The sequence below is a fragment of the Lactuca virosa genome, chromosome 2 (assembly GCF_052849685.1).
Source record: "Lactuca virosa cultivar CGN04683 chromosome 2, Lactuca_virosa_CGN04683_v6, whole genome shotgun sequence".
In the NCBI taxonomy this organism is placed as follows: Eukaryota; Viridiplantae; Streptophyta; class Magnoliopsida; order Asterales; family Asteraceae; genus Lactuca; species Lactuca virosa.
In genome coordinates this window covers 302,065,971-302,138,059 of record NC_136427.1, presented here as the reverse complement: position 1 = coordinate 302,138,059, position 72,089 = coordinate 302,065,971, and the positions used below count along the sequence as shown (strand labels likewise).

General features: G+C 38.7%; 5 protein-coding genes across 5 annotated transcripts; 4 read left to right on the top strand and 1 right to left on the bottom strand.

The window, feature by feature from the left end:
* Positions 1-4,022: 4,022 nt before the first annotated feature.
* On the bottom strand, positions 4,023-5,932 carry LOC145161549 (pectinesterase 2-like). The gene is made up of 2 exons (XM_079081096.1): positions 5,009-5,932; positions 4,023-4,822 (listed from the first exon to the last, which is right to left on the bottom strand). Exons 1-2 carry the CDS (start codon positions 5,865-5,867, stop codon positions 4,131-4,133), a joined length of 1,551 nt encoding a protein of 516 aa, XP_078937222.1. The 5' UTR covers positions 5,868-5,932; the 3' UTR covers positions 4,023-4,130.
* Positions 5,933-11,738: 5,806 nt separating this feature from the next.
* Positions 11,739-13,688, top strand: LOC145158717 (uncharacterized). The gene is made up of 6 exons (XM_079077575.1): positions 11,739-11,915; positions 11,957-12,070; positions 12,170-12,501; positions 12,811-12,851; positions 12,915-13,220; positions 13,384-13,688. Exons 1-6 carry the CDS (start codon positions 11,739-11,741, stop codon positions 13,686-13,688), a joined length of 1,275 nt encoding a protein of 424 aa, XP_078933701.1.
* A 37,577-nt stretch (positions 13,689-51,265) lies between these two features.
* On the top strand, positions 51,266-53,763 carry LOC145161551 (P-loop containing nucleoside triphosphate hydrolases superfamily protein). Its single transcript, XM_079081099.1, has 9 exons — positions 51,266-51,531; positions 51,649-51,735; positions 52,298-52,354; positions 52,483-52,537; positions 52,640-52,757; positions 52,833-52,989; positions 53,090-53,170; positions 53,246-53,353; positions 53,448-53,763. The coding sequence occupies exons 2-9, from the start codon at positions 51,670-51,672 to the stop codon at positions 53,520-53,522; spliced, it is 717 nt and encodes a 238-aa protein (XP_078937225.1). The 5' UTR covers positions 51,266-51,531; positions 51,649-51,669; the 3' UTR covers positions 53,523-53,763.
* A 480-nt stretch (positions 53,764-54,243) lies between these two features.
* On the top strand, positions 54,244-56,016 carry OTP70 (Tetratricopeptide repeat (TPR)-like superfamily protein). Its single transcript, XM_079081098.1, has one exon. It carries the CDS (start codon positions 54,304-54,306, stop codon positions 55,825-55,827), a length of 1,524 nt encoding a protein of 507 aa, XP_078937224.1. The 5' UTR covers positions 54,244-54,303; the 3' UTR covers positions 55,828-56,016.
* Positions 56,017-59,930: 3,914 nt separating this feature from the next.
* LOC145158716 (uncharacterized) lies at positions 59,931-60,833 on the top strand. The gene has a single exon (XM_079077573.1). The coding sequence runs from the start codon at positions 59,931-59,933 to the stop codon at positions 60,831-60,833; it is 903 nt and encodes a 300-aa protein (XP_078933699.1).
* The last annotated feature ends 11,256 nt before the right edge of the window (positions 60,834-72,089 follow it).

Sequence of the window (72,089 nt, the reverse complement as noted above, 5' to 3'; positions counted from 1 at the left end):
ACACATTGACCAGAGGGTCTTACAGAGTTATAGCCTCGAGTGGCTAATATGTTGTATATGGTATTTTGGGGAACTCACTAAGCTTCATGCTTACCGGGTTATGTGTTATGTGTTTCAGGTTCTTATCAGGATCGCGGGAAGGCGCCGGCTTGATTGTACACACATCTGAGTAGAGATATATTTTTGGAGGATCCTGGATTTGTGATAAACAACTTTTGAAATATTTCGATAAATTGATACTTGTGATTTTTGAGAAAATGTGACATGTGTTTTATTGTGTTTTTAAATAAAAATTTTATGTGAAAATTTACGGTGTTACAGTTTTTGACACTTTGCTTGACATTTAGATGAAATTGAATGTTTGGTATGTATATTTGTTTCTTTATTATGCCTAAAATGCACATTGTGAATCCTAAATTGTTACTAAGTTTATAACACGCAAAAGCGTTTCATCTTCTTTTATGACATAGGATTTAATGATACGCATTGCATGTCATAAGGTTACGACACGTAAATGTATGTCGTCTCTTTATGACAGGGCCTTCCTTGACACGCATTGTGTGTCGTAAATGCGCGTCGTAAGGTTACGACATGCAAATGCGTGTCATCTTCCTTTATGACAGGGCCTTTCTTGACACGCATTTGCGTGTCATCTGTGGCATTTATGATACGCAATGCGTGTCATTAAAGGGTATTTTTCTAGTAGTGTTTGGTCATTTTGGAAGCTATTAATGTAACATTCGGATTCCCAGGTATCTTATTTTAAGTATTTACCTTGAGTTTTAGGGAGGGACTCGGCGAATAGGCGCTCAGACTCGCCGAGTAGGATCACGAATTCTTGTTTGGATTAATGAGGGACTCGACGAGTCGATGCGTGGACTCGGCGAGTCCGCGCTGTAAAGTGAAACCCTAAATCTCAGGGCCTGAGCCCTATTTAATGGCCTTTATGGCCTCCATTTGCAGCTACCAGTCCAGAGAGAGATACCCTAGCGATTGTGAGCGAGTTGTGAGAGAGTTTGAGCCTTTTGATCATTTTTGGGTGTGATTTTGCAAAGGAGAAAGTCTTTCCAGCAAGGGGAGGTCAAGAGGATTGCATTTCGGTGGGTTTTCGGCTTGGATCTTCAAGTTTGAGGTAGCTATTTGATCCTATCCTTCTGTTTTGCTTAAGGGCATTGAAATTAGGGTTTTCTATACCCTTTTATGGCTTGTTTAGTTGTGTATAGTGTCCCATTGAGTGCTAAACTCTAGATCTGGACCTTTTGAGGTCCAGAGAGCCTGAACCATGCTGCTTTTTGTGGTTCTATGGAAGAATGGGACATAGGTTGCCATGTTAGAAGGGATTTCACCAAAATAAGCCTTGGGAGCATTGCATGTGTAGCAAGATTCGACCTTTACGTGTTTATTGGTCATGGGGAAGTCAGATCTATAGATTAGAGAAGCAGATCTTACCTCAAGAGGTCAGATGAGTGTTGTCATGGGAGGAACTCGCCGAGCCCATAAGGGACTCGACGAGTCGAGTCGGGTTGCCCCACGACTCGCGACCTGTGACGACCCGTGGAGTATAGGGTTGACTCAGCGAGTCAAGTGAGGACCAGGGGCGAAGAGGACAGGCATGTACTCGCCGAGTCACCCTAGTGCACTCGGCGAGTCCGGTCAATGTTGGCCGTTGACTTTTGTTGACTTTTAGGGTTAGTCAGTGTTTGGACTTATGAGCCATTAGAGGGGCAGAATGGTCTTTTACCCTTCTTAGAGAACTTATAGAGAGGGGTTGGCCTAGCCTTTAGAAGTTGTATTAATTAGAGTAATTATTTATGTGATTAGGCGAAGGCTAGTGTAGTATTTCAGAGTTCGAGGTTTACCGAGTTACCCGAGGTGAGTCTTCTCACTATACTTTACCTAGAGTGGTAATTAGAGTTATGTGACAGAGTATCTTGTATGCTATTTATGTGATTGTGATACACTGCATTATTTCTATGTGATTCATGCCGTGTATGTTCCAGAGTTACAGAGTTAGAACCGGAAGGTTCACAGAGTTAGGACCGGAGGGTCCACAGAGTTAGGACCGGAGGGTCCACAGAGTTATAGCCTCGAGTGGCTAATATGTGTTATATGTGGTATTTTGGGGAACTCACTAAGCATTTATGCTTACAGTGTTTTGTGTTATGTGTTTCAGGTACCAGTGAGGATCGCGGGAAGGCGCCGGCATGATCAGTACACACTATTGGAGTTTTACACATTTTGATCTTGGGATGTGTTTTTATGGATTTGATATGTGATACATTGAGATTTGAGAATATGTATGGATGAAATTATATTTTTAAAAGTGAAAAATTGTTTTGAAATTTAGGGTGTTACAATTAAGTCATAAAAATTGGATCTTGGGGGTTGTAAGTTCACCCATGCATGAGTTGTTGACCTTTTTATGAAGTTATGGACCTAGGGCTTGGTTTTAGGGTCCATCAAGAAATGCAAAAGCTTAAAGTTGTCAACTTTATCAGTTAAGACCTTTGTAGGAGTTAGATCCGTGATTTGGACGAGTTGTCTTAAAGGATTAAGCACTCAAAGTGGAGTTTGGACATCATCGAATTACGATGGGTGTACCATCTTGGTATGCTACGCGTAATGGGTTTTCGAACCAAATCCCTTTCTTTGATCGAGCAGTACGTCGGGCGTATTAGGTTGGTACGCGGGGCGTACTCATCAGAGAGATGGTTATGCCATTTTTGGGCCTTGGTTCATTTTGGGTTTGGGCCATGGTTAGATGGGTCAAGTAAGGGAAGGGTAAAATGGTCTTTCCCTTGGCATGATGGAATATAATATGGACCCTTGTTTATGGATAATTGCCTTAATTGTTAATCAAGATCATTTTGGTTATGATTAGTGGGAGGAGCATTCATATCGGCAGCTCGTGTGGGTGTGCATGATTGATTAGCATCGGATTGAGGTGAGTCTTCTCACTATACTCGCCGGTCGAATGCACCAATGTTAGCCTACTGGATTGTACTTGCCTGTGTGGTAATATATATATATATATATATATATATATATATATATATATATATATATATATATATATATATATATATATATGTGTGTGTGTGTGTGTGTGTGTGTGTGTGCGCGCGATGACCAGCTGGGTCTTATTTGTTGTTACTGTGATATGTGTTACTATGTGTGCGGAGACTTCGGTAGTCTCCAGGGTTGCTGTTAACCCACAGGACGTGTTGTTTGTCCACTGAGACTTCGGTATTCTTCAGGGTTGTTGATAACTCACAGGGCGTGTTGTTTGCCCACTGAGACTTCAGGTATTCTCCAGGGTTGCTGATAGCCCATAGTTGTTTATTTGTGATGTGTTGTATGTGATATTTTGGGGAACTCACTAAGCTTTGTGTTTACGGTTTGTAGTTTAAATGTTTCAGGTTTTCTTATATTAAACGAGGGGCACGGCTCGATTGCATCGCATCCATTTGGAGATTTCCGCACATGATGACTTTTGACAATACTCTGATAAATGTTTGAATCAAATAGTGTTATCTAGATCATTGTTGTTGTAAATTGAATAAATACTTTTATTTTTAAATGAAAAATCTTGTTCTGAATTTTGGGCCGTTACAAAATTCAAATTTCGGGGCGTTACAAAATTCAAATTTCAATTTCACCACAATCTCGTTTTGTGACGTGTATTTTTATCGTGTCTTGTCTTCGATTGCCAATCCTATAAAACTATATTATATTTATGACAATCCTATAAAATTATATGAAATTTATGAAATATTTTATTTATTTTGGAACCCAGCACGGGACTTCAACCTCGCAACCATTTTTGTTAGGATGCTGGATACACATTTTCAATATATTTACATTATAGTGCTCGCAACCATTTTTTGTTAGGATGCTGGATACACATTTTCAATATATGTACATTATAGTGCTCGCATGTTACGCCCAATGCCCTTTAACTATGCAATACATTCAAGTTGCTATTCCATCTTTTTATTTTCTTAAACTTTAACACATCTATGTTGTAGTTAATAAACTCTCATTATTTGAAGGGAAGAAATGTAACGAGTAAAATGATGGTAAATCAAAAAATACAAGAATTTGATCAAACATTAAACATCAAGTAGACTTTAAAGGCCAGCATGAAATGGCACACGGGTACCAGGCAACCACGACTGGCCGCCGATGAAATTTGCCACCGTAAACTTAGAAGCCTCGTTGGTGTTAGTGATAACTCGATACCCACGCCACTTCACTCTCCGGCTGGTTGAAGAACCCGGTCCAGTATTCCTATATTCTCCGTAATACAAAGTATTAAGAGCAAAATTCCCATCCCATTCCAACCATCCGGCCGGGTCCACCAAACTCTCCATATAGTTTTTCATAAAAACCGTTCGCGAATACTGCTTCCATGGCCGGCCCAAGAATGTTTTGAACGAGCTCAAGACAGGTTTTAGGTCAGATGCTGCCATGATCCTAGAATTCTGAATCGAGATCCCTGTGTTCTGGTTGTCATCAGTTCGGCCTTGTGCTGTGATGGTGATCTTTTGAGAAGCCATGGGTCTTCTTCCATAGATCATGCAGTTTTGGAAAACCACGGCGGCGTTTCCAAAGATGAAATCAACAGTGCCGTAAATGTAGCAATCTTTGTAGAATTGGCGTTGGGAGTGGACGTAGAGAGTGTCTTGGTATCCTTCAAAGCTGCAGAGGTAGAACACCGATAAATCGGCGCCAGACCTTAACGCTACCGCTTGGTGGTTCTGAGGGCCGGCGGTGTTGCGGAATGTTATTCCACGTGCAATGAATCCGGACCCGGTTACAACTGTAGCAGTACAAGTAAAGAATGAATATATGGTTACAATTGAATGACTTTTCACTTTCTTGATTCGGTATGCAAGAAATCGTCTTTAAAATATAAAGAACTTTTCTATCGTTGTTGACAAGTGGAAACATTTGTAAAAGTCCTTTTTATTGTTTTGAGGAAGAGAAAGGGGGAGATGTGACTTACTAACGGTGCCGGAATTAAAGGTGGTGGACCCTCCGCCAACACTCCGGCTGCCGGTGATGATGGTATTCTTCAGTCCATCACCCACAAGCATAATATTCTTCATCTTGTTCCCAATCTCAATATTCTCTCTATAAACACCCTTCTTTATTGAAATAACAAACCTCCCACTCCCACTTCTCTTTGCAGCCGCATCAATCGCCGCCTTGATTGTCTTATAGTTCCCGGACCCGTCCTGCGCCACCACAAGGTTAGCCTTCGGTGCCGCCGTCTGCAAAAGCTTTCTATCTCCGGGAAAAACCCACGTCGGAAACCCACCTTTATAACTCTCGATTGGCTTCGTCGAACCATTGTTGAGCGCTAAAGTATTGCTAATAAGCTTCGTAACATTATTAGACATGAGTGGCAACATGTAGTCCGAAGCATTAAGCTCCACGAACCCAGCTCGACAAGTCTCGAGGTTGGTCAACGCGGTGCTGAGCCATGTTTGTGTATCGGCATCGGTGCACTTGATGGTTGGGTCGATGGTCTGGTTTAGTTGCAGGATAGTGCTTTCGTAGAGCTTTAGACAGTCAGACCATGCAGCCCTTTCTCGCTCATTTCGACACTTTGGGCCGAGCCATTTGGTGTGACTCTCGGCGTTAAGTGCCCTTTCCATGGCTAATTGCAAAGCCGCTTTGCGAAAATCGGATTTGCCAAAAATGAAACCCAATTTTTGAGTTTTACTGCTCATGAAATGCTTGCATGGCTCTGGGTTCGGCGTTTTATCGCACCACCAGTTCATGTCGTTTGGTAAGGCTGAGGAAAGACATGCAGAAATGGAAATTGCGATGAGTATAAGCAAGGGTAGGTTCATCGCCATGGCTAAACAGTTTGTGTGTTGCTTTGTTTGTGAGATACATCGCTATATATATGTCTATAATGTCAATTTATGAATTGAGAGGAAGTTGACATTTGACAATGTCGCCAATTGCAAATTAGATGTGGATGTTAGAAGGAAGATTCTCTTATAAACAAACTGTTTCAATTCTCAGGGTTGTTTGAATTACATATTTATTATTATTATTTGTATCACCAATAACTAGCTAGGACCCGGTTTTGATATCTGTTTTTAAAAGTCAGTTTTTAATGTTCTTTACTTATTTCTCAAAATTAGATGTTATGACCAGATTAATTACATGAGCAATCATATGTAATATTTTTCATGAATGATTCATAATATATTAAACTTCATCATGAATAAAAGTAATTAAATCTTTATTGGGTTAAATGAAAAGACATCGATCTCAATTGGGAAGAAATTAAAAGGGAAAGCTCATGCCTAAAAAAATCAAAAAGGTTAGGAACGAATTAATGGGTTTACCGAACACAACACACGTATTGCAATTGTATTGTTCCTTTTAAAGTTAACACATTATCACCTATTTATTTCCTGTTCTATTGCTAGCGAGCTTTCGGAGAATCTATAAGCGGTGGAATTTCGATCGATCTTTCTCAATTAATTTCAGACATTCACTCGGTTTTGAATATGGCTTATGCAGTTTATATCACAACTTTCCAAATGTAATGTCTTTGATTCGTACATAACAAAATTTATCCATACACAATAATTTGTGCTTTAAATTGTTATATTGCACAACTCTATTAAACATAAATTGTTAAGTACAGATAAAAACTGTTGTGTACGAATCACTTTCCATTTGATAACGTTAAGTGGTTTTCAGTTTTGTGGATTTTCATATAGTGTAAAATGTATTCGGCTGATTAATTTGTTTATGTGTTAAGTACTTTGTGGGACTTTCTCATCTTTGTTATACTCATGACTTCTCGTTATCATTATTTTTTTTCCTAATATTTTATTGTCGTTCAGAAAACATAATACAGTTTGAGGAGCTTTTATTTTTAATTTTTTATACACTAACAATTCTCATTGTACATGAGGTGCACACTTAACCTAACAACATCATGTCATTATCTAAGAAAGGAGATGATCCATGCGTCTTTAAACAAATCATAAACAACGCTTGTTTAACAAGTCATACCATCAACACCTCTGTTTTAAGATGAATATTTTAGATGGTTTTATGTATTATTATATATTTTTCAAATTTCCAATACATGTATTTTAGTGTGTCCTGAAAAAAGTTTATTGAATAATTGTTCATATTCTTTTAAATATTGAAATATCACATATAAAGACAGATCGATATATAGTTAAGCTTCTCTAAATAGTTTTAAATGATTAATTTTTGCAACCACCTATATATAGTTAAGCTTCTCTAAATAGTTGAAAATGATTAATTTTGATCATAGCTATAAGTTTTACACTTATATGTTATTTCGAGCAAATGATGTCTAGCGTAGCTAGATTGATGCACCGGGTTTGATACCCATATAGGTTTGAGGTCAGAAGTTCAAATCTTTAAACATGTTTAATTTGTCTTTTGCAATTATGCCTCGTGTGTGGAAAGTTTTCTCTGTAAATTCTCATGGAGACTGAGTTTGCCCTGTAAAAAAGCTCGAACTAGGGGTCACCATTGAAATATTGTGGTGAGGCTTCTCCTAATTCATTTGTCGTTTCCAAAAAAATATGTTCTTTCGAAGTTCATTAGTAATAAAATAAATAAATACATAACATATCTCAAACATGTTTTTTTTTTCGTCTCCAAAGATTTTTAGACTATCTTCAAAATTTTATTTTATTTTGCTAACATAAATATATGAATATGTAGTTGATACATTCATATTCATTGCCTTCTTTCTATAAACAATTGACTTGTTCTTTTGCTTGTAGCCTTCAAATATGGGAGTGGGCGCCATGACGACGCGTTTATATAAACGACGTGAGCCCAACAAAATATATAGCAATGTTTTTTATGAACATTTTCTAATTTATTTTACTTTCCATTTGGATTTTGGAGCAGCCAGGATATTATTGTTGCTATGGACAACACGGAATTTCAACTCCTCATGGAGCCCAACAATATTAATATTAATATATACAAAACAAGTCAATCATTAATAAATGGAACGTTAATTATTTGATCAACTAAATCTCATCGTAACTGATTAATTAACATCTGTAGATAACAAGCTGATTGTTTAAGACTAACAACTTTATTTTAGCAATAGCTTTACATATTAATTACAAGCTTAAAGTAAGTACGGACACTCAAATTATCCTATGCACCCATCATATTTAGTTATTTACTAAGCGAGAACGAGATAAGGATTATGAATGTATTTGGATATGTTAAACTAAATAAGATGCCAAAATAAAATCATCATACCAATACCAATGATAATCATCCAAACTTCAAACGGTTGACTTTTTTTTCAAGGAATTGATTATTTGATTAGCTGAATTCAATTATATGTTGTTGTAATTGTTAAGGAATTTGTGGAATTGAATATCACAAAAAGAAAACGCATCATCACCAAATTAAATATGAAGAAACTTATAAAAAATCACTTTAATATATTATATTTGGAAGGTATTTATTTTGTATTAGTTAAGTTATATTATAGACAAAATCGCAAAAATGGTCCTTGTGGTATGCATTTTTTTGGGTTTTAGTCCAAACCACGACTTTTTTGGATTGATGGTTCTTTTGAGCTAGTTTCTTTGTGTTTTTGGTCCATCGGTAAACTGAAAAGACTATTATGCCCTTCTCATATATTTTTTTATATCTTTTCTATTTAATTTAAATGAAAAATAAAATAACTAACTAATTTGGGGCCCACATCTCTCTCTCTCTCTCTCTCTCTCTCTCTCTCTCTCTCTCTCTCTCTCTCTCTCTCTCTCTCTAAAACACACCCCACCCCTGCTTCTTCTTCCCCAACCATAAACACACACAAAACACACTCTGGAAGCTGAAGAGTAGAATCCCCACATACATAGTCGCGATTCAAAGAAGAACGAGGGACATAGGCAGTGGATTTGAAGTGAGAGAAAAAAGATTTGGCTTCCTATCGGCAAATTTATTGGTTGTGATTAGGGCTCCATTGAAGCTCTGTATTTCATCTATTTTGGTCATATGTTCATTCAACAGCTTCCCACCATAGGTTTCTCTTTTCTCTTTTTAATGTTTTGGTGCCTTTAAGGTTTCTTGCACCATAGTTGTACGGCTATTTTGGAGTAGGAATCATTAATAACAACATAACTGAAGTGAGTAGCAACAGATAATGGTTGTAGTAGAGCCCTATTATAAACGTTCTTGAAGAGTGAAAGGGCACAAATTCTTCAGCCATAGGATTTAAGTTCGATAAGATTTCCTCCAAATCTCTCATATCTTTCTTAAAACCCTCTTCGTGGCTATGGCGATCAGCCCCATTCTTCAGCCTATGATTGTTATCATTTGACCCCGAAATCAAAATCGAATACTATAAATCGATTTTGGAGAAGAAGATTGGCTCTCAATTCGAACAGGCCACACTCGATCAGGTGTTTGGGTTTGTGACTGAGAAGAAGAAAGATAACATTTGGGTGTGTATGTGTCTATGGATGTGTGTTTGCAGCCTTGGATTCGTTTTTTGATCGATTTATGAAATGGTTTTTTGAATTTGGGTTTTGATTTTTGATTTCTGTAATGATGGATTTCTTAAAAATGAAGGACATAAACTCAGAGATGAACACTTGGATATTTGATTCATGGGTTGAAGAACAAACAGAAAAATGGTTTCCTGAAGAACACACATTTGATTTCTGTTTTTTTTTGTTATTATTTCTGGAAATGTATATCTATTTGAAATTGGGTTTCGGTTTTTGATTTTTGGAATGATGGGTTTCCTAGAAATCACGAACATGAACTCAGACATGAAATGGAATGGTGGGTTTTTTATTTTTGAGAGAGAGAGAGAGAGAGAGAGAGGTGGGTCCTCTATTATTTTTTTAATTGTTAAAATAAATAAATAAATATTAAATTTTAAAAAATGAAAGAAAAATGAAAAATAAATACCCCAAGGGTATTATAGTCATTTTAATTTTCGGAGGGACTATTCTCACATACAAACCACTCCAAAAGGACCATGAATCCAAAAAACTTGGGGTTTGGACTAAAACCTCAAATTTTTGCATACCACAGGGTCCATTTTTTCAATTTTGTCTATATTATAACTGCCTATTATAAAAAAGAATAATTTTTATGACCATGTGTCATCTTATGGTTAATCATTTCTTTTGTTTTCCTGCTCAAACCCCAAACTCTATGGGTTATCTGGCCATTCCCCAAATCACGCTCTATCTCCCATAATTTCATCTTCACTTTTCAAAACACATTTCATAATTCGTCATTTTGAAATTCAAAAGATGAATATCTCCCCTCACCATCACCACTCATACGCCTCTGCTACCCTTCCTCTTTGCCACTAATGTTGTCGTCATTTAACTTCCTCTCTACCACCAACGTCGTCGTCGTTTTGCCTCATTGGCGTTGTTTTTTACCTCTCTCACTCTCACACACACACTCTCTCTCTCTCATCTTATTCTGATCCTCAGTAATATCGATACAAGGCACCAGTAATATCGTCTCTCTTTCTAAAACCGCATGTATTTTTTATTTCTGTTGAAAATATACTCTTAAACTTACAAACTGAAATTAATTCTTGCATTGGGTATATTGTGTAAATATGTAGTTTTTGTGTAGATTAAGTTCTAAGTTATTCAGGTGTGTCGGGTTTGCACGAGAATCTTCGGGTGCTCCATGGGGCTCTGAGTGATTTGGGTCTACCCGGTGTATATAATATTGAAGTGAAGATATTTTCATTTATTCAATCGTTCATCTCAATCTCATATATTCTCTATGAGTATTGTACTTAGGGTTTCAGTTAGGGTTTCTAGATTAAGAACTTGTTCTTATGATCTAATCTTGTTTCTGATGTATGTTTGAGTGTGAGTGATTGTTGTAGTGAGATTTTCTGTTGTATTATGTATATGTAAACCATATGTTTCATAGTAAATGAAATGATGATGTTGGGAAAATCTTGGGTTGTTTATGTTTTTAAGATGGTATCAGAGCTTTCAGGCTCCGATTCTTCTCTTTAGACGCTCGTTGGTGATTTCTTCGTCAGATCGTTGGTTTAAGAAAGGTATTCTATGAATCCTTCATTTTCTCTTTTTTGTTAGATCATCACAGTTGTTGTTCGATCTACGGTTTCTTTTCTGAATCCTTAGGTTTGTTACATTAACTGTGATCTCTTCGGTTATTCGTTTCAATTTAGGGTTTCTGTTGTTATACCTTTAGATTGAATCGAATATATGTGTTCTTCTTGGTTGTTTCTTAAGATCCTGGTACTGCGAGACTGTTTATGATCTTGCAGGATACTGTTGGCTTGATTGTGGTGGTTCTTTCTTGGAGTCTCATCGGTTGGATCTCAGTCGATCAATCTCTTAGTCTGAAATAACTCTCTAGGGGTCGGATTTGGTCACCGATAAACCCTAGTAGGGAACGAACGAAGAGCGTCGACTCTTCATCGTGTTTTTGCTGCAGTTTTGTGAGGATCTTCTTGTTCCTTTCTTACTTTAATTCTTATTGATATTGTTCTGTTCTGGGAGATCCTTGTTGTCTTGTGTACACCAGTTATTTTTTGTTTACATTGCATTATTGTTTGTGTTTCTTTGACTCTGTACTAGTAGCCTTGGGCCCCAAGATACGTGGTGACCATCTGGTCTTTAGACCAGTATAGGTGTCTGTTTCTTTGTTGATTCTTGTCTGTTATCTTGTTATATGTTTCTATGGCCGGTGATCCTATTGTTTCACCTGGTGGATGTGGAAAGGATGATCAAATTAATTTTAATGATCCTCTCTACATTCACCCGTCTGATAATGCTATCACTTCTATTGTCACCACAAAATTAAATGGCAATGAAAATTTTAGACTATGGAGAAGCTCTATTTATAGGGCTCTTAAGGCTAGGAATAAACTTGAATTTGTTGATGGTTCTTTAAAAAGAGTCATGTTGATGAATCAAAAAAGTCTAAATGGGATAGAGCTAATGATGTTACTTGTTCTTTGCTTTTGTCTTCTATTTCTGATTCTATATATCAGATTCAAGCTTATTCTGAGGTTGCTGAGGATATTTAGAAAAATCTTTTTGAAACATACAATAAATCTGATGGTTATGTGGTGTTTAATATACATCAACGGATCAATTCTCTTAAACAGAATGGAATCTTTTTATCAGATTACTTTAATAAACTTGATTCTTTATGGAAAGAATTTGATGGTCTTACTAGTTTAACTGAGTGTACTTGTGAGGCTCCTATTAAACTCAAAGATCACTCTAATGTCGTTAAACTTATGCAGTTTCTATCCGGACTTGATGAGTCTTATAGTCAAGTCAAAAGTCATATCTTACTACTGGAATCCATACCTAATGTAAAAATTGTTTTCTCTATTGTTTCAAGGGAAGAGTCTCTTCAAAGAAATGGTTCTTTGTCTTCTCTTCAGTCTTCTCAGTCTTTGTCTAAATCTCAGTCCACTGCTTTCAATAGTAGGTTTAATAACATATTGAATTCTAATAACTTTAATAGAAATTAAAGTCAATCTGTTTAGTGTAAGAATTGTGGACTTGAAGGTCATACCATAGAAAAGTGTTACAAACTAATTGGTTACCCTAAGGACTTCAAGCCAAGGAATGAGTCTCATAAGCAGAATAGTTTTAATAAGAATTTTTCTGCCAATTCTACTACCACTACTTCTGGAAGTACAATTACTTCTAATCTTTCTAATTCTGTTGGAGATTCTGAGTTGCATTAGTTCACTAAGGAACAATACATCAATTTTTTACAATTTGTTGGTGATAGGAAATTTAATGAGGAAGCATCTGCTAGTGCTAATATGGCAGGTACTTGCTTGTTTCAAGTCTTTAATTCATCTGTTAATTTTCAAAAATGGATTGTTGACTCAGGAGCTAATCAACATATGATTGCTTCTGATTCCCTTCTTCATGACATTATGGATGTGTCTAAGTTAGATCTTCTTGTTAGTTATCCTAATGGTACTTCAGCTAAAATTGATAAAATTGGTAATATGAATTTATCTAATTCTTTAACTTTGTTTGATGTTTTTGTTGTTCCTGACTTTAATGTAAACTTGTTGTCTGTCCACAAAGTTTGTAAAGACAGTAATTGTGAGGTTGTTTTTAATGAACATAGTTGCAAAATTCAGGGTTTACAATCAAGGGAGATGGTGGGGAATGGTAGAGAATCTGGAGGTATCTATTACATAAATAGTGTACTTTCAGGTTATTCTTCTAGCGTCAATAACTCTACTTCTATTTGTTATGTGTCCAAATTAACTTGGCATAACAAACTTGGTCATCCCTCTGATCAAGCTATGAGTTCTTTAAAAAAACAAACTTAAATTTGATAATGAAGTCCTTCCACCTTGTGATATATGTCATAAAGCTAAACAAACAAGAGAATCTCTTCCTGTTAGTCAACATGTTACATCCAAACTTGGTGAGTTATTTCATCTAGATGTTTGGGGATCTTATAGAGTGACAACCACAGAAGGATTCGGGTATTTTTTGACTATTGTGGATGATTACACTAAAGAAACTTGGGTTTATCTGTTAAAGTCAAAAGATGAAGTATATGATTGTGTTCTTGTTTTCTTTAATATTTTGCTTAATCAGTTTGGTGTTAAAATCAAAACTATTAGGTCAGATAATGGAACTTAGTTTTTGAATCATAGAATGAGACAATTAATGGAGCCAAAAGGTATTTTGCATCAAACATCATGTGTTAATACTCCATAACAAAATGGAGCTGTGGAGAGAAAACACAGGCATATTTTAAATGTTGTTAGGTCTTTAATGTTCCAATCTGGTTTACCTCTTAAATACCGGGGAGAAGCAATTTTAACTTCTGTTTTTTTTATTAATAGAACTCCTACATCTGTTTTAAATGGTGCTTCTCCTTATGAGCTTGTTTATAAAAATGCTCTTGTTTTTTATAAACTTAGGGTTTTTTGTTGTTTGTGTTTTGCAACTAAATTGAATAATTCTGACAAGTTTTCTGAAAGAGCTAATAAGTGCATATTTCTTGGTTATTCTTTTGATAAAAAAGGTTATAAAGTTTTGAGTCTTGATTCAAATATTGTTTTTGTTTCCCGGGATATAAAATTTTATGAATCAGTGTTTCCTTTCAAGCTAAAGTCTTCATCTTTGACTGATAAATCTAATGTCCCTTTAAGTGATCTCTTTTCCTATGATGAGTCATTGCATTCTAGTACTTTTCTTGATAATACGAATTTAGAGAATTTGAGAAGTGTCCATCAGTCGGATGGTGCTAGTGCAGACCAGGACTTGGATGAGACTTGTCCTTCTGATGTCAGCAACCAGACTGGTGAAGCACATATGCCTTCTTCTGGTGTGATGTTTCCAAATTCCTCTACTTTGACTGAGGAAAATGATTCAATTAATATTAATCATTCTGATGGTCAGTCTTCTAGGGTCACTAGGTCTGGACGTAATGGTCACATGCCAGTTAGGTTCAGTGATTATGTTGTGGAAGGAAAACACAAATATGGTATTGAAAGATTTGTTAACTATTCAACTCTTAATAGTGAAAATCTTTGTTTTGTTGCTAATCTTAACAAAACTGTTGAACCCAAAAGTTATAGTGAAGCTACTTTAAATCCAAACTGGATAAAAGCAATAAATGAGGAAATGGAAGCTCTCTATAGAATTAACACTTGGGAAATCACTGATCTTCCTAAAGGAAGAAAGGCTATTGGTTGTCGTTGGATTTATAAAATTAAATATAAATCAAACGGTGAAATAGAAAGGTATAAGGCTAGATTAGTTGCCAAAGGGTATAATCAAAGAGAAATGATAGATTATGAAGAGACACTCTCCACTGTTGCTAAAATTATTACTGTTAGAATTTGTTTGTCTTTGGCTATTCATCATTCTTGGCCTTTATATCAACTTGACAAAAACAATGCTTTTTTATATGGTGATTTATCTAAAAGTTTTTATATGCAACTTCCCGAATGATATCATTCTAAGAACGATGTCAGAGTTTGTAAGTTAATTAAGTATCTTTATGGGCTTAAGCAAGCTCCCAGGAAGTGGAATGAGAAATTAAGTTGTTCACTTTCTTCATTTGGTTTAAAACAAAGTATTAATGATTACTCATTATTTCTTAAAGAAGTTAAAATTACTATTGTCATTCTATTAGTTTATGTGGATGATATTATTATCACTGGCAATTGCAAGGTTGAGTTGGAAAATGTTAAGAATTTTTTAAAGTCACACTTTATAATTAAAGATTTAGGAGAGTTAAAATATTTTCTTGGAATTAAGGTAATAAAAACAGAGAAAGGAATTTGTCTTAATCAAAGAAAGTATTGTTTGGAATTGTTACATGAGTTTGGGATGTTGGCTTGTAAACCTGTTAAGACTCCTTTGGAAGCCAATCTTGTTATTACAAAGGAATGTGATTTAGATAGTTCTAATTATGTGATAAATATTACTGAATTTCAGAAATTAATTGGTAAATTGATTTACTTGACCATGACTCATGCAGATATTTCATATGTAGTTCAAATTTTAAGTCAATATATGCACAAACCTTATAAGTGCATTTAAATATAGCTTTTAGACTATTGAGATATTTGAAAGATATTCCAGGAAAAGGAGTTCATATAACTAAGAATAATTCTCTTAGTCTTGTGGGTTTTGTTGATGTTCATTAGGCTAAATGTCTATTCAGTAGAAGGTCTGTTACATATCTTGTTTACTTTACTGATTCTCTTGTATCCTGGAAAAGCAAGAAACAAAGTATTGTTTCTCGTTCTTCCACTGAGTCTGAATATAGAGCTTTAGGATCAGTAACCTGAGAAATTGTTTGGATTTTAAAATTACTTTTTAAATTGGGAATAAAAGGTTTAACTCCAGTAAATGTTTTTTGTGATAATGAATCTGCTATTAAACTTGTGTTAAATCTTGTTTTTCATGATAAATCTAAACATTTTGAGGTAGATCTTCATTTTGCTAAAGAAAAAGTTGAAAATGGCATTTTAAAAGTTAATAAAATTGATTCTTTAAATCAAAATACTGATGTTTTGACCAAATCTCGTGGATATGCTCAACATGAATATATTTCTAATAGACTTGGTTTAATAGATGTTTTAAAAAATAAATATTTGAATTAATGTTCAGATTGTGGGGGGGGGTGTTGAAAATATACTCTTAAACTTACAAACTGAAATTAATTCCTGCATTGGGTATATTATGTAAATATGTAGTTTTTGTGCGTGTTAAGTTATAAGTTATTCAGGTGTGTCAGGTTTGCACGTGGATCTTCGGGTGCTCCATGGGGCTCTGAGTGATTTGGGTCTACCCGGTGTATATAATATTGAAGTGAAGATATTTTCATTTATTCAATCGTTCATCTCAATCTCATATCTTCTCTATGAGTATTGTACTTAGGGTTTCAGTTAGGGTTTCTAGATTAAGAACTTGTTCTTATGATCTAATCTTGTTTCTGATGTATGTTTGAGTGTGAGTGATTGTTGTAGTGAGCTTTTCTGTTGTATTATGTATATGTAAACCAAATGTTTCATAGTAAATGAAATGATGATATTGGGAAATTCTTGAGTTGTTTACGTTTTTAAGTTAGTCCATTACTCTATATGAGGTTAAACTTAGGTTTATGGTTTTATGCTAATCGGAAACTTTGATTATGTGTAGATCATAATTTTTTTTACTTTGAATCGGAAGTTCATCCATCTTATAAGGAGATATTAGGTTTTGATTTGTTAATTTCTTTAACTATACAATGGTATTAGGTCCCATCTCTTGAATCAATATCCTCAATCTGCTTTTCTTTTTTTTCTCTATTCCCCGCTTTCATCAGACGGCATAAACTTTCTTCTTTGTTTGCATAAACTTTCTTCTTTGTTTGCCCTCTGAATCAGAAATTTACCAAAAAGAATTGTCAGGTGTTCTTGGTTTTAGTAATTTTCCCTTCTATTGAGATAATCTAATTTTTTTTGTTTAAATTCATGGCAAATTTTATCTCTAGAGCATATTATTATTGGTACATTCCAAAGTTGTGATTCGGTGTTTGTATTTGTCTTGTTATTTGTCTAGTTTCATCCTCATAATAGATTGAGATTTACAATTTTGTATGTTTTAGAGTCAACTTCATGTAAACTTTTATTTTACTTGATAATTTGTATCTAATTGTGTTTGTGTTTCAATCCAAAATACTAAGTAATTTAAACAAACAAAAAAAGGATGATCTAATACATATTGTTATTTATTTCATTTAGCCAATTTTATTTTATTTTATGACCACTCTAAAAAGAACATGATAGGATGCAACATAAATTTATGTTGGCTTTTTATAAGGGGGAGAGTCTAATCTATTGTAACACCCCGACTCTCAGGTATAAACTTTTTAGCTTTATATTCATTTTGAAAGGTCTACTCGACGAGTTGGATGCCCTGACTTGTCGAGTAGGAACGAATTTGGCCGCATGTCTTAAGTGACCAACTCGACGAGTTGGAGCTGGAGGATGAAACCCTAATTTCCAGGGTTTTGCACCCTATTTAAAGGGTCATTAGCCTCCCTTACAACCCCCCTTGAGCTTAGAAACCCTAAATCGTGTTTGCTCTCCATATTTATGTGTTTTAAGCTTGGAAGGTGGATCTTGGTGAGAAGAAATTGAAGTTCAAGAAGCTTGGAAGAAAGAGAAGTTGTAGATCTGAACTCTACTCCATCTTAGCATCGCATTGAACAAAGAGTATGGATCATACCTACCAGATCCGGGAGTATGAATCAGGTAGAGAGGTTAGTTTTAGATCTGGGAGAATGGATTAGGTATTTTTGAATTATGTGTTCACCAGTTGTAATTTTAGAACCCTAGCGACGATGTGACTTCGTGCCTATTAGATAAACCTTGGCGACGATGTGACTTCGTGCCTATTAGATAAACCTTGGCGACGATGTGACTTCGTGCCTATTAGATAAACCCTGGCGACGATGTGACTTCGTTCCTATTCCTTAGGATGAATCCTTAGGAATGAATGATAGATAATTCTTAGGGTAAATCCTTAAGAGATAAATAAGATAATGGGGATGGGTAATTGGGTTGATTGTTTGATGATTAAATATAATAGTTATATTATTGTGGGTTGAAAACCCTATGTACTCACCAGGTTTCCCAACCTGACCCACTCAGTCTATTTGTATCACAGGTATCGATACGAAGCTACTTTACACTGAGAGATTAAAGGAGATGTAGATCACTAGTGTAAATGAATGTAAGTTCTGTTTATGCTTATGTTTCTGTATTGACGACGACATCCCAAATGTTTTAAATGAATAAAATACATTTCTTCGGAAATGCTTTGATAAAGTATTTATCATGTATTTTCTGGGAACAAATTCCGCAACATTTTTATTAAAAGGGTACTCTGATTTTTATAAAGCATAAACATAATCGGTCTTTTCTAGCCGTGAAATTGGGGATGTCACAGTTGGTATCAGAGCATTAGTTTAAGCGAACTAGGAATTTGTAGGAAATTTCTAGACTTAAACTTAGAATGCTAAGCGATGATTGTGAGATGAGTGTCTGCTATATTTTAGACACGAGCACTAGTTTATTTTAGGAAAGATGCCTAAAATGTTTTATGTGCTAAATGTTTTATGTTATAGCTATAAAGATGCCTTATATACTATTATTTGTTCGGATCTATTGTCTGTTTCCAGCCGGATCTGGAGATTTTATGTGTTCAGATTTCTAAACGTTTGATTACGGTATTAGAACTGGCATATAACTTTTCGGTATGACATGGAGATTTATACGTCTATCGTAAATAAAATCTTTCCTATCTTAAATTCTCGCCTCGGTAAACCGAACGTCTGCTTGGGTGTACAAAACGTCATGGTGAAGACAGACTAGGAAATATCCGAGGAAGATGACAACCTGAGCCGAAGAATGTGATGGGTCATGCATCGGTCGTTGCGCCTGCATCTGAACCTATCACAATGGCAGAAGTTCAGGAAGTGATGTGAACCATGATAGACTGATAGAATAGAGGAAATAATAAGGCTTACGATAGTGAATGATACCTATCGGAAGATATCGTAAGAGAGGTATCTTGCCTTTAGAATGCATCTGATAAAATAACAGTACGTCTAGAGAAGTACGGTACATCTGAATGTACACATTTGATTAGCGGGATGATAGAACGATTGGTGTAATTCCTAAAGTTTTCCTATCATCTGGAATTTCCATCACCAACCGAGTCGAAGCAGAATTGATGACTGAAGATACGCATGGAAGAAGTCCTAGTAGAGTCTAGGAAAATTTTATGATTATTTGGACACACTCGTATGTGTTAAATTGTTTTGTGATTTTAGGACTTGGGGACTGCGAGACAATACTTAGGACGAGTATGAGTAGGTGTGACTAGTAGTAGAGATCTGTACTACTAGAAGCATAGGACTCACACTTGGATCAGGGAAAGTCACAAGGTTACCAAGAAGCTAGTACTTGATTTCGTTTTTTGTTCATGTATGTCGTTACCATCGTTTCGGTAATGAATAATGAGATGATTTTTATTCCAACCCTAGTGGTCATATCAAATTGAGTCCGACTACGATGAGTTTGTTACGTGGTTCGGAGAACAAAGTTCGATGTTGTAACATCCCAAAAATACCAGCTAAAAATTTCATTTTTAAATTAGGTTAATACATAAAAACATCGTTACAAAACATTCATAATATTAATTCATGTCTGAAAACCGGTAACATCATAGTAAAATATTCAGAGTACATCCCAGAAAATCCATAGTGCGGAAACAAGAGTGTGTGTGTGATATGCCGCTACCGCGCCGGCTCCTTTCCCCTAGCTGAAGAGGTACCTGAAACAAAACTGTAAACTGTAAGCACGAAGCTTAGTGAGTTCCCCCATCGTACCACATACCATACAATCACATAACATACAGATACTGTCAGGCATATCTGGGTGCCCGACCTACCCCTTCGGTCCTTTCGACCGGATACTGCCCAGCATATCTGGGTGCTGGCCTCCCCTTCGGTCCTTTCGACCGGCACCTGGGGACTATTTCACCCCTCTACTACTACCACATAACATATATCACATAACCATAATCTGTCTAACATGACTGGGTATGACTACCCTTTCGGCCCTATCGACCGGAAACCCTGGGGACTATCTCCCCTACTGCTACTAGCATATAACATCATATCATACTAGCACATAACATATCAGGTAGTAGCAAACCTAGATGATATCACAAAGACAATCATCCAACATACAACTCCTACTGGTGGGCCGGCATTGTGGCCGTAGACCCACCGCTACTGGAAGGTAACTCACCTCGAGGGTAGCTGCTGAAAACCTGCTCAACCTACGCCTGACTGCCGCACCGGTAACCCTCCGGCTATAAATCTGATTTGATGCCTTCCCCAGAGTAGATTTCGGATCTACCTTCACTTCTGGAACACTCCAACTTCCTCCTTCTTCTTCTAAGCTCCAAAACCTTCTTTGGAAGATCAAAATCACTCAAGAACACTAAAGGAGCTAGGGTTGTTCTCTACTGCTCTCTAGGAGGAAAATGGGACGAAATGGGTGTTTTAGAATGGGTAAAATAGGGTGCAATGTCTGAAAATAGAGTTTCATCCAGACAGGTGGACTCGCCGAGTCCATATGTCTACTCGCCGAGTCCCAACTTAAATCACGTGTCCACCTCGCTGCTACTCGGCGAGTCGGGACGCAGACTCGCCGAGTTCATGGCAAAAAAATTTAAGAAAATACTTAAATAAAATCGTACCAGGAATTCGGTGTTACAAATCTCCCCCACTTATTTTAGACTTCGTCCTCGAAGTCTGCCGCTCCCTCCCGCAACAGCTCCGGATAATGCTCCACCATCTCATCCGCGGGCTCCCAAGTCCATTCTGAGCCCTTCCGGTGCTGCCATTGCACCTTCACCAGCTCCACCCTCTTGTTCCTCAGTTCCTTCAACTTCCGGTCTAGGATAGCCACAGGCCGCTCGATATAATTCAGGTTGTCATCAACCTGGATGTCCTCCAAAGGTACCACCGCTGAGTCGTCCACCAAGCACTTCCGCAGCTGGGAGACGTGGAAAGTGTTGTAGATCTGACTGAGTTCGGCTGGTAGATCCAGCCGGTATGCCACCTTGCCCACTCGGGCTACAACCCTAAACGGTCCAATATACCTGGGACCCAACTTGCCCTGCTTCCTGAATCGGATGACGCCCTTCCAAGGCGACACTTTCAGGAGAACCATATCCCCAACCTGGAACTCCAAGTCTGATCGGCGCCTATCGGCATAACTCTTCTGCCGACTCTGAGCAGTCTGAAGCCTGCTCCGGACCTGCTGAATCTTCTCTGTCGTCTTGAGCACTACTTCGGTGATCCCCATGACTCTCTGTCCAACCTCGCCCCAACATATCGGGGTCCTGCACTTCCTCCCGTACAACATCTCGAAGGGAGAGTCAATACTCGCATGATAGCTGTTATTGTATGAAAACTCGGCTACAGGAAGATAGGTATCCCAGCTACCACCGAAGTCTAAAAGACACGCCCGCAGCATGTCCTCCAGAGTCTGGATGGTCCGCTCGCTCTGGCCATTCGTCTGCGGGTGGAAGGTTGTACTAAAATGCAGACGAGTACCCAGCTCGTCATGAAACTTCTTCCAGAACCTGGAATTGAACCGCACATCCCTATCCGAAATCACTGAAACTGGCACCCCATGCCGTGCCACTACCTCTCTGATGTAGATATCGGCCAATTTCTCGGCCGAGATGCTCTCTTGAATCGGGATAAAGTGGGCGCTCTTGGTCAATCGGTCGACAATGACCCAGATTGAATCCATTCCCCGCGCGGTCCTGGGAAGCTTGGTGATAAAATCCATCGTGATGTCTTCCCATTTCCACAGCGGGATATCCAACGGCTGCATCTTGCCGTGCGGTCTCTGGTGTTCGGCCTTGACCTTCCTGCAGGTCAGGCACCGCTCAACGTACCATGCTACATCCCGCTTCATGCAGGGCCACCAATAGTCCAGACGAAGATCCCTATACATCTTCGTTGCCCCTGGATGAATGGAGAATCGGGATTTGTACGCCTCCTCCATCAGGACCTGGCGCACGCCTCCGAGGTATGGAACCCACACCCTGCGGTGTAATGTCAATAATCCCCTGCTGTCATGGTCGAAGGAGGAAACCTGTCCCACAATCCGCTCACTCTTCCGATGTTCCTTCTTCATAGCCTCCTGTTGAGCCTCCCGGATCCGTTCCAGAAGCGGAGTCACCACCGTCATCCTCAAACAGATATCCCTGATCGGTGCTGCCTTGCGGCTAAGCGCATCGGCCACGACATTGACCTTCCCTGGGTGGTAGAGGATCTCACATTCGTAATCCTTTACCACATCAAGCCACCGACGCTGCCTCATATTTAGATTTGGCTGGTCCATTAGGTACCTCAAACTCTTGTGGTCCGTGTAAATCGTACAGCGAACCCCATAGAGGTAATGACGCCAAATCTTGAGGGCGAACACAACGGCCCCCAACTCCAAATCATGCGTCGGGTAGTTCGCCTCGTGAGGCTTCAGCTGCCTCGACGCGTAAGCTATGACATGCCCTCTCTGCATCAATACTGCGCCCAAACCTGAGGTGGACGCATCGCAGTACACAACAAAATCCTCCATGCCCTCTGGCAAGGCTAAGATTGGCGCCTCGCACAATCTCTGTCTCAGTGTCTCGAATGTTGCCTGCTGCTCAGGCCCCCAACGAAAGACCACGGCCTTCCTCGTTAACCTGGTCAGGGGTAATGCTATCTTGGAGAAATCCTGAATGAATCTCCGATAGTAGCCAGCCAATCCCAGGAAACTCCGAATCTCAGATGGAGATTTCGGAACCTCCCATCTCATCACGGCCTCCACCTTGGCCGGATCCACCGAAATCCCGTTCTGGTTGACAAGGTGCCCAAGAAACTGCACCTCGCGCAACCAGAACTCACACTTGGAGAACTTGGCATACAAGTTCTCCCTCCTCAAGGTCTCTAGAACCTCTCGCAAATGCTCCTCATGCTGCTTTCGCGTCTTGGAGTAAACCAAGATATCATCAATAAATACTATCACCGACCGGTCTAACATCGGTCTACACACGCGGTTCATGAGGTCCATGAACGCGGCAGGAGCATTGGTGAGCCCGAAAGGCATCACCACGAACTCATAGTGGCCATAACGTGTCCGAAATGCCGTCTTCTGCACATCCTCCTCTCTGACCCTCACCTGGTGATACCCTGAACGCAAATATATCTTGGAGAACCAAGATGCTCCCTGAAGCTGGTCAAAGAGGTCGTCAATCCTCGGGAGTGGGTAGCGGTTCTTCACCGTTACCTTATTCAGCTCCCTATAATCGATATACATCCGATGCGACCCGTCCTTCTTCTTCACAAACACAATCGGGGCTCCCCAGGGTGAACTGCTCGGTCGAATGAAACCCCTGTCTAACAGCTCCTGAAGCTGTGTAGATAACTCCTGCATCTCAGGAGGAGCCAACCGATACGGTGCCTTGGCTATCGGAGCCGCACCAGGGACTAGGTCGATCCTGAACTCCACCTGTCGCTCCGGAGGTATCCCAGGCAGCTCCTCGAGGAATACATCCGCAAACTCTCGTACTACGGGCACATCGCCCACCGTCGCCTTACCCGCCTCCCGGGTGTCCATGACATACGCGACATATCCTGCGCAACCCTGCTGAAGGTAATGCCTCGCCCTCGCTGCCGAACAGAAGGCTGGCCCTCGCTGTGATCTCTCACCCTGAATTACTAACTCTCCCCCACTTGGGGCTCTGACTCGTACTAACTGTTGCGCGCAATCTATCACTGCCCCATTGGGACCCAGCCAATCCATACCAATAATGACCTTGTTTCCCCGCAATGGAATGGGAACTAGGTCAACCAAATACCGCTCTTCGAACAACCTCAATACACAATCTCGGAAGACCTCTGATGCTCGCACCGACCGGTCGTCCGCAATCTCGACCTCTAAAAGGCAATCCAACATGCCCGAGGACTCAGGAAACTTCTTGCTAAGTGCAAGAGAAACAAAGGATCGGGTAGCCCCCGAATCAAACAACACCTGGACTGGAATACCGTTCACATGGAACGATCCTAAACGTATATACACAGAGCACATATCAATATCATAAATCTCTTATAAATAGGTCAGAGGGAAACAATCATACCCGTCACCACATCGGGTACAGCGCGTGCCTCCTCGGCTGTCAGCTGAAATGCCCGGCTCCTCACCACCAGAGCCTCTGCCTTGCCCTGCCGGCCATCCGTAATCCACAGGGTCGTTGGAGCTGGCGCCCGTACTGGCGCTGCTGCTGTCAACTGAGGGCAATTGGCCCTCTTGTGGCCCCTCTGGTTGCAGTGGAAACACAGCAACTCGGACGTCTGAAATACCGGAGTAGGAGCAGTACAATCCCTGCTAAAGTGCCCCGTCTTGCCGCACTTGTAGCAGCCTGACGATCCTAACCTGCATGGTCCCTCATGCGACTTGCCGCATTTCCTGCAGCGGCTACGACTCGGTGGGCCTCTTGGGCCCGGATCTGATCCCTTGGGCTTCTTCCCCGAAGCCCCAGTCATCTGTCCCTCCTCAGCCTTTCTCTTCAGAATGTGACCCAGATCAATCTCCCTCTCCCTTGCCCTGGCAATCATGGACTCCAGGGTAGGGCAAGCTGAAAGACATGCTCCCGGATGTCGGCTCGGAGCATGTCGTGGTAGCGGGTCCTCCTCATGTCCTTATCACCCGCGTAGTGAGGTACCAGTAACGCCCTCTCCCGGAACTTGGCGGTGATCTCCGCCACTGTCTCTGTCGTCTGCCTCATATCCAAGAACTCTCGTGCCAACTGTTGGAGCTCCACTGCAGGCGCGAACTCCGTCCTGAATCGTGTCACAAAGTCCGGCCATGTCATAGCCTCAATGGCCGCGGCTCCCAAAGAGTCACAAACCTACTCCCACCAATCTCTAGCTCTGTCACGTAGACACCCTGCTGCAAATCGTACCTTCGACCCCTCGGGGCAGAAGCTAATCAGCTGTGCAGACTCAAGGTCTGCAATCCATCGTCTGGCAGCAATGGGGTCCTTCGCCCCATGGAAATCTGATGCACCACTGCCCCTGAAGTCCTTAAAGGACAGTGTGCGTGGTCCTGACTGGCTAGCCGCCATATCACTCCTGAACGCCCTGAGACGATCCTCCATCAACTCTACAATACCCTCCTTGATCGACCCGAAGATGATGGGAGTCGACTCAAGGATGCCCCTGGTAATCTCTGACGCGATGAACTCGCGTAGACCCTCATCAACTGGTTCGGACCCTGAACCCGAACCCGATCCTGATCCTGAGCCTCCCGCTCCCTGTCGTGTGGTCACCATACTGCAAAACATAGCATAACCACCGTCAAACTATATTTCACTAACGAGGCTCACATACATATCACAAGTCCCCGGTCTCGTCTCGGCCCTTTTTGAATCGAGTACGGATCCTCCGCTTTCAGTAGTACGGGCCCATACTACCTTCCACGTCTATCCGTACTTTCCTCAAGAATTGCCTCAACTCAACCAAGTCCTTTCTACTAATACTGCGGTTCTCGTGCTACTCTCGCCCTAGGCTTGCCCTAAGTAATCGCCACCCACTCTCTGCCATCAGCTGCACAAGAAGTCCCTGCTTTCTTTCCATAACTAGCTCGCGAATACTATTACATATTACTCAGACTAGATAATTCTTCGAATGAGAGGTCCTACCCTACAACGGTTGGACTCAGACAAGAGCTGCGAAGCAGGGCTAGACCCAACCTTCTGAAATTATTTAGTCCTTGCAATATGTAACGTAACATATTCGTTTACTAGTTAGTGAGAGACAACTAGAACTCCTAAAAGCACATAGCAAGCAGCATTCGTGCATTGTTTACACATAATCAAGTATATACTATTCTGGCTATCATACTGACTGATCTGTACTAGCATGCAATTCTCATAAAGCTGGAACACATAAAGCAGTCACATAAGGCATCATTCCTAGATCCTTAGTCCTATTCTAGCATGCTGTTCTACTGAAACTGGAACTGATAATCATAACAATAACTTGTATGGGTACTTTGGGGAAAACTTACTTGAGCTCGGCCGGTCGCGCACATCACACACCTTGTTCTTTCTTTCTCGAAACTCTTTTACTTAGTCTTTAGAAAAATCATTTCTTTATAAAAAAAAATCTTTTAATCCCCTCGATTTGAGTCCAGACACCCCCGAAGGTGTGTCCGAATCCCTCAAACCAGGGCTCTGATACCAACTTGTAACATCCTAAAAATACCAGCTAAAAATTTCATTTTTAAATTAGGTTAATACATAAAAACATCGTTACAAAACATTCATAATATTAATTCATGTCTGAAAACCGGTAACATCATAGTAAAATATTCAGAGTACATCCCAGAAAATCCATAGTGCGGAAACAAGAGTGTGTGTGTGATATGCCGCTACCGCGCCGGTTCCTTTCCCCTAGCTGAAGAGGTACCTGAAACAAAACTGTAAACTGTAAGCACGAAGCTTAGTGAGTTCCCCCATCGTACCACATACCATACAATCACATAACATACAGATACTGTCAGGCATATCTGGGTGCCCGACCTACCCCTTCGGTCCTTTCGACCGGATACTGCCCAACATATCTGGGTGCTGGCCTCCCCTTCGGTCCTTTCGACCGGATACTGGGGACTATTTCACCCCTCTACTACTACCACATAACATATATCACATAACCATAATCTGTCTAACATGACTGGGTATGACTACCCCTTTCGGCCCTATCGACCGGAAACCCTGGGGACTATCTCCCCTACTGCTACTAGCATATAACATCATATCATACTAGCACATAACATATCAGGTAGTAGCAAACCTATATGATATCACAAAGACAATCATCCAACATACAACTCCTACTGGTGGGCCGGCATTGTGGCCGTAGACCCACCGCTACTGGAAGGTAACTCACCTCGAGGGTAGCTGCTGAAAACCTGCTCAACCTACGCCTGACTGCCGCACCGGTAACCCTCCGGCTATAAATCTGATTTGATGCCTTCCCCAGAGTAGATTTCGGATCTACCTTCACTTCTGGAACACTCCAACTTCCTCCTTCTTCTTCTAAGCTCCAAAACCTTCTTTGGAAGATCAAAATCACTCAAGAACACTAAAGGAGCTAGGGTTGTTCTCTACTGCTCTCTGGGAGGAAAATGGGACGAAATGGGTGTTTTAGAATGGGTAAAATAGGGTGCAATGTCTGAAAATAGAGTTTCATCCAGACAGGTGGACTCGCCGAGTCCATATGTCGACTCGCCGAGTTCCCAGCTTAAATCCCGTGTCCACCTCGCTGCTACTCGGCGAGTCGGGACGCAGACTCGCCGAGTTCATGGCAAAAAAATTTAAGAAAATAGTTAAATAAAATCGTACCAGGAATCCGGTGTTACAGATGTAGCATCTGACTGAGGTCAGAAGATTGAAATCAATGCGACCGATAGCATCGCGCTCGTTGATAAAGAAGTTTGTAGCTAGAGATGCTACATGCTAAAATATGATTATATCACATTAGAATATGAGGGAAGGTATATTCCATTCTGGAATTTGACTCTAAGAGACATGAGTCTAAGCGTTGCATCATACGATGAGAGGTCATTAGAACATGACCCATCGGTCTGTTACGATAATCGAAGTAAAGAACTTATCTTAAGATAAGTCTGTTTAAGAAGAAGTAGGAGTTTCCAATAAGGATCTATTTTGTAACTCGAAGGTTACGATTGAATGTCCAACATAGGATAAAGAGCAGGTGTAAGATATAGCACCACCTGCAGTCAAGAAGTCCAAGAGTTAGAAACTCATTCGAAAGAACATAGAAGTTATGGTTATTACCTAGGATGAATAGACAACATATGGAGTCATTATACAAGCCTTGTTTTGTTGATTATTTCGGGACGTAATCATCCTAAATGGGAGATAATTGTAACGCCCGTAGATCAGGACTAGTCAATTTAGAGACGATAAGCATAAAAAAATGACTTTTTATAGATGATTATTTAGAATAAATAATCTTAACTAAGTTGTAATATATGTCACAAGGTTTCCGTGCATATAAAGAATGCTAAAATCCGAGTTATAACGAAGAAGTTATGACATGTCGAAGTTTCGCGACAAAACCGGCACGACACCGGGAATCATAAAAAGTGAGTTTATGATAGAGTACTTTTTAGCCTTAGGATTCTAAATGAAAGCTTTAGATTACGTCTCCACCTTCGTGTGGATATAAAGAACGTCGAAAACGGAGCTCGTATGCAAAAGTTATGGCCTTCCGAAGATGCAGCTGTCTAAGGGCATGACACGTGGCAGAAACCCTAGCCGCCTTAAGTCACGACGTGAACATGAAGTTCACGATGTGAAACGTGTCCGGGACACTAATCGGGGCTAGAAAACACTTGTTAAAGCTACGGGATGACTCATGGAAGTTCACGACGTGAACCTATCATGTTCACGACGTGAATAGCCCCAGAACACCCTATAAATAGCAATCAAGACCCTTTCATTCCTTACACCTTCTACTTTCTTTCTCTCTCGTTTGCTGAAGCCATTTCTGCTTCCTGACGCCCCGAAGATCCCGAGAAAAAGAGTTTTCGAGCCGAAACTCTGCCCGCGTGAAGCCCGGTTTTTGAGAAAACATCCCGGTTTCATCGAAGAATATTATTTTTAGAGCCGAAGTACTGTCCAATCGTCATCTTATCATGTGAGTGCATATTATTTTCATCTTACACATAGATATGAAGGATTTTATATAAATTATGTGTTATGTGTGCATATTATCTGTATACTTTCTATCTATGATGGATGAACCATTTTATACATGTTTTAATTGATTTAAACTGTATATGTATTTTATATCTACAAATACGTTGGGTAAAACATGGGTAGATGAATTAGATGATGTGTGATGAAATAAAAATTGATGAAAGGTCTCAATGTTTAAGATGATCTAGTCATCTAGCAGGGTATAGACATCATTATTAGTTATTGATCCGGGAGTATGGATCATACCTACCAGATCCGGGAGTATGGATCAGGTAGAGAGGTTAGTTTTAGATCTGGGAGTATGGATTAGGTATTTTTGAATTATGTGTTCACCAGTTGTAATTTAAGAACCTTGGCGACGATGTGACTTCGTGCTTATTAGATAAACCTTGGCGACGATGTGACTTCGTGCCTATTAGATAAACCGTGGCGACGATGTGACTTCGTGCCTATTAGATAAACCCTGGCGACGATGTGACTTCGTGCCTATTCCTTAGGATGAATCCTTAGGAATGAGTGATAGATAATTCTTAGGGTAAATCCTTAAGAGATAAATAAGATAATGGGGATGGGTAATTGGGTTGATTGTTTGATGATTAAATATAATAATTATATTATTGTGGGTTGAAAACCCTATGTACTCACCAGGTTTCCCAACCTGATCCACTCAGTCTACTTGTATCACAGGTATCGATACGAAGCTACTTTACACCGAGAGATTAAAGGAGATGTAGATCACTAGTGTAAATGAATGTAAGTTATGTTTATGCTTATGTTTCTGTATTGACGACGACATCCCAAATGTTTTAAATGAATAAAATACATTTCTTCGGAAATGCTTTGATAAAGTATTTATCATGTATTTTCTGGGAACAAATTCCACAACATTTTTATTAAAAGGGTACTCTGATTTTTATAAAGCATAAACATAATCGGTCTTTTCTGGCCGTGAAATTGGGGATGTCACAGTTGGTATCAGAGCATTAGTTTAAGCGAACTAGGAATTTGTAGGAAATTTCTAGACTTAAACTTAGAATGCTAAGCAATGATTGTGAGATGAGTGTCTGCTATATTTTAGACACGAGCACTAGTTTATTTTAGGAAAGATGCCTAAAATGTTTTATGTGCTAAATGTTTTATGTTATAGCTATAAAGATGTCTTATATGCTATTATTTGTTCGGATCTATAGTCTGTTGCCGACCGGATCTGGAGATTTTATGTGTTTAGATTTCTAAACGTTTGATTACGGTATTTCAAAACCTTTCATCTGCGTCTCGATCACCCCAATCATCACAATTTTCAATATTTAGTTTATATTTGGTTGATTCCTTGTGCAAATTATAAAAACTCTATTTCATGTCATTCTTGTCAATTAGGAAAAAAAATGTTCGTTTACCATTTAATTTATCAATTTCTGCTGCAACCTCTATGTTTCAAATTATCTACTATGATGTGTGGATTATTCTCATTCAAAAGTATTAGTCGCTTTATCCAATTATGTTGTAACAGTCTGTTTCGTTTTAAACTTTTTAGAGGAATATAAATATTAGAATAATTTGGGCCGTGGGTAATGTAATTTGGATAATTCGGGAGTTCAGTTTGTGTTTTGGCGCCAAGGGGTATTTCGGTAAAGTGTCAGTTTGGGTTTTTATGGAAATTGGATTTTTTTTCGGGACGCTTTAAGGATAGTATCAATTGATAGAAATGTAGAGCTTCTCGTTACCTCTTCGTGGATATAAGGATCGTCGGAAACGGACTTATAACGAAGAAGTTATGGCCTTCAGAAGATTCATGGTTTTAGGGTTAAAGCGAGTACGCGGGGTGTACACATGTGTACGCATGGCGTACTAGTGCTGAGTCAGTACGTAGGGCGTACTTGTAACACCCAGAATCCATAAGGTTAATTGTGGAATTATGCCAATTTCAAGTTGCACTCGGCGAGTTGGAGGAGTCAACTCGACGAGTTGAAAGAATCATGGGGATTTAATGGGTCTACTTGACGAGTTAAGGAGCCTCAACTCGGCGAGTATAAGCTGGCTTGACCGCAAAGTTTAATGAGGCAAATCGACGAGTTGAGGAGCCTCAACTCGGTGAATTGGCCACTCATAAGGAAACCCTATTTTTAGGGTGTTGCACCCTATTTAAACACCTTAAGTCCTAGGTGTTGGCCTCATTTCCAACCTCCATAGCCCCTAACCATAATCTCGAAACCCTAGAGACTCCTTGAGTGTTGTGAATTCATTGTGGGTGTGTTTTGGTGTGTATAAAGATCATTGAAGGAAGAAAAGCTTGGTGCAAAGTGGTGGTTCGAGTAGGGGCTTTCAGATCTGGGTTTTATGCTCCATTTCCAGTACATTTCAGGTATAAAGTCCTAACCTTGCTTAATAGTTGATTAGATCTCCTTATTTTGGGTTTTGTTGTGTTTTGGCCTCTTTTTGGGGATGATGATGGAGTAAAGTCTTTTAGGGGTTGTTCTTTTATATCTGGGTTGGTTTTGGAACCCTTGAGCTTAAAGGTGCAAACTTTATGAGGATTTTGGTGTCATGCATGCATTAAGTTAATTATTTAGTCCATTCCAAGCTTAAGAGCTTCATTTAGACATGAACGAGCGTAAAGTTGGCAACTTGATGTGGTTTTCCGGCTTATAGAAGTCAAATCTATGTTTTGGAGTCAAGAATTCATAGATTAAGTGCTTAATGTGTTAAGAGGTGGTTTCTGGCGAACTTGGCGAGTTTGCTGGATAAACTCGACGAGTTTGCTCGGTTTTCCCTGACATTTTCATATTGGTAGAGGAACTCGGTGAGTTGGTGCGTCAACTCGGCGAGTTGAATTGGTTTTTCCCGATCTGTGCAGATTGATGGAGAAACTCGACTAGTTGAAGGACAACTCGGCAAGTTGGGTCAACTTGGACCGTTGACTTTGACTTTTGACGTATGTCTTTGACCAAGTTTATCCCAAGGGGTGTTTGTGATAACCTGATTTGGATTTAAGGAAAATATGGGATTAGGATAAGACCCATATGGGGTTGGGCGCATTTCAGAAAATTGGGCCATTAGTGAGCCTTTGTGGATCTTTTGGTTTTGAGCCTCAGTTTTGGTTCATGTTTGGTTAAGGGTAAAATGGTCATTTTACCCAAAGTATGGATTATAGATTATAGCGTGGGACCCAATTGCTAATTGGGTGTGTTATTGGTTTTGATAGCTCGGAAGCCGGTAGGGTAGCAACTAAGGACTTTCTTTCAGGGAGTTTCTGCATTCGAGGTGAGTTTCGCCATTCTGTACTCGTGGGTCGAAGGCACCAATGCCGGCCCACTAGTTTTGGTTATCTATTAGTAGAGGGATGTCTTAGGGGTTGTATATAGTCATGTAGGATAGACTGAGGACTCTTGATCCAAGCTCTCTTACCTGTTCCTTGTTTGATTGTGGTTCTAGAGTGGGATAATCTGTCTGGGTGACTATCTCACCTCTAAATATATACGGCTATGCATTCCTTGGATTGTTGATATTGAGTATGTTGCTATGTTGTGGTGATCTATTAGATATGTATCATGGTAGATAGGATGATGCTATGCTCAGTGATCTGTTAGATCTGCCTGTTATCTGTTCTGGCTATATGTTTTCCAGTAGCATGTGTTGATGTAGTGGGGTTGGGTTGAGACTGTACTGTTTTGTGCTGCCAGTCAACAAACCCGGTAATGTTTATCTCGGTACATTATATGTATGCTTATCTGTTATGTATATGTCGACATGGTTTGTGTGTGTGTGGTTGGGTTGAGGAGGACCTGCTTTCTGCTGAAGGCCAACAGACCCAGGGCGGCCCGGATAGACTGAAGGTATGTGAGGCGGACCAGTCAGACCGAAGGCCCGGAGAACGGTCCAGACAGGCTAAACGCCTGGTGAGGTGGTCCAGACATGCTGAAGGTTCTGTGAGCGGTCCAAACAGGCTGAAGGCCCGGTGAGGCGGTCCAGACATGCTGAAGGCTCTGTATGCATGTTGTTATTTGTATATGTTATCTGTTTGGGTGTTGGTATTTTAGGGGAACTCACTAAGCTTCGTGCTTACAGTTTTGGTTTATGGTTTCAGGTACTTCAGTGGATCGTGGCAAGGTGAAGGCGTGACCGTACACATCCTCGCGTTTTGGACTTATGATTTCGGGGAAACTCTGATAATGTGAATGTTTTGAAAACTATGTTGAAAGATATTATGATTTTTAAATAATGTTTTGGGAACAACGGTTTTTGTACACACTTCTATAGAAAAAGAGTTGTTTTGAAAAGTTTAAATTTTATGAAATTTTATGGATGTTACAGTACTTTGGTGTACGATGGGCGTACTACCCTGATGGATCGCGAGTCCTGATGGATCGTGAGTCCTTAAAGGAGTATGTTTTCCAAACCCTATTATCTTCAGCCTCTATCCCTATAAACCCTAGAAATGAAACCCTAGCCCCCATTTGAGTGGTTTATGAGCTTTTGGTGGTATTTCAAGCATTTTTGGCGATCTTTGAAGAAGAAGGAACTTCTTGGAGAAGTATGGGATTGCTTGAAGCCTTTGGATCCAAGCTTGTTGCTTCTTGATCTACAGTTTGGAGGTATAAAGTTTCTATCTTGATGATCATATATGTTAGATCTAGTTTATGGAGTATCATGGGGCTTTTGAGTCTTTTAGTGCTAAAGGTGAGCTTTTGATCTACTCCAAAAGTAATGGATGCTAGATCTTAGCTCCATTCAGCCCCCAAGGTCATAAAAAGGTAATCTTGGTGAGTTATCTTGGACCATGCATGAGTTGGATGTTCATTATGGATGTTATTAAGGATTTTGGTCCCATTAAGCCATGCAAAGGAGTAAAGTTGTCAACTTTACGTGTTAAGACATCTCATTAGCAGGGACGGAGCTAGAATTTTAGATTAACGGGGGGTTATACGTACATATATATATATATATATATATATATATATATATATATATATATATATAATAAACCATTTGAGTGAGATGGAGCATATAAGTGCAATGGGCTTTGAGTGGTAATACACTAATATCAATGGAGTTAGGGGGCACAACACCCACTAGCCCCCCTACTAGCTCCGCCCATGCTCATTAGGATCATATCTGAGTTTGGAAGTCTTTGGCTTAACCATCAAGAGCTTAATATGGATTTTTGGTCCTTGGCGAGTACGATAGGCGTAAGCAGGAAGTACGCTCAGCGTAATGAAGTTTTCGTGCATTAGCCACTTGTAATTTGTGCTTCTCGGGTGAGTACGTTGGGCGTACCATTCTGGTACGTTGGGCGTACTTCCCAGTTTGGCATTTTGGGCTTTTTGAGACTTGGGCCTTGTTGGGCCATTGGACTTTGGACTTTGGACCATGGATGGACTTAGGGTTTTCTTGGAAGTAGGTCCATGATGGTTTTGGGGCCCAATCGGGTTATTGGGCCATAATGGGCTTTTGTTGCTTTTGATTTGGGCTTTGGATTGCCATTTTGGGTTTTGGGTTGGGCCTTGGTTATGGAACAAGTAAGAAAAGGGTAAAATGGTCTTTTACCCTTTAAGAAGTTGGCTTATGGAGTGGGCCTCGGGTTTTGGGTTATCAGGATAATTATTGATTAAGATTGTATTTATTGTTAGTTGGCACGAGGTTATCCGGTTTAGCAGTACGAGCAGTTATTTGATTATCAACAGATTGAGGTGAGTCTCTTCCTTGTATCCATGGGTCGAAGGCACCAATTCCGGCCCATTATTCGGTTATGAAGGATGCTAGCTGTTGTGTCACATATATATTTGTGCTTGTATGATCGGGTTGAAATATACCCCAGGACAGGTCCCATTATGGCATGATCGGGTTGAAATATACCCCAGGGCGGGACCCATTATTGCATGTTGGGTTGAAATATACCCCAGGGCGGGGCCCACTATCGTATAATCGGGTTGAAATATACCCCAGTGTGGGGCCCATACTTGCTTATTGGGTTGGATTATACCCAGGGCGAGGCCTAGTTGTATGTTGGTATGTGGTATTTTGGGGAACTCACTAAACTTTGTGCTTACGGTTTTCAGTTCAGTTTCAGGTACTTCTGGTTTCAAAGGGAAGAGTCCGGCTTGATCGCAACACATCCAACCATGTTTCCGCATCATGATGATTTTGTGATTGTACTCTGATAATTGTTTTCTTATAAAAGTACTTTTGAATATCTCGATAAGCAAATATTGAATGTTGACTTAAAGATAACTAATGTTTTGAATGATTTAAAAATGAAATTTTTACCTCATAATTTTGAGTCGTTTCAATTATATTGACTATTTTCTATTTTTGCATCTGCGGTCTATGTGTGTTGTGGGACTGAAAATGGGACATTAAAGTAGATTATCAAACTATTTTGAAATGGGACAAAAAAAATGGGAGAATTAAGTTGATTTGTGGAAAGATCAAATCATTGATGTTTTTATTGTGAATGATATTTTCCATATTTCTTTAAGGGAAATGCTATAATACTTTTTTGAAGTACAATGCTATTTTTTACATTTTCTCTACTCGTTGCCTTTTGCAGTTTCGAGTTGTCTTTCATATGACAGTTCATTATATGTTACCTTAATTGTTTATATCTTTCTTGAGTTTGTACCCACGGGAAACATATCTATATTAACATCTCTAAATATTATTAAAAGAGAACTTTTAATTCACCAATGAAGCAATCAGGGCCCTTGATTGTGTTTTAATCCTATGTTTTCCACACTTAGATCAAATTGCTGACATCATCTTCCCCAAATAAAATTCAAACACAATTACATTTAATTATAGAATCTGTAATAATTATATAATCTTTAAATTCAGTAATTATTTTATCAATTGAAACATATTATTCTATTTATATACATGATATCAGTTTCTCTAATTAATATTGTTCCTAATTTAACTCCCTTATTTATAGTTTTTTGATTTCCGAATTCAAACCCGTTTATATTTTATTTTTTATTTTTTATTATTTTTAAAACTCATTAAACAAGCATATCAATAATTAAGTTATTAACCTATAAAATCTCATCTAATCTCATTAAATCAACAAAATATTTAAGAGTCAAAATTAAAGTCAATGTTATTCATAATTTATCTCTCAGTATATCCCACATAAAATGAATCAATTTGAGATAATTATTTGAATTTTAAAACTGATTAAATAAGAAAGTCAATTAATTTGAAGTTTTAAATTAATATAGCTGATATCTTTCTTTTTTTCCAGATGAATAGCCGAAAATCTCCAAGATTATATCTTAGGATCCCAATTTTTTTTAGAAGATAATGATTTCCTTATTCAAAAACATCATATATATATATATATATATATATATATATATATATATATATATATATATATATATACGATTACACTGAAGTGGTTATTCTTACGATTTTGGATTGAGTCTTATGATTTATAGTGTTCTTCTTGAGCAATCTTCTTCTCCAATTCTTTTTTCTAAGCTCTTACTTTACTCTGTTCTCCTTATTCTTCTTCAATTTCTTGCATTTACTATGTTCTTATTATTTGTTATTACTGTGTTCTTGTTGAGAGATCATGAAAAAAATTAATCAATCTACTTTAAGCATATTAGTTTCATTCATTTAGTTACAGAAACAAAATTATACCATTTATATCGATTTTTTAATGTGTTGACCTATGTTTGTCAAGAGAAAGCCATAAAAGTCGTTTTAATGCATGATGACAAAGCTAGTGGAACGGACCAAAAGGAGGATAAAGAAGTTTTTTATTGTTACACTTCAACTTGCATGAACAAAGACGTATCTGTTGTTCCAATGTTTTCAATAACTCTTTTATACATATTATTATAATCTTCAATTTAGTTTTCTAATTTTATATTATTGAATTTGTTTATATGAATGGTTTTAGTTTCAAAATCACCATTATAGTACAAAACTTTACCGACGTGGTGTCACTTACATTATTTGATTGTGACGCAAAGAAACTTCTGGAAAAAAACACACAAGAGTTGCTTCAAAAGTTTAATGAGGTTATCGATATTAACTTCATTTACATAAAATTAATTTTTACTTTTTGTCTGTCTATTTTTATAAGCGTTAATTTTTTCATTTGTAGGAGGATAATGTGAAGATTTATCCGTCTGATTTGAAATTACTTTTGGATAAAAAGTTGGCGTTCAAAATTCAAAATTCTCATTATAATTTGAAAAACAAAGTTGATGGTTATGCAATCTCAAACTTCAATGTTGATAATAAAATCATTGTTGAATTGGAAAAAAAAATTTAACATCGAACAGGTAACATTCTTTTATGAAACATACTACAAACACTAAACTTATTAGATTCGTTATTTATATTTTAGTTGATCAACTAACATATTTCTATGTACTACAAATATAGGCGTCGTAATCCGATTCGTTTAACGTTTTATCGGCGAAATTCGGATGTCAAGACACATTAAATTTAAAGGTTTTTAATATAATATAACTAAATCTAATATTTTAAATACTTTAAAATATTATTAACTTTTAGATTGACATATGAATTTATTTTCTATATTTAAGATGCAGTTTCGTTTACTGGTGATAACTGTCACACCCGCTTCGAATATTGATAAAGGTATTGCAACAAGTCCACTAATTAAGTGGACATCCTTTAAAAAAGTGTCTAGACATGAAAAATTAAAACACAACTTGGAAGATGTTTACGATGTTGATAATCTGGAACAATGTCCTCAACCAAACGATCATTAACATCAATGACAGATCGTACTTCTAGAGAAGGCAAGCCCAAACTGTTAATTCCAAAGAAAGAAAAAATAATATATGATTTTCATGATTTTATATGAGTAGTTGGGTGATTTGAGTACGGTTGATTTCATATTATGTTTACGTATTATTTGGTTTGTGGGTTTGGTTTTTGATTACTTTGTTTCATACTATTTGTTTTTTGGGTTAGAATGTTAATCAATTAAATACATTTGGGTTTTATGAAATGTTGAATTATTCATCTATTTGCCTTTTGGGTTTAAACTCATATGAATTTAGAATTTTAATCATTTTTACTCTATTATTCCGTTTGAATGTGAGTTTGTCAGCATTCTTACAATGTTTTTCATTACAACTTCAATATAAATATTAACAAACTACAGAAATTATAAACTTTTATAAATCTTTTAACCGTTCTAAAATAATTATTTATAGTTCCTTGTGAATTTATTGATAAATTTATTAGTAAACATTTAGGGTGCGTTTGGTTGTGGAAAATTTTCCAGTTTTCTAGGAAAATTTTCGAAGAAAAACGGAAATTTTGAAAACGCGTTTGGTTCGTTCAATTTTCCAAAATTTTCCAAGAAAATGAAAATTTTCAGTTTTCCAAATTGTATGTAAGTTAGAAAAGTGATTTTTACAGTTTTCCAAATTTCTAAGATGGAAAATGAAAACTCCCCCGGTTTCAACCAAACGCGTTTTCTAAAATTTTCATTGAAAATTGAAAGCGAAAACTCAACTCTATTTTCTGAAAACATTTTCTTAGAAAATGAAAACAGTTTTTCACAACCAAACGCACCCTTACCATTTAAATATTATTATTTTTTAGATATTAATGATATCCACAATTTTACAAAATTAAATAATAAAACTCATTACAATGACGCTAAAGAGAGGCGAAGACTAAGACTGTAACACCGGGTTCATGGTATGATTTTATTTAAGTTTTTATCTCAATTTTGCCACGAACTCGGCGAGTCTGCGTCCCGACTCGCCGAGTAGCAGCAGGGTGGACACGGGATTTGAGCGGTGAACTCGGCGAGTCGATGCGTGGACTCGGCGAGTCCACCTGTCTGGATGAAACTCTATTTTCAGACATTGCACCCTATTTTACCCATTCTAAAACACCCATTTCGTCCCATTCTCTTCCAGAAGAACTGGAGAGCGAAACCCTAGCCCATTTTGATCCTTGAGAGTGATTTTGGCTTGGTGAAGGAAGTTTGAAGCTTAAGAGAAGAAGGAGGAAGTTGGAGGGTGCAAGGAAGTGTGGTAGATCCGAAATCTACCCTGGGAGAAGCTCCTAACCAGGTAAGAAAGCTCCTTCTTAATCTTTAGTATAATAGATTCCCTTTTTGTCCCTTATATGTGGATTCCAAGACCTTAAACCTCCCAAACTCTGTGTGTTTATGCCCTAGGAGCTTAGATTTATGGTATGGAACCATTGCATGTCTCAGTTTTGGCCAGAATGGGTGAAGAGTCGAAGGGTACTCGGCGAGTGCCGAAGTGCACTCGGCGAGTTCCATGAAGATGGCCTTAGACTCGGCGAGTTGGATAAACAACTCGGCGAGTCCTATGAAGATTTCCTGGTACTCGGCGAGTCGTTCTACAAACTCGGCGAGTCCCTTGAATATAGCCTTGAACTCGACGAGTTGTTCTTCCAACTCGGCGAGTCATATGATCAGTCACTAGGATAAGAAGGGTTTAAGTGTAGGAGGTCCAACCCTCCGTAGTCGCACGTGGAATTAGCAATTTAACGTGTAGCTATAGTCCCAGAATCTCCAAATCTCCAAGTTTGATGTTCTGATGGAAGATTGGAGCGATTTGTGAGATCTGTTCGTCGGACTCGGCGAGTCACCCCCTTGGACTCGGCGAGTCCAGTCGCGGGTTTGTTAGTTGTCCCCGTCTAGCGAGTCAGGCTGACTCAGTGAGTGGGAACAGGGACCCGATGAGTCAGAGTCGGGCTAGACATAGAAGGACTCGGCGAGTCGCCATATGGACTCGGCGAGTCCAGTCAATCAGAAGGTTGACTTTGACCAAGGAGTTGACTTTGACCAGTCATTTGACCTTAGGGGTATTTATGAGTACCTAATCCATGTTTACGGATTTATAGCCGGAGGGATTACCGGTGCGGCAGCCAGGCGTAGTCTGAGCAGGTTTTCGGCAGCTACTCTCGAGGTGAGTTTCCTTCCAGTAGGGACGGGTCTAAGGCACCAAGGCCGGCCCGTATAGACGATATGTTAGTATCGGAGTGTGGGCGGAGCCCGTATCTCATAGCTGAGTTTGATTGTGTTATATGCCAGTATGATAGAATTGCTTATACTTGTTGTCTGTGTGATACTTGTATGTTATGGTTTAGTAGCGGAGTGTGGGCGAGGCCCGTATCTCCATGGATAACGGAGTGTGGGCGAGGCCCGTATCTCCATGGATAGCAGAGCGTGGGCGAGGCCAGTATCTCTCAGAAAGTAGAGTGTGGGCGAGGCCCGTATCTCCTAGCTAGTAGAGTGTGGGCGAGGCCCGTATCTCTATGGGTGTGGGTGAGGCCCGTATCCCTTAGCTGTTCATTATATGATTGCATGGTATGTGGCATTATGGGGGAACTCACTAAGCTTCGTGCTTACGTTTTATAGTTTTTGTTTTCAGGTACCTCTTCAGCTAGGGGAAAGGAGTCGGCGCGGTAGCGGCATATCACACACTCTCATGTTTTCCGCACTGTGGATTTTCTGGGATGTACTCTGAATATTTTGTTATGAACGTTTTATAACGATGTTTTATGTATTAACCTAATTTAAAAATGAAATTTTTAGTTGGTATTTTTGGGATGTTACAAGTTGGTATCAGAGCCCTGGTTTGAGGGATTCGGACACACCTTCGGGGGTGTCTGGACTCAAATCGAGGGATTAAAAGATTTTTATAAAGAAATGATTTTCTAGAGACTAAGTAAAAGAGGTTTCTAAAAAGAAAAAGGTGTGTGATGTGCGCGACCGGCCGAGCTCAAGTAAGTTTTCCCCAAAGTACCCATACAAGTTTACGTTATGATTATTAGTTTCAGTTTCAGTAGAACAGCATGCTAGAATAGGACTAAGGCTCTAGGAATGATGCCTTATGTGCCTGCTTTATGCGTTTCGGCTTTTTGAGAATTGCATGCTAGTACAGATCAGTCAGTATGATAGCCAGAGTAGTATATACTTGATTATGTGCACTCAATGCCCGAATGCTGCTTGCTTTGTGCTATTAGGAGTTCTAGTCGTCTTTCACTAACTAGTGAACGAATATGCTAAGTTACATATTGCAAGGATTAAATAATTTCAGAAGGTTGGGTCTAGCCCTATTTCGCAGCTCTTGTTTGAGTCCAACCGTTGTAGGGAAGGACCTCTCATTCGAATAATTATCTAGTCTGAGTAATATGTAATAGTATTCGCGAGCTAGTTAGGGAAAGAAAGCAGGGACTTCTTGTGCAGCTGATGGCAGAGAGTGGGATGGCGATTACTTAGGGCAAGCCTAGGGCGAGAGTAGCACGAGAACCGCAGTATTAGTAGAAAGGACTTGGTTGAGTTGAGGCAATTCTTGAGGAAAGTACGGATAGACGTGGAAGGTAGTATGGGCCCGTACTACTGAAAGCGGAGGATCCGTACTCGATTCAAAAAGGGCTGAGGCGAGACCGGGGACTAGTGGTATGTATGTGAGCCTCGTTAGTGGAATATCGTTTGATGGTGGTTATGCTATGTTTTTCAGTATGGTGACCACACGACAGGGAGCGGGAGGCTCAGGATCGGGATCGGGTTCAGGTTCAGGGTCTGAACCAATTGATGAGGGTCTACGCGAGTTCATCGCGTCAGAGTTTACCAAGGGAATGCTTGAGTCGACTCCCCTCATCTTCGGGTCGATCAAGGAGGGTATTGTTGAGTTGATGGAGGATCGCCTCAGGGCGTTCAGGAGTGATATGGCGGCTAGCCAGTCAGGATCTCGCACACTGTCCTTCAAGGACTTCAGGAGCAGCAGTGCGACGGATTTCCATGGGGCGAAGGACCCCATTGTGGCCAGACGATGGATCGCAGACATTGAGTCTGCGCAACTGACCAGCTTCTGCCCTGAAGGGTCGAAGGTGAGGTATGCAGCAGGATGTTTGAGAGACCGAGCTAGGGATTGGTGGGAGTCTGTTGGTGACTCATTGGGAGCATCGGCTGTTGAGGCTATGACGTGGCCGGACTTTGTGACCCGGTTCAGAGCGGAGTTCACACCTGCAGTGGAACTCCAGCAATTAGCCAGAGAGTTTTTGGATATGAGACAGACGACGGAGACTGTGGCGGAGATCACCGCCAAGTTCCGGGAGAGGGCGTTACTGGTGCCCCAGTATGCAGGTGATGAGGATATGAGGAGGACCCGCTACCATGACATGCTGCGAGCCGACATTTGGGAGCATGTCAGTTTTTCAGCTTGCCCTACCCTGGATTCTATGATTGCTAGGGCGAGGGAGAGGGAGATAGATCTGGAGCACATCCGGAAGAGGAAGGCAGAGGAGGGACAGACGATAGGGGCTTCGGGAAAGAAGCCCAAGGGATCAGATGGTAGGCCGAAAGGCCATTCAGGACCGGGCCGCGGCAGGAAGTGCGGCAGGTCGCACGAGGGAGCGTGTAGATTAGGATCGACAGGCTGCTACAGGTGCGGCAAGACGGAACACTTCAGCAGGGATTGTATTGCCCCTGCTCCGGTTATTCAGACATCTGAGTTGCTGTGTTTCCACTGCAACCAGAGGGGCCACAAGAGGGCCAACTGCCCCCAGTTGACAGCAGCAGCGCCAGTACAGGCACCAGCTCCAGCGACCCTGCGGATTACAGATGGCCGGCAGGGCAAGGCAGAGGCTTCGGTGGTGAGGAGCCGGGCATTTCAGCTGACAGCCGAGGAGGCACGCGCCGCACCCGATGTGGTGACGGGTATGATTCTTTCCTTCTGACCTATTTATATGAGATTTATGATATTGATATGTGCTCTGTGTATATACGTTTAGGATCGTTCCATGTGAACGGTATTCCAGTCCAGGTGTTGTTTGATTCGGGGGCTACCCGATCCTTTGTTTCTCTTGCACTTAGCAAGAAGTTTCCTGAGTCCTCGAGCATGTTGGATTGCCCTTTAGAGGTCGAGATTGCGGACGACCGGTCGGTGCGAGCATCAGAGGTCTTTCGAGATTGTGTATTGAGGTTGTTCGAAGAGGGGTATTTGGTTGACCTAGTTCCCATTCCATTGCGGGGAAACAAGGTCATTATTGGTATGGATTGGCTGAGTCCCAATGGGGCAGTGATAGATTGCGCGCAACAGTTAGTACGAGTCAGAGCCCCAAGTGGGGGAGAGTTAGTAATTCAGGGTGAGAGATCACAGCGAAGGCCAGCCTTCTGTTCGGCAGCGAGGGCAAGGCGTTACCTTCAGCAGGGTTGCGCAGGATATGTCGCATATGTCATGGACACCCGGGAGGCGGGTAAGGCGACGGTGGGCGATGTGCCCGTAGTACGAGAGTTCGCGGATGTATTCCCCGAGGAGCTGCCTGGGATACCTCCAGAGCGACAGGTGGAGTTTAGGATCGACCTAGTCCCTGGTGCGGCTCCGATAGCCAAGGCATCGTATCGGTTGGCTCCTCCTGAGATGCAGGAGTTGTCTACACAGCTTCAGGAGCTGTTAGACAAGGGTTTCATTAGACCGAGCAGTTCACCCTGGGGAGCCCCGATTCTGTTTGTGAAGAAGAAGGACGGGTCGCATCGGATGTGTATCGATTATAGGGAGCTGAATAAGGTAACGGTGAAGAACCGCTACCCACTCCCGAGGATTGACGACCTCTTTGACCAGCTTCAGGGAGCATCTTGATTCTCCAAGATAGACTTGCGTTCAGGGTATCACCAGGTGAGGGTCAAAGAGGAGGATGTGCAGAAGATGGCATTTCAGACACGTTATGGCCACTATGAGTTCGTGGTGATGCCTTTCGGGCTCACCAATGCTCCTGCCGCGTTCATGGACCTCATGAACCGCGTGTGTAGACCGATGTTAGACCGGTCGGTGATAGTATTTATTGATGATATCTTGGTTTACTCCAAGATGCGAGAGCAGCATGAGGAGCATTTGCGGGAGGTTTTGGAGACCTTGAGAAGGGAGAACTTGTATGCTAAGTTCTCCAAGTGTGAGTTCTGGTTGCGCGAGGTGCAGTTTCTTGGGCACCTTGTCAACCAGAACGGGATTTCGGTGGATCCGGCCAAGGTGGAGGCCGTGATGAGATGGGAGGTTCCGAAGTCTCCATCTGAGATTCGGAGTTTCCTAGGATTAGCTGGCTACTATCGGAGATTCATTCAGGATTTCTCCAAGATAGCATTACCCCTGACCAGGTTAACGAGGAAGGCTGTGGTCTTTCGTTGGGGGCCTGAGCAGCAGGCAGCATTCGAGACACTGAGACAGAGATTGTGCGAGGCGCCAATCTTAGCCTTGCCAGAGGGTATGGAGGATTTTGTTGTATACTGCGATGCGTCCATCTCAGGTTTGGGCGCGGTATTGATGCAGAGAGGGCATGTCAGCGCCTACGCGTCGAGGCAGCTGAAGCCTCACGAGACGAACTACCCGACGCACTTTCCACGTCTCCCAGCTGCGGAAGTGCATGGTGGACGATTCAGCAGTGGTACCTTTGGAGGACATCCAGGTTGATGACAGCCTGGATTATATCGAGCGGCCTGTGGCTATCCTAGACCGGAAGTCGAAGGAACTGAGGAACAAAAGGGTGGAGCTGGTGAAGGTGCAATGGCAGCATCGGAAGGGCTCGGAATGGACTTGGGAGCCCGCAGATGAGATGATGGAGCATTATCCGGAGCTGTTCCGGAAGGGAGCGGCAGACTTCGAGGACGATGTCTAAAATAAGTGGGGGAGATTTGTAACACCGGGTTCATGGTATGATTTTATTTAAGTTTTTATCTTAATTTTGCCACGAACTCGGCGAGTCTGCGTCCCGACTCGCCGAGTAGCAGCAGGGTGGACACGGGATTTGAGCGGTGAACTCGGCGAGTCGATGCGTGGACTCGACGAGTCCTCCTGTCTGGATGAAACTCTATTTTCAGACATTGCACCCTATTTTACCCATTCTAAAACACCCATTTCGTCCCATTCTCTTCCAGAAGAACTGGAGAGCGAAACCCTAGCCCATTTTGATCCTTGAGAGTGATTTTGGCTTGGTGAAGGAAGTTTGAAGCTTAAGAGAAGAAGGAGGAAGTTGGAGGGTGCAAGGAAGTGTGGTAGATCCGAAATCTACCCTGGGAGAAGCTCCTAACCAGGTAAGAAAGCTCCTTCTTAATCTTTAGTATAATAGATTCCCTTTTTGTCCCTTATATGTGGATTTCAAGACCTTAAACCTCCCAAACTCTGTGTGTTTATGCCCTAGGAGCTTAGATTTATGGTATGGAACCATTGCATGTCTCAGTTTTGGCCAGAATGGGTGAAGAGTCGAAGGGTACTCGGCGAGTGCCGAAGTGCACTCGGCGAGTTCCATGAAGATGGCCTTAGACTCGGCGAGTTGGATAAACAACTCGGCGAGTCCTATGAAGATTGCCTGGTACTCGGCGAGTCGTTCTACAAACTCGGCGAGTCCCTTGAATATAGCCTTGAACTCGACGAGTTGTTCTTCCAACTCGGCGAGTCATATGATCAGTCACTAGGATAAGAAGGGTTTAAGTGTAGGAGGTCCAACCCTCCGTAGTCGCACGTGGAATTAGCAATTTAACGTGTAGCTATAGTCCCAGAATCTCCAAATCTCCAAGTTTGATGTTCTGATGGAAGATTGGAGCGATTTGTGAGATCTGTTCGTCGGACTCGGCGAGTCACCCCCTTGGACTCGGCGAGTCCAGTCGCGGGTTTGTTAGTTGTCCCCGTCTAGCGAGTCAGGCTGACTCAGTGAGTGGGAACAGGGACCCGATGAGTCAGAGTCGGGCTAGACATAGAAGGACTCGGCGAGTCGCCATATGGACTCGGCGAGTCCAGTCAATCAGAAGGTTGACTTTGACCAAGGAGTTGACTTTGACCAGTCATTTGACCTTAGGGGTATTTATGAGTACCTAATCCATGTTTACGGATTTATAGCCGGAGGGATTACCGGTGCGGCAGCCAGGCGTAGTCTGAGCAGGTTTTCGGCAGCTACTCTCGAGGTGAGTTTCCTTCCAGTAGGGACGGGTCTAAGGCACCAAGGCCGGCCCGTATAGACGATATGTTAGTATCGGAGTGTGGGCGGAGCCCGTATCTCATAGCTGAGTTTGATTGTGTTATATGCCAGTATGATAGAATTGCTTATACTTGTTGTCTGTGTGATACTTGTATGTTATGGTTTAGTAGCGGAGTGTGGACGAGGCCCGTATCTCCATGGATAGCGGAGTGTGGGCGAGGCCCGTATCTCCATGGATAGCAGAGCGTGGGCGAGGCCCGTATCTCTCAGAAAGTAGAGTGTGGGCGAGGCCCGTATCTCCTAGCTAGTAGAGTGTGGGCGAGGCCCGTATCTCTATGGGTGTGGGCGAGGCCCGTATCCCTTAGCTGTTCATTATATGATTGCATGGTATGTGGCATTATGGGGGAACTCACTAAGCTTCGTGCTTACGTTTTATAGTTTTTGTTTTCAGGTACCTCTTCAGCTAGGGGAAAGGAGCCGGCGCGGTAGCGGCATATCACACACTCTCATGTTTTCCGCACTGTGGATTTTCTGGGATGTACTCTGAATATTTTGTTATGAACGTTTTATAACGATGTTTTATGTATTAACCTAATTTAAAAATGAAATTTTTAGTTGGTATTTTTGGGATGTTACAAAGACGTTTACATTTTTTTTGGAAAGGGAACTTCCCTAACGAGGGTTTCCGGGCCAACTTTCGCGCACCGAGAAATCCCCCGCTGCGAACATGAGGCTATGCCTTATGCCCTGGAGTCACTGCAGGAGAACCTCCATGGCCACAAAGGCTGGTAGTGCCAGGATTTGAACATGAGTCAATAGGTTATCCACCATATCTTCCACATGACTTACTAAGTCACCACAACCCAAGTGTAAGACATTTACATTTACAAAATAGAAGATTGAATTCTATGTCTAAAAGAGAAACTTTATTTCATCATCTAAAGCAATAAATATTTTTGATTGTGTTTCACTTATACATTTTCCACCCTCAGATCAAATTGTTTACGTCATCTTGACCAATGTTTGGTCAAACACGTTGTCCATCAATGTTTCCGCTCAAACCTTCACCAATATATGTTATCCCTAAAATAAATTCAAATCCTCCCCAAATTTAAAGCTATAACTTATGCATTGACCATCCTATATGTTTGCAAATCAACATGGTATATCTTCTTAATTATTCTATTTCTTTCTCAGTGTACATCGATGGTACCAAAATTCATCAAGGACAAAACAGTCACCTTGTATTTTATTCTTATTAATATAGTAAATACTTCCAATTTTGAAGATAATAATCGGTCTCATACATGTTAAATTACAATTGCTCGATTTCCAACTATCTAACTCAATAACTTTATGTAATTATTCTTAACCTTACCTTTTTCTATAACGTTATTGATTAGATTTACTATAATTAAGTTTAAATTGCAGAGATTTTTACTTGAAAGTAATGAGCATTAGTTGATGTTTTTGTTGAAGCTTGAGGATGATGCAAAACTCAAAATCCCTTAGTGGTAATATCCTACATACTTAATAATTGATTATTTCGACAAAAATACTTTCCATTAACTTTGATAACAATTTTTTTGAATTAAGCATATTTTTATGATTACAAATTTGTTTTCTCTACTCACTTGTACTTATCATCCCGAAGATGAGAAAAGATTAACCATGTCTATATTGAAAAGTGCCAAAAAGATCTTATTGGTCCATGATCTTCAAATGTTCTTTGTTTTTTATTCGTTTTTGTGTATTTGATTTGTTTCTTCAAGAAACTCAGTTTTCTATTAATTTTGATAACAAATTTGTTGAATTAAGCATACTTTATGATTATAAATTTGTCCATTTTCTATTGTTAAATCAAGTGTAAATGAATTTGAACAATCGTTAAATTTCATATTCTATAATGTAATTTATGCACTAATTAATCAAATAATAGTACATATCCAAGTGGTCGGGTACCTCCAAAACAATAAGCAAACATGTAAATTATATGCAATTTCACAATATTGTAATTTTTTTACTGGATTTAAATGAACACTTACTTCTTTCACTTGATTTAGATTCTTGATTACTCATATAAGGTTGTAATAAAATAAAATTCTGATAAATTGAAAAAATTGTTCAGCAAAACCTTAAAATTTTGAAATTTGTTGGAAATTTGGTTATATGCCAAGTTAGACTTCTTTTTGTGTTGTCATGTTTGTTGATTTGGCTATGTAGGGTTCATTTGAAGTTCCATTTCTCTACAAGAATGTTAATGTTCACATCCAAGAGGAAACTATCACAACTGGTAAACATTCTAAATGATTTTTTCACTTACATTAATCAAAACTATTATTTTAAGTGGTGCGTTCTCATGGATGCCACACCGGTTGTCACTATATAGACCTTCTAGCGGTCTATAGAAGAATCCTAGCGGCTTTATGAAGAATTTTGCTGCGTTTTCAATGAAGTATCACTCTGTCAACATTCTTCTCTATAGTTCTTTCTCTTATTTTCGATATAGATGTGTGTCACAACAATAAGGCAGAAAGAGGTGTTTTTTTTTGGAAAGGGAACTTCCCTAACGAGGGTTTCCGGGCCAGCTTTCGCGCACCGACTAATCCCCCGCTGCAAACATGAGGCTTTGCCTCATGCCCTGGAGTCACTGCAGGCGAACCTCCATGGCCACAAGGGCTGAGTAGTGCCAGGATTTGAACATGGGTCAATAGGTTATCCACCATATCTTCCACATGCCTTACCAAGTCACCACAACCCAAGTGGTTTAGGCAGAAAGAGGTGTTAGTGATCATTAAAGATGAAAAGGTAATATATAATTCAAGAATAATATATAAAGTGTAAATTGTAGATTTATGATATTTATTTCAATGAAAAATATGTTGTTTGATTGTTAGGTTACATATCTGTTTTTTTTTAATAATTTGATTTTGACAAGTTTGATCTAAATTTGATAATTGAAGTAGGTAGGAAAGATATGTGCTAACGATTTTGAATTTGTATTGCCCTATAGAAACCAACCGTAGCCTCACAAACCATTCCCTCATATCTCAGTAGGTCTTAACATTTCCCAAAATTCAGCTACAAGAAGTCATGGATGCACTTCTTGAATCAATCCTCTAAACCGAATTTCATTTGTTAGTTGGATGTAGTGACCAAAATGCAAGATTTGTGAAAATTCATTATTATTTATTAGTGTTAACCTTTAGCAAATTATGAAACTAATATTATATTTTTGTTCATAACATGTTTTTTTTTGGTAATAATTTATTTGATCGAAAGATATGTATATGTGATTGGATGTAGTCTGGAAAATCATATTTTAATTTTTATAAGGAAAAAATACTTTGAAATCGACCAAATTACAATGTCTGAATTTGATGTTTATGGTTATGACAATTCACTTTATTTGTAATGTTTATCGAATTTCTTTACGGAATTTAATGTTGTTGGTACATGTAACAACTTATTGTTGCTTTTGGTTTTATTGGGCAAATATGAAAAGGGTCATATGAGCCTCCATGGGGGTTGGTACACGGAATAAAGTCAATTCATAAAGCTACTACACAATATGTTTTAATCAAAAAGTCGTATTATGTTGTAATAAAACAAAGATCACATAGATCATTTATGTTAAAAATTACTGTATTAAAAAACCAAATTGCTCTAATATAAATATTAAATATTTTTATCTAATAAGTTTTGTTCAAAACTCTAAAAATGAATCTAACTAATATTTTTTTTATTAAAATTCAACCAAAGACAAAGCCGCCTATTTATGTGATATGTATTTAATTTATTTCCCCGTGTTTTATGCAGGTCATAATCTAGTTTTAGTATATAGATAAAGAGAATTTCAAGTACCGATGAATTTTATTACATAAGAGATTGATAGGTGCAATAGGTCTTTGATTTTTAAGTATCTATACATTTTTTTTATGATTGTGATAGAGTTTCAATTTATCATTTCAACATCTCATCGCCAGGTAATGCTCTCATAAATAGATGTTAACATTAACTTGGAAGACCATATGCACTTATGAAATTGTATTTTTTTTTATGTTATTATATTTTCTTGGGAAAAAAAGTTATACTACCCCTGACAAAATTTTCTGAGGCCCCCCGAAGACATTAAACCTGAGACTCCAAACAACACTCCTTGATTATTAAAAATAATATGAAAGGAATAAAGGTATATGTTACACTGCTAATTACATACAAACCTACAAGATCACATAATAAAGAACATTAAAATAATAAATAATTTATAGTGTATAAATTATTATTTACTACCTAAAGTAAATAAGTTATTAATTAAATAAGTTTATTTATTATAAACTTAACAATATAATTAAGAGTTATTTAATTAATTAAGAAATTAATTAATGTGTTGGTTTGGGTTGCTTAAGTTGGATGGCTAGAAAAGACATAAAAAGGATCATTAATAAAAAAATAAGTCAACACAGTTAAAACTCTAATCATCCTTTTCTTATAAGTATATAAGGAAAAATTAGTTAAATTTAAATGAGAAGGTTTATAAAATATTTTAAATAAAGGAGGATAAATTAGTTAATGTTATATAAAAAAAACTATTGCAAAATATTAACCATTATAAAAAATATTTAATTAATAGTATGAGTGAATGTAATCATGAAGGAATGAAACAAATAACATGATTGAATGAGCATGTAATTACATTCATTTGTCATGCTTTATTAACTCGCAGAAATATAAAATGAGTCTTCCAAAATTCAAATATGTTGTTTGTTATTTATAAGTAAAATAAAATTGATAAATAAAAAAATATTAACTTTAAAAAAAGATAATTGAATAAAATTAAATTATTAAATAATTATACATAGATATATTTTATTTTGTTCAAGTTATATTATATATGTTTTGAAAATAGTTAAAAATAATTATATATGATGTAAAAAAACGTTACAAAATTAAAGGAACCAACTAATATGAAAATCTTAAAATATAATTACAATAAAAGAATATTTTTTATTTACTTTTTGGAAATAAAAAAAAAATCATTTATACGATGTCTTGAAAATTTTAAAGATTAATATTTATTGAACGCTATACGAATTTAAAATTTTGCAATTATAATAATCTATGGAAAGAAAAAACATTCACTTCTTATGGAATAAACATAAGTTTTTTTTTTTTTTTTTTTCCTTTCGTCATGATGTTTCGTTTCAATATCCACTTTCGATTGCTTTCCGAACTTTGACTTAGCCTTAGGTTCTATTGTTTTTTTAATGGAAAATCGAAACCAATACAAAACAATTGGGCTACAGGAGCATTAACCGGGCAGCCCAAAACCGCACTTGGGTTAATCCGCTTTTGGCTTAAATCGGCCGGGTATAAGAAATGGTGGCTGTAATATCAATAGAAGTTCAAATCTTGAGCAAAGGTTTTTGATTTTTGTAAAACGGACTTTTCGTGTTGATTGACCAAACTTTCAATTGATTCTACACTTTATGGCGTTTAACCCCCTACACAACTTGAATAATACAAAAAGCTCCAACAAAATTGAAGCACCCAACGACAGTAGACAGCTGCACATGGCGCGGAAGGTGTTCGACAAAATGCCTATGTGAAATTGATTCCGATCACGTTAACCATTTGCTCCCAATCAGGAAAACACGCCTTGAAAAAACAAGCTTGGGAGGTGAGGAACGCTACTATCTACAACTTAACTGATCTCAGTTTTGACTTTCTAATCCGAACCAAGTGCTCCTATACATCTCATAACTTTAAGTACATACATACATACATACATACATAGAGGTGTATCTGAGATCGAGAAATGTTGAGGCGACCCAGTTTACTGTCAACTTTTTTGTCGGCGGCCAAACCATCTCTGCTTAATCAGGTACAGGAGTTTATTCCTTTGATTAGTTCTGAGAATGCTTCGATTTTGCTGCTGTTTATATCTATAGTTTTACCAAAAGATTTGAAGTTAATTTTATGTTGTTAACTGATATATATCTGTGTAAAAGCTTGGTTGATCAGGTATGGCTAAAATAGAGATGTTGAATTGCTTTGATTAACCTTAAAGCCTGAGCTCCATTGTTGTTATTAGTACTCTAGTTCGAGTTCAAATCCTTGTTAAAAAGGACATATACCTTTGTGAGGCAATACACGATACTGTGATTGGATGCTTTCACTTGGATGTTGATACATTTGCAGTGATGTATATGTATGAGAAAATCTTGTACTGATGTTGGAAATTTTGATTTGGAGCTAGTTAACAATTTATCAGTTGAAGATTCAAAACATTGGTTCTGTTATATAGAGATTTATAATCTTCACCTGTGGTAGAACTATGAAGATAGATACATATAGACATTCACAAGATTGTATTTGTATACAGATGATTTTGTTATGCAAGTCATTTACATAAATTGGTTATATTATCTTTCTTATTGACAAAGGTGGCATATGGATTGAGTTTTCTTGAAGCATTCAGCACAACAACGTTCCTGAAACCGGTATGTCACTATGTACAATTAGATCGTTAAAGGTCTTTTATATAATTCAACTTAAAGTTAAAAAATTATTTATATTTTAGTTGAACCAATATGATCATTTTGCCATCTTCTTTTTACTTTTGATGTAGGCAGAAGGTGGAATCCTGTCAAAAGCAAGGACTCCAAGCATTAACTTTGTATTAGGTAATTAAAAACACATTACATGAATGAAGAAAGTTTAAAGTGGAGATGTTTTTGTTTGTTTAATTTTAATAATATAATATAATATAATATGTATGTATGTAGGAGGCCCTGGTGTTGGAAAGGGCACTCAATGTGCAAGGATTGCTGAGAGGTATGGATTCACACATCTAAGTGTTGGAGATTTACTGAGAAATGAAATATCTTCCAACACTGAATACGGGTACGTGAAATAAATATCCCATTTCAACTTCCACCTTTTTACTCAATAAATATTAAATATGGGTAATGGTTTCAGTGAAATGATTTTGGAGACAATTACAAAAGGGAAAATTGTTTCTTCAGAAGTGACAGTGAAATTGCTAAAACGTACCATTGAATCTAATGAAACGGATAGATTTCTAATCGATGGTTTCCCAAGAAGTGAGGAGAATCGTGTGGCTTATGAACAGATTGTGAGTTACATTACTGCATCCTTTCCTTTGTATTTAAATTACTTAAATATATTATTTATTTGTTCATTAAAAATCTTAAATAAATTATTTGTAAGTTTAGATTGGAATAGAACCGGGAGTTGTACTTTTCTTTGACTGTGATGAAGAGGAGATGGTAAAACGAGTACTCCATCGTAATCAGGTGTGTGTGTGTGTGTGTGTGTGTTTTTTTTTTTTTTTTTTTGTACGATTCTAAAAATATTTGTGATTGTGATAGGGGCGAATTGATGATAACATTGATACCACAATGGAACGACTTAAAGTGTTTGAAGCTTATACTCTGCCTGTTATTAAATACTACACTGAGAAAGGGAAGCTTTACAAGGTTCGACTCACTTACTTTTAAACAATATCTTTAAAAAATCTATATATGCAAATAATCATTCATTTCATTTTTTAAATAAAAAAAAATGATGCAGATTAATGCCATAGGAACAGAAGACGAAATCTTTGAACGAGTTCGGCCTATTTTTTCATCCCTACACACACCATGATGCCCAAGAGAAAAAACATTTCTTGACAAGGTTGTTTTTTTAGTTTGACAAACCTATGTCATTAAAATATTGCCTTTCTAAAGATGATGGAAAATGTTGTAATATCTGTGTGTGTCAATAAATCAATCTCGGACTGGTTATAGGGGAAATAATAATCTTTGTATTTTATTAGGGAAAATAAAACAAAAGCCATTGTTGTGTATTAAAACCATTGTTGAATCTGATGATGCTGAAACTGAAATCCTCTTCGATATCCACAACTCTAACTTGTTACTAACAAGCAACCTAATTGATTTTTGTTGCTACTGTGGAAACCCACATCAAAGTACATCGCTATGTTTATTTATCTCGCAGAGACAACTATTTTTTAACAGAAGCATTCTATTTACTTTTATAATCTATAAACAATCCTACTTTTTGACTTGTTAAAGAATATTGTATCTTAATTACAATACCAACCATAATATAGGACTATAGGTCCTGTGAAAGTGAAGTGTTATCAAACCCAACTTAACTTTTTGACTTTTAAAACAAGAACACTGTTTAATAAATATTCAATATGGGAAAATTAAATTAGTAACCTTTAAGGAAAAAAAAAAAAGCAAAATGTGGGCATGAGTATGTTATATGAGTATGTATTCCAATGAAATGAAGGCCAACATATTACACAAAAAGGCCAATATAAACTAACAAAAAGTCCGCTCACATCTTTTGTGGTATTTTCCCTATTTTCTTTGTTATTATAACAAGTGCCTCCTACAAAGCCCGTATATTATCTTGAATGGCTGTTACTAGTATTATCCAGTGTCAAATCCTCAACGCATTTTCTTTCAACAAAAATCAAAATCAAATTAAGAAATTATCATTAGCCAAATTATCTCCAACGCAACTTCTTGTAAACCAAAAGCGTTGCCCGCAAACTAAACTTGAAGCACTTGCCAACGTTGTCGATGACCTCGAAGCCGCTGTCAAAAATGGCATACAGATCGATGATCCCAGTATGTTTTCTTCACTCCTTGAAACTTGCTTTCGTTTGGAAGCTGTTGAACAAGGTATCCGGATTCACCACTTAATACCAAAAACACTTCTACGCAGAAACGTGGGTATCTCATCAAAGCTTCTTCGATTGTACTCGTCTAATGGCTATATCGATGAAGCCCACCAAGTGTTCGACTATATGTATGACAGAAACTCATCTGCTTTTGCTTGGAATTCACTTATATCAGGCTATACCGAAACGGGATTGTACGAAGACGCATTGGCTTTATATTTTCAAATGGTGGAAGAGGGTGTAGACCCAGATGGGTTCACGTTTCCTCGTGTTCTTAAAGCTTGTGGTGGCATGGGCTTGATTCACGTCGGGCAACAAGTTCACCGTGAGATTATTCGTTGTGGGTATGTGAACGATGGATTTGTGCTTAACGGGTTGGTTGACATGTACGCTAAGTGTGGTGACATTGTGAAAGCACGCAAAGTGTTTGATAAAATTCCTTCAAAAGATATAGTTTCGTGGAACTCGATGCTTACAGGCTACGTGAAACACCAACTCTTATTCGACGCTTTGGTCATATTTCGATTCATGATACAAGACGGGTACGAGCCAGACTCCATTTCAATTTCCACAATTCTCACAGCTGAGCTGTCACAAAAACTCGTATCCCAAATTCACGGATGGGTTCTTCGTAAGGGAACAGAATGGAATCTACCAATCGCCAATTCTCTGATTCTTGTTTACACAAATCATGGCAGGTTGGATTTAGCACGATGGGTGTTCGATGAAATGCCTGAAAGAGATCTGGTTTCATGGAACACCATAATATCAGTACACAAAAACCACCGAAATGCCCTTTCATACTTCAATCGTATGTTGAATTCCAATACTTCCCCCGACGCCATTACATTCGTTTCTGTATTAACAGCTTGTGCTCATTTGAGATTGGTGAAAGATGGGGAAATGTTGTTTTCTAAAATGACAGAAAAATACGGGATAATTCCAAGTATGGAACACTATGCATGTTTGGTGAATCTTTATGGTAGGGCTGGATTGATTGTTGAAGCTTACAAAGTGATTACTGATAAAATGCAATTTGCAGCAGGTCCGACTGTTTGGGGAGCTTTATTACACGCTTGTTATGTTTATAAGAATGTAGAAATTGGGGAAATTGCTGCTGAAAATCTGTTTGAGTTGGAACCCGATAATGATCATAATTTTAAGCTTTTGATGCAGATTTATGGGAAAGTGAAACGTGTACATGATGTTGAAAGAGTTAGAGTGATGATGGTTACCAGAGGGATCGATTGTTAAAACTTAAAAAGACATATGTCATGTTTAATTGATATGGAATGAAATTGGAGTTTAGCCTAATTCAATCGAGTTGCAATAATAATTAAAGTTATTGTGGCAATTGGGTTTATGAGGATCACATGTATAGTCGATGCAAGATGGATGTTAGACATTAATCGAGTTGCATGGTATAATAATTATTCTTACTAATGTTAATCTTGTAGCTAAGATAGATATATCATCTTTGTGTTTAGGATTCCTATTAAGGCTGTGTTTGGCGCGCCACAGCTAGCTGATAAGCTAGCTTATTTCTCGAGCTTTTTTATGTTGTCGTGTTTAGCAAGCCAAAAAGTAGCTTATAAGTTAGCTTTTTGAAAATCTACTTAGACTATCTTTTTAGGAGCTTTTTTAAAATTTTCCAAATACACCCCTTAATTAATTATAGAAATACATACTCCTACATGTCCTTTTATATAATTTTATATATTTCAGCTAGCTTTTAAGTTAGTTTTACCAAACGTTTTTTTTTATCAGCTAGCTTTTCAGCTAGTATGCCAAACATAGCCTAACTATTAAGGTTGCGTTTGGCGTGTTAGCTGAAAAGCTAGCTGCTAGCTGATAAGCTAGCCAATTAAAAAAAAACGTGTTTTGTAAAAACTAACTGATAAGCTAGTTGAAAAATATAAAATTACATAAAGAGACATTTTCTAAAATAAGTTTTTATAATTAATTAAGGTTATATTTTGGAAGTTTGTAAAAAAGCTCCTGAAAAGCTACTCCAAGTAGTTTTTTAAAAGCTAGCTTTTTGGCTTACCAAACACAACAACCCAAAAAAGCTTGAAAAATAAGCTAGCTTTTCAGCTAACTGTGGCATGCCAAACGCAGCCTAAGGTGCTGTTTGTTTTTTCTGAGGCAAAATGTCTGCAGTCTGCGGACAACATCTGTAGACCTCTGCAGTAGAAGATGTGGACCAAACGTCTGTAGTCTGAAAAAAAAAGACTGTTTGTTTTTTAACATCTGCGGGCTACTAAAATAAACTGAAATTTAAATAAACTGATTTTTTTAAACTTCAAAGTGTTTTTTTTTAATATTTTTATGACTTTGTTATAAATAATTAACAAATCTATATCAACTTTTATGTATTATTGTATAAAAAATTAAAATAAAAAAGGTATGAATTAACGTATATATTTGATAAAAACCAACAACTTTGGTTGCAAAGTTATAACTAAACATTATAATTAAGGATCAAAGAATTTGATACATAAATTGATGGAAATAAACTTCGATTTTTTCAATTAAATCCATTAAAAACGTAGCATAAATATTTTCTCGAGAAATTGACGATAATGTATTAAATAATGTTTTACAAAATTTAGCAAAAAAATATAAGAATATATTATGATTTTTTTCGTATTTATATAAACAACTTCAACGACTATTATTGTAATAAATCTTTATTTATAAATTTGTCAAAAATATCATGTTTGTATCGTCGAACGTTTTTTTTTTAAGTTTTGTAATTTTTTTTTTCAAATTGTTTATCATTAATAAAGTTGGAAAAAATATAAATTAAAAAAAAAACTTAAAAAAATATAGATATATGTGTTTTTTTAATCTAGAAGATGTCTGAAGATGTTAGAAGACTCTGGTCCACATCTGCGCCAAGAACAGGGCGCGCAGACATTTTTAGGTCTGCAGTCTTCAAAAAAACAAACAGTCTGCGAAAGCTAATGTCTGCGCGTGATCTGCGCGGCGCAGACAGAAGAGGCCACGCAGATCTGCAGACAAAAAACAAACACCACCTAAATGTCCATTCATGTATAGATACTCATACTATACCCCTGATGGTATTATGAATAAAAATGATATTTTCTTAAAACCATGTCTCATTCAATATCCAGTTCAAGAAAAATGATATAGTAAAATAATTGAAATTATTAAAAATAGCTAAACAGAATATTCAAAAAAAAAAACAAAAAAACAAAAAAACAAAAAAAATCTTTCAACGATTAAATTAGAAAAAATATATATGTATTTAGGGTTTTAAACTAGAAGAAATATAAAGTACGGTGGTTTATATGCAATTCAAACGTTTGATGGTTATCGGCAAACCTTTTATAAAAGGTTAAAGTGGTGTTTTAAAGAAAAACAAAATCAAAGTTTTATAAGGTTAAAGTGGTCTTTAAAAAAAAACAAACGAACAAATAAAATCAAAGTTTCAGTAATTAATTCAACAAAAAGAAAATCAATTATTAAATAAAAAAATTCCAGACTATAATTATCCTGTGGTAGTCTGGGATATCTCTAAAAAAAAATTCGGTAGTGTAATTCTTTTGACAAATTTTGTTTTATGTAGTGTATATATACGCATCCCTTCAATTATAAACACAAACAAACAGTTAATCTATTGGTTAAGGTGTTGGCTTATTGAAACAAATGTCTTCGGATCAATTCACGTTCCTTACAAATTCTTTGTTTTAGGTCTAAACTGATACCCCTTTGCTTTGAACCTAGCTCCACCATTAATTGTGATGTTACTCATTCTCACCTGATTTAACCGAATTTCACTTCAAATTGGTGTAGTCAGCCAAATTAGACATTAATCTTTTGGTTAAATTCAATAACAAATCAGGGTTCTCTTTTAGGCAACAAAGTCATGATATGGCGGCTAGAGTTTTAGTAAAGCCTTAACATGCAAAGTCTAAAGGATCTTGAGTTATTATCATTCACATTTTAACAAGGAAAATGATTTGTACAAAAAGAAAAATCACACTACGGTTTATGCATTAAAGTATTATATTGTATAATTTTTAAAACATAAATTATTGTGTATAGAAAAAAAATTATCAATATAAAAATTTTTCTAATAAGAAAACCACAAAATATAGAACCTAAACAAGCTTATTTCTTTTACTCTATTATAGAAATACCTAAATAATTTTACATGAGTACTCTTGGCCTCTTGGGTTTGTCTCTAAAATCATATCGTGCCCAAAAATTGATTAAATTAAAAACCCAACTAAAACCGGACCAAACAAGAACTAATCATACTTGGTTCATTTTTTAGTTTTAATTTTTTTTAAATTTTGATTCAAATCTTTTTTAATACTCATTGTGAACGGGAAATCAATTTGTCTTGATGTTGCTTATTTAAAACAACTTATATCTTTTTTAGTAACACAACTTATTAGTTTATCCGCCGTCAAAAAAGATATTAAAAAATTGTTTAAATTAATTTCTTCCATACCAAAACATTGATAATGTATTTTTTAGTGTTTGACATATTATGTATATTAGTAATAAGTAAATAACTTATCAAAAATTTCTTAAATAAATGAATAAAAAGGAAAGATTAATTTGTCAAAAACTTTTATTTTAATTCAATAAATGTTTATGAAATCATGTTATCTAAACATTTAAAACTCATTATTATATATAATCTTTTATTTTCAGTTGCATATTAGAAATTATTATTTATACCATATTGTCATATTGTGGGATGGGTCCTGAATTCTCGATCACTGTTGCTGATTCGCAAAGATATCTAAATGGGTTCCATACAAAAATAATGAAACTTGTGTTATAACCCGACGCGATCGTATTCGTCTTATCCGAACTCTTACTTTTATTTTATTTTTCATAACTATTAAAAACGTCAATTATTAACGTATGTGTAAAGTCCCCCAGATTTCAATAGTAACAAATATTACGATAATATAGATATAGATTAATAGACGTCATAAAATGGATGAATCCCATTTGAAAATTGTAAGAGTCCAAATGGTTTGATTGGACGAAAAACTCATCAATTATTATGCGCCTAAGGCCTTGTGGTATACATACCACGAAACGAGTCGTGGTCCAGGTGGCCACGAGAAAACTTCGTGCACACCACCCCGACATTCCGTGGTCGGGCATGGTCGTTGTTCTTCGTGTTCCCGACGACGAATGTAAACGGAATCGACGATTGGTTATTGATTTGTTGACCGTTGAACGGTCATTTGGCCCTTTTTTTTCAAACTCAATTCAATACACAAATAAATAAACCTTCTATTTTCACCAAAACACACCTTCATTCTCTCACAAAACTTTCATTCTCTAAAACTACAAAACACCTACGCATGGATTCCACAAAACATATGAAATTTTTAAAAACTTTTTACTCAGATGACGACGTAGAATTCGTCGAGACATTCTCGAACGTTGTGCAACACGTTCACGACGAAGAAAGTTCGAATGCTGCTCGTACAAGGGCGGTCGTCAATCGTGATCGCCAAGCCGCACACAACTTATTGGTACGTGATTATTTTGCCGATAATTGTCTTTATAATGACGACTCGTTCGAACGTCGTTTCCGTCTGAATAAGGCTATATTTTTACGTATTAGTAATGCTTTAGAATATCGTTATGATTTTTTCAAACAAAAACCCGACGCTAGAGGAAGAATGGGTTTTAGTAGTATACAAAAATATGCGGTTGCTCTTAGGTATTTGGGATACGGTATATCATTTGATGCATCTGACGAATACTTGAAAGTATCCGAGAGGACCGCAGTTGAATGTGTAGATTGGTTTTCTGCATGTGTGTATGAGGTTTTTCACGAACAATATTTGCGGAAACCTACTCAACGTGATATTGAGAGATTCTATTCGGCTCATGAAGAGAGGCATGGATTTCCATGTATACTTGGCAGTCTAGATTGTACGCATGTGGCTTGGGGAAAATGTCCAAATGCATGGCGTGGTCAGTTCACTCAAGGAGATATAGGTGAACCAACTATCATCCTAGAAGCTGTTGCATCTCAAGATTTGTGGATATGGCATGCCTTTTTTGGAGTAGCGGGGTCTAACAACGACCTTAATGTTCTTGGCCAGTCTCTACTTTTCAACGATATTTGGACCGGCAAAGCACCTGATATGACGTTCACGGTGAACGGGCACGCATACAAATACGGTTACTACCTTGGTGATGGGATATACCCGGATTATTCTACATTGATGAAGGCATACTCGGTTTCCTCGTAGTGAAAAGGCAAAGTTGTTTACAAAAAAACAAGAATCAACGAGAAAGGATATCGAGAGGGCATTTTGTAACATCCGAATTTTTCATGGATATTATTGTGTACGTTAATTTTGAGGTTGAAGGAGAGAATCGACGATTTGAGTGTCCAACTCGCCGAGTCGAGTCGAGTTGCTCGCGTGGATTTAATGAGTGGACTCGACGAGTCAGAAAAGGGACTCGCCGAGTAGGTGCTGGGCAGAGAAACCCTAATTTCCCAGGTTTGGGACCTATTTAAAGGCACTTATAGCCTTATTTGCGGCTACCTTCCCCTGAGAGCAAACCCTAATTGCTATTGGAGCTAGAGAGTGAGAGAGAAGCTCATATTGTGGTTCTTGTGCATCATTTGAGGAAGATGAGGAGGTTATCAAGCAGGGAGCTGGAGGTCAGGCTGTTGGATCCAATGATTTCCTGTCCAGAGCTCCTGAGAAAGGTAAGAAGTCTTTACCTTTCTTCTTATTTTGGATAGATCTCATATCTATGGAGTTTTACGGCTTTTTGCCATCTTTTGTTTAGCTTTTTGAGTAGCATGAATTATTAAGAAGTCTAGACCTCAGATCTGGACCTTGTGAGGTCCTTAGAGTCTAGGTGTCCCAGCTTTATTCATCCACATGAGGGTTTTTGGGCTTAATCATTCATGAAGGGCATGTATTAGCATTTTGGAGCAATAACATCATGCATGAACGTAAAGATTGAAGCTTTACATGACTATTGAGCCCTGAGAGGACATATCTAGTGTTTGGAGTGATAGATCTGTTTTAAATCGTCTGAATGAGCTTTGGGTCTGAATGAACTCGCCGAGTCAATGAGCCGACTCGACGAGTTGATTAGGGTTTGTCCCGTAGAGCTGAATCATGCGATCACTCGGCGAGTTGGGAGTCAACTCGACGAGTTGAGTCAACCTTCACGAGACTTATGTGGGAAACGATGGGACTCGACGAGTCACAAGGGTGCACTCGGCGATTCGGGTAAAACATGGACTGTTGACTCGAGTTTGACTTTTGTTGACTTTGGGGTTTTGGTCAACATGAGTAATAGAGACCATGGAGGGGTAAAATGGTCTTTTACCCACTTCAAAGAGTTAGAGAGAGAAAAAGAATAGCCTTCGGTTATCTGAGTCGTGAAAAGAGTATTAATTAGAGATATTCATCCTTTGTGTTAGGCGGAGGCTAGTTCGAGATCCAAGCGCGAGGGTATTTGCTCACCTGCTTGCGAGTTGAGTCTTCTCACTATACCTTACCTAGAGTGGTACTTATGTGTGACCGGAGGGTCTTATGTGGTTACATTGAGTATTATGTTATCCTGCCTTATGTTTTATGATGTGCATTATGTCTTTGTGAATTATGCTATGCGGAGCTTTACAGACCGGACCAGAGGGTCCAACGAGCCATGAGACCGGAAGGTCCTCACTGAGACCGGACCGGAGGGTCCAACGAGCAGTGAGACCAGAGGGTCCTCACAGAGACCGGACCAGAGGGTCCAACGAGTCGTGGGACTGGTGGCTCCCACTGAAACACATTGACCAGAGGGTCTTACAGATCTGTAGCCTCGAGTGGCTAATTATTTTGTGTGTGGTATTTTGGGGAACTCACTAAGCTTTGTGCTTACCGTGTTATGTGTTATGTGTTTCAGGTTTTCTCAGGATCGCGGGAAGGCACTGGCTTGATTGTACACACCAGTGAAAGAGTTATGTTTGAGGATCCTGGATTTGAATCAAATAATTTTGGAGTTGCGATTTATAAATTAAATAAATGAGATTTTTGTGAAATGTGTTATGAGAATTATGTGATTTTAAATGAAAATTTTATTTGAAAATTTACGGTGTTACAAGTTGGTATCAAAGCATTGGTTTGAGGGATTTGGATGCACCTCCGGGTGTGTTTAAACTCAAATTGAGGATTTGAGAAAGATTTTCAAAAGAGATAAATTTTTCTAAAAATGAGAGAGGGTTTAAGAGAAAACGAGTTGGAGCAGTGTGTACAATCAGCCAGAGCCCGAACGGTGATTTCCCAAAATACCCTTACTTTTGTGTTATGAGATATTATGCATGCTAGAGATAGGCTAGGTATTTCATAATTTAGGACTAGAGTGGCCTGATTTGTGATGCCTTAGCCTAGTAATTGTGCTATCTGTGATTTGCTTTTGAGTATGTGCGGAGTAAGAGTATCCAGCAGAAATCCTTTTTAGAGAGGGATTGGAGTAGAGGAGTAATCTAGGAGAGATACCTAGATGAGCATTTGAGGAGTCTACTGAGAGAGTAGTCAGATGCCCGCGTGGGGTAAAGTTGCTTGAGTTCGGTGATATCCTTTTGAGTATGAGCATAGCAAGTGGAGTTGTAACCTAGAGTGGTTGTACGTGTTGGTAGAGATCATTCGATGCCCGAATGCTATTTGCTTCGTGCTTTGTGGAAATCTTGATGATGGGAGTTAGCTACTAAGTGAATATGACGGTATTCAGGAGGTAGATGGCTGGCATCATAAGGGGTTCTTCAGCAGCTGATCGCAGAGAAGTGAGAGAACCTAGGAAGAGCCTAGGGAGTAAACTTAGTCAGATGAGTACTCTGACGGAGGACAGTATTCCCTGGAGGGCGAACTTGCATATCAGTATTGGTGATCGAGAAGGTTGAACAACTACTTGGGAAATATGGGACGATCTGTGTGGAAAGTATGGGTAGATGTGGCAGGTAGTATGGGCCCGTACTACTGAAAGCAGAGAACCCATACTCAAAACAGGGAGAATTCTAGAAGTTCTAAGTAGCAGATTGAGAAGAAAGAACATGATTCAAGTACCATGATTCATAGCAGGTCGAGAGGTGGCCACATGGTTTGAGTACCATGACTCGTGACGGTTAGTGTTTATGGTTTTCTAGTTATTCTGTTGTAATTGGTTAGACTGAGATCAGATGTGATAGAGTGTGGGGCCAGAGGGCCATGTTGAACGAGTTTCAGCGGGACCTACCTTGAGAAGGAACTTGAGTTAGCTTCGAGAGATTTTACTGGTGAGGCGCCAGTTGGAGTCGCAAGACTCAGGGATGAGTATGGATGAGGCTTTATGGGGGATTCCGGTCTGAGTTGAGCAATCAGCCGATAGTGGAGATGTCACTTTCTGTGACCAAGAGTTGTGCTATTTCAGTTTCCTGTGAGGGGCAGAAGAGATATTGAGCTTCCGGTTTTAGCGTTGGAGGTAAACCCTGTAGGGTAGCATATGGTTGTGATCTTTTCACCAGAGTATTTGAGCAGCATGTCTACTGCGAAGTATGTCCCATTCCATGAGAGAGTTATTAGTGGGGGCTGAGATGTAAGAGAACAAGGAAGTACCTTCCTGGGTGAGGCATACTTTTTAGCAGCAGTTCCAGGAGATTTCGAGGAGTATACCGGGGCGGTGGCGCTCGTTGCTTATGTTGTATATCCGTTGTGAGAAGCGGAGTCTCCTGTTTCTATGATAATCCACACGATCGGACGTTGGAGGAAGGATTGGAGACGAGAGGTGTGATAGTGGATTATTTCCAGATTGAGAGACGGGACTAATTAGGGACAGATGGGATATTCGGCGGTGTGTTGGTCTGAGATTTTGAGATGGCTGGAGGCAGTCACGTGAGGAGGTTTATGATATTTGTGGATTTCGGGATAATTGGAGTTATGTGGTTATTATCCGGAAGATCATCGAGCGCGGTGTGGTATATCCCATGAGGCGGAATTGGTGCATCTGGCGAGCCAGTCTGTGGAATAGACTGCGATATACCAAATGGTGATGGTTCGAACCCTGAGTGGGGAAGAACTGATTATTTACTGAGAGAATCAGATAATTGTTCTAGTGCGGTTAGAAAACTGGAAATGGAGACCTGCGGTGCGGATTCATGAGATCATGGTTATTGGTGATCAAGGCGAGGTGCAGGGAGAGATAATGTGTGTTGTACATGCTCAGGGAAGGAGGAGTGTCTCCACAACGAGTAGTCGTTGGGCAGGCGCCTTAGGGTGATGAGAAAATCTTCAAGGTTGAAATGGTCGAATTCGAGGTGGTTGGCTCGTAAGGATAGTTTCGACAGTGGAGAATTCCCAGTTCGATGTATGGGTTGTTATGTTCACTTTGGGAAGGGAAACAGTTGTTGGCAGTCAACTTCAGAGTCGGTATGAGTATTCTCGCATGGGTTTGAGCCATAGAGGATGGGGTTTCAGATGGTCGTCAACGTGTTCTTGACATTGACGATTCCTCCGTGTTTCAAGTTGTGAGTTGGAGTATTTCGAGGTTGCGAGCTATGCTAGTGGAAGATCAGTGGATGAGACAAGACATTGTGAGATTCTGAGAGGGTGTATTGTGGTATCCGAGTATGATGCCGTGAGTGGAAGATCGGTGTATGAGACAAGACATCGTGAGATTTGTGATGGTGTACCAAGGTATCCGAGTACAATGCCCTGAATTTCGGATTATTTTGAGATTTGAGTGATGAGATGGCAAGTGAAGTATCAAGTGGATATGGTTTCAGCGGGAGCCCTTTAGCTAAATGTCATCAACGGGAGTATCCTAGAATGTGAATTGCAAAAAAAAAAGAGGTGTTGGTCACGACGGTTGTCGTCAGGAGTGGTGATGCTTAACCTGGGTGGGTGCGTGTACCTATCTATGTTGAGCCGTGGAGTATTCGATAGTTAACTCAGTGGGGTGATGACTCGAGGGGGATATTATGGGGGATAAGAAGGTGAGTGGGTCCGAGTGGGAGTAATCACTTCGGATTATCAGGGGAAAATCATGGAATGAGCCCATGGTGAGTCAGTGCAAGAAAGTGTTGTGATACTGCGGGGAGCCGTAGTGTTCACCAGTCTGCGAGAAAGTGTTGTGATACTGCGGGGAGCCGTAGTGTTCACCAGTCGGCGAGAGAGTGTTGTGATACTGCGGGGATCCGTATTATTCGCTAGTCAGAGCATTACGCGAAGAGTTTTTAGGCTTGGGTAGCCTTAATCTTTGAGTTTCGGGAACCTGGTGGTCGGACTAGGGGCGAGACCGGGGTCTCCATATGTGTCGGGAATCGTTATATTCTGAGTTAAGTTGTGGTTATCGCAATCGAAAGGACTTGGAGAAATGATGTACGCGTGAGTTGCGGGTCATGGGTCATGAGTTGGGTGCTCCATTGGGACGAGTGGTTCCAATTATGTGTCGGACCAGAATCTTGAGTATGAGTTTGTCTTTGGTGGTGTATTGACTAGGCGAATAAGATTCCAGATTCAGAGAAGGGTTTCATTTTTTCGGGGTATTGTGTGTCATATGATGTCTTAGACCTGAATGGGTCAGTTCGGTTGTATGGGAAGGACCGCAAGATGCATGGAACTAATGAGTAGTAGACGAAAAAGGTCGAGGGTGAGATGATTTCAGTTGGGATTGTAGTATTCGCTTGGGATAAAGCAAACTCCGTGACTTGTGTGTGTCACACTGGGCCGAGATAGTTGTTATGAAAGGAAGTCGACGAGACGTTTTGGGACATGCAATGGGTAACCTTTGGAGGTTCAACTGCTGGGTCGGGAGATGACCCGGTACTCAGTTTTGAGAAGGGAGCTGAGGTTTATGTTGTTAGATGTCGGAGGACGCTTCTGAACAAGCATGATCATTTTCTGTGTCTGAGGTCAGGGTGTTGAGGATTCGTTATTCAGATGGATTTTGATTACAGTACAGTGGATGGGTCCCTGGTGTGATGTGATCCTTTCATTCCTTGGTATATGATCTGGATTGGTTATCATGTCTGGGATGAGTGATCGGTAGCCAGCTTTGGACATGGACTTGTTTTATCGGTCCCAACTAGAGAATCAGAGGGGCAGTGAGTTATCGGGGTTTGTTATTCGAGGAGCATCTTGAGAGGGCGGTCTGGCTGTGTGACAGGCCACTAGAGTTTCCAGATTCTGGAGAGTCAGAAGGGGTAGCGTAGTGGCAAATGGGTCTGTCCTTTTTCCAGGGAGGAGTTCCTGTTTGGATTCAGGTGTCCAGAGAGGAAGATGGTTGTGTGGTATGAGATCCTTTCAATGGTGCTGTTCGGTTATTGGATTAAATCTATATGTTGTTGAGGAGAGATTTCGAGGGCGAAATCTAATTCAACTGGGGGAGAATTGTAACATCCAGATTTTTCAGGGATATTATTGTGTATTTTAATCTTGAGGTTGAAGGAGAGACTCGACGAGTTGAGGGTCTCGACGAGTCGAGTTGCTTGCGTGGATTTAATGAGTGGACTCGACGAGTCAGAGGAAGGACTCGCCGAGTAGGTGCTGGGCAGAGAAACCCTAATTTCCTGGGTTTAGGACCTATTTAAAGGCACTTATAGCCTCATTTGCGGCTACCTTCCCCTGAGAGCAAACCCTAATTGCTATTGGAGCTAGAGAGTGAGAGAGAAGCTCATATTGTGGTTCTTGTGCATCATTTGACTAGGAGGAGGAGGTTATCAAGCAGGGAGCTGGAGGTGAGGCTGTTGGATCCAATGATTTCCTGTCCAGAGCTCCTGATAAAGGTAAGAAGTCTTTACCTTTCTTCTTATTTTGGATAGATCTCATATCTATGCAGTTTTACGGCTTTTTGCCATCTTTTGTTTGGGTTTTTGAGTAGCATGAGTTATTAAGAAGTCTAGACCTCAGATCTGGACCTTGTGAGGTCCTTAGAGTCTAGGTGTCCCAGCTTTATTCATCCACATGAGGGTTTTTGGGCTTAATCATTCATGAAGGGCATGTATTAGCATTTTGGAGCAATAACATCATGCATTAACGTAAAGATTAAAGCTTTACGTGACTATTGAGCCCTGAGAGGATAGATCTAGTGTTTGGAGTGATAGATCTGTTTTAAATCGTCTGAATGAGCTTTGGGTCTGAATGAACTTGCCGAGTCAATGAGCCAACTCGACGAGTTGATTAGGGTTTGTCCCGTAGAGCTGAATCATGCGATCACTCGGCGAGTTGGGAGTCAACTCGACGAGCTGAGTCAACCTTCACGAGACTTATGTGGGAAACGATGGGACTCGACGAGTCACAAGGGTGCACTCGGCGATTCGGGTCAAACATGGATTGTTGACTCGAGTTTGACTTCTGTTGACTTTGGGGTTTTGGTCAACATTAGTAATAGAGTTAGAGAGAGAAAGAATAGACTTCGGTTATCTGAGTCGTGAAAAGAGTATTAATTAGAGATATTCATCCTTTGTGTTAGGCGGAGGCTAGTTCGAGATCCGAGCGCGAGGGTATTTGCTCACCTGCTTGCGAGTTGAGTCTTCTCACTATACCTTACCTAGAGTGGTACTTATGTGTGACCGGAGGGTCTTATGTGCTTACATTGAGTATTATGTTATCCTGCCTTATGTTTTATGTTGTGCATTATGTCTTTGTGATTTATGCTATGCAGAGCTTTACAGACCGGACCAGAGGGTCCAACGAGCCATGAGACCGGACTGGAGGGTCCAACGAGCAGTGAGACTAGAGGGTCCTCACAGAGACCGGACCAGAGGGTCCAACGAGCCGTGGGACTGGTGGCTCCCACTGAAACACATTGACCAGAGGGTCTTACAGAGCTGTAGCCTCGAGTGGCTAATTATTTTATGTGTGGTATTTTGGGGAACTCACTAAGCTCCGTGCTTACCGTGTTATGTGTTATGAGTTTCAGGTTTTCTCAGGATCGCGAGAAGGCACCGGCTTGATTGTACACAACAGTGAAAGAGTTATGTTTGAGGATCCTGAATTTGAATCAAATAATTTTGGAGTTGCGATTTATAAATTAAATAAATGAGACGTGAAATGTGTTATGAGAATTATGCGATTTTAAATGAAAATTTTATTTGAAAATTTACGGTGTTACACATTTGGAGTCGTTAAGCAGACATGACATGTAGTGAAATATGTTACACAACTCTGGGATAAAGAAATAATTAAACGAGTGGTCATAGCATGTATTATAATGCATAATATGATTATTGGAGATGAAAGTCGAGCGATTTGCATGTATGATCCGAACGACGTTGTCAATTCAATTGAGGAGTTCGTACCCGGAACGAATGCGTTTTTAGAGCGAGTTGTTGAAATTCATAACAGTGAAACGTGTTTCAATCTTCGAGAAAATGTCGCGGAACATTTGTACCAACATAGCATGAACGACGATTAGTTTTTTTATACGTATGTTTGTTTATTTTTTTAATTAATGTAATGTTTTTTTTTCTAGACTAACTAAGTAATGTAGTTTGAAGTTGTAATTTTATTTTTATAATTAATGAAAAACTAGTTTAAAAAAATTAATGTTTTTTAATTATAAACAATGTAATTTTATTGTATTTTTGAATAAAAAAAATAAAAATAATGATGAGAAATGATGTGTTAGTGGTAGGTATCTCATGTTACTGGTAGGTGAATGTGGTGCTGATGTGGCACCCACCACATATATGGTATATGGTGGGTATAACGGATGACCTAAGGGTTTTTTTTTTTTTTTTTTTTGTGATTAAAAATATATTATTATAAGAGATAACTTAAATTTTGGAGATAACGCGAGAGGATTTATTCTTTCACTCTACTTTCAGGAAATTCTTTTGTTGATAGAAATAAATATGTACTACTGTTTGATCAAAGAAGTAACTAGTCATTTGATTTTCAAAATAATTAAATTATTGATTTTTCAAGAAAAACTACGTATAATTGTTATATATGACTTATGCACACATGCATATTTTGTTTCCATCTTATTTTCCTTCAAATGGCATATATACAAAGTGTGACATCCTATATTTTTTAGAAAAAAAAAAAAAAAAAATTTCTTTAAGCTTTTAAAACCATATTATTTTAGTTTGAAAAAAATCTCAGTACAATAAAAGATTTTGTGAAAACTGAATTGTTTTATTAAGATATATTGAGTAAAGATGTTGTGGAAATACAAAAACTATAATGATGTCATAACCAATAAACAACATAAATTACAACGTAAAGATCTAACGGTCCTAAATACTATTGCGGGTTGTTTTTTAATCACTCGAAATTTCAATCAAGTGTCAGCAAATTTAGTTTGTTACGTGTGACGCATATAATTTGAACAGGTCAGGTTTAGAAAAACATGGTGAGGCACATAGGGTTTTCAATCTCAAAATATTATTATAATAATAATATATAATTATCAAACTTGAAAAAACAATTGTTATCAAACACTATATATATATATATATATATATATATATATATATATATATATATATATATATATATATAATCCAACGAAGATATCTATAAGTCACTACACTCATACATACCAAGCTCAAACGATTCTCACAAATCCTAATCCACGATCATCAGGAAGAATCACCTCACCTGATGAAATCGTTATGGTTTGACTACACAGTTAGGGGATTCTTTGGCCAATGTAAGTTATAAAGGCAAACCAAGCCATGAGAGTATTTGATAAATATGGTATCCCATTTTATCTATGTATGTGGGTTATAAGTCCACACTAGCAGTGTAATTCACAAGATTGTCTAGAATGATCAAGTGTTGTCATCTTACTCTAGTAGATGAAAAACATACCGTTTCAGTTGCCTGATTGGGCCCATCATATCTGGTTGTCCAAAGGAATACAATATAGTACTCTGGTTCGTAATCTGAACATCAACACCTGATAGTGCCATACAACAAAGCTCTACTCTTCATTTCTATCGTACACTCCCTTAATATGATGCTACCCATATCCAAACTGAATTGAACTAAGCATCCTTTATACATCTTAATTTAAAACTAGACAAGACTACAATCCATGTGATCAACTTTCAATACCAATCATGTTTTGATAACACTATCATAATCTAATGTATATATTTAACACAAAGTATCATGTATTTAATAGACATTAATCTTTTAGGTATTCATACTTCCCTTAAAATTATCATATATACAATTAACACATATATAACCATATCTGGTTCGCACCGTGTTTATTTAATATTACTAATTATACAATTAACACATAGTTCATATAATAAGCATTTAATTCACATATAAACTTTCAACAAATATTTAATACTTTTAATAAATATTTGTAATAAAATCATGTTCTTGAAAGTAATTATGCACTCAACTGATTAAGGTGGAAGACTTGCGGGAAAGTTAGCACATTGGCTAACACTTCATATTTTCCCTTTTAAACGACATAAATATGAATATTACTAAGTCTTAGTATTCGTTCGTATTTATACTGTTATATTAATTGTTAGTGAATTCTTCAATAATCCCAATGAATACTTCAAGCTCTATCTGATTAGGAATAACCAGGTGAGATCATATCGGAGGTAGGATCAGTTTGGTAAAAAGATATGCCGTTTGAAAATTCCACTTTAAACACCTCACAGATCTAGCCTAGACATCACTCACGTAAGTATATCAATCAATATAACGACTGATACTACAGATAAATCTTATTTATAAGTTCATAATAATGTTTATGAACATAAATATGAGTTACACTTAAAGTGTAGAAAATATAACTCAACTTATAGGTTTTCTAGCGAAAAACTTGAAACTGCTCGGGCAGAACTTCGATATCGAAAGCTGTATTTTGTCAGACTTTTTGATATTCCAGAGCTTCGCTAATAAAATTAAAAAATCCTAAAGTTGGGTCTCAAGGTTATGGGAAATTTTGAGAGAAAACTTTGAACAAATTATGAGGAAAATTGAAGAAATTTGAAATCTATTTATAGGCTGCCACATAGGACGCACCGCGCCGTGGCAACACACGCGTCGCGTCGTGGCGACGTTCATCCCACCCGTTTCTGCAACGTGTCAAGAAGTTGTTCGGCCACATCCTCTAGTTCGGTTGAAGGAGCCGCCTTCAGTCATGCCATGTGGCACATTGTCGTCTGTCCATGTCATCCTACATGAATAATTTCTCAAATCTTCGAAAAATCATATATTTCGCATAAGAGCTCTGTTTTTGATGCTCTTTATATCTCCGGTTTCGTATCAAGAAGTACTAGAACTTTCCTTTAGACTTCAACAGCTAATTCACATTCTATTTTTAATTTAAAGTCTATGAGAATTACAATGTAAAAGAACTTACGATATTCATAAATTCTTCATACGAACTTTGTTCTCGACGTTCTTTATATCGGCAGATTCATATTTACGAGTACTTCGATCCTTCTTTACAATGATTTGGCTAAAAAGCAATCAATATCTATTTCACTTTTTTATGACACACACATTGTATCGTGTCGAACGCGAAACTTCGAAAAATCA

What these genes read in the sequence shown, in the direction of transcription:
- LOC145161549 (XM_079081096.1), bottom strand. Translation starts at nt 5,867, where the DNA reads ATGGCGATGAACCTACCCTTGCTTATACTCATCGCAATTTCCATTTCT. An exon ending in CTTTAATTCCGGCACCGTTA is followed by an intron (nt 4,823 to 5,008) that starts GTAAGTCACATC and finishes GTACTGCTACAG; the next exon opens with TTGTAACCGGGTCCGGATTC.
- LOC145158717 (XM_079077575.1), top strand. Translation starts at nt 11,739, where the DNA reads ATGGCCGGTGATCCTATTGTTTCACCTGGTGGATGTGGAAAGGATGAT. An exon ending in CTATTTATAGGGCTCTTAAG is followed by an intron (nt 11,916 to 11,956) that starts GCTAGGAATAAA and finishes TTCTTTAAAAAG; the next exon opens with AGTCATGTTGATGAATCAAA. An exon ending in AGATTCAAGCTTATTCTGAG is followed by an intron (nt 12,071 to 12,169) that starts GTTGCTGAGGAT and finishes TCTCTTAAACAG; the next exon opens with AATGGAATCTTTTTATCAGA.
- LOC145161551 (XM_079081099.1), top strand. Translation starts at nt 51,670, where the DNA reads ATGTTGAGGCGACCCAGTTTACTGTCAACTTTTTTGTCGGCGGCCAAA. An exon ending in GTGTGGCTTATGAACAGATT is followed by an intron (nt 52,990 to 53,089) that starts GTGAGTTACATT and finishes TTGTAAGTTTAG; the next exon opens with ATTGGAATAGAACCGGGAGT. An exon ending in GAGTACTCCATCGTAATCAG is followed by an intron (nt 53,171 to 53,245) that starts GTGTGTGTGTGT and finishes TGATTGTGATAG; the next exon opens with GGGCGAATTGATGATAACAT.
- OTP70 (XM_079081098.1), top strand. Translation starts at nt 54,304, where the DNA reads ATGGCTGTTACTAGTATTATCCAGTGTCAAATCCTCAACGCATTTTCT.
- LOC145158716 (XM_079077573.1), top strand. Translation starts at nt 59,931, where the DNA reads ATGGATTCCACAAAACATATGAAATTTTTAAAAACTTTTTACTCAGAT.